Below are 72,089 nucleotides of genomic sequence, written 5' to 3'. Positions count from 1 at the left end.
TATTTTAAGTAAAAAACTGGTAAAAAGATTTTATATACTAAATATATGAAACGTTTTAACGTATTTATAAATGTAGTTTAAAAGATTTGTTTTTGAAACACGCATTAAAATATATATAATACAAGCTAAAAACCTTATTTAATCTATAAGTAATTTAAATAACAAAATCAGTACTGTTTATTTTCTGAGTTTTAACTTTATTTCAAGTTTTAATTAAGTTTACTCAATATTTTTAATACATCATAATATCATAAAAAACTTTTTACGCAAACTTTATTAACAACAAGTTAATTGTGGTTTTCAAGCGTGAGAACTACTGTACAAAAATTTAACTAACATTTTTAGAAGAAGTGGATTTGTGTGTCAAACAAAGATTTTTGAAAAATAAATAATCTAGTTTATGAATGCGATTAGCGTAGCCATAAAATTGTTTTTACGTATTAAACTTTTCTATAAGTAGCTCTATTTTTTTGTCATAACTTTTTGTTTTATTTATTTTTTTTCTAAGATCATCAAAAAGTGCACTTTGTTGAACTTTTAAATATTTCATGTGTAGTAGTTAAGTAATTTTCGTGTCACAAAAGTATTGTTTTAAAACAAATGAAAAAAGCAAACAATATCTACATTTCACAAAAATTATCACGTTTTGGTTTAAAAAAAAATAGCGCATAATTTTATTAAAATTATAAGAGTAAACAATTATTCATCTTAAAACATGCATCTCATCTGCTGCTTGAAACCTAGTATGCCAAGTAATTAAGTTTTTAATTATTGGTTGATGACATTTAACAAATATGATTCAATTAAACTGAAACTCTGCATATGCATTTTAGAAAACATTGTAATGTTATAAATGTTTCTGAGCTTCACCTTATAAATTTGTTAACTTTCTAAGCAATTTAGTTTAAACTTGTATTTAATTCTGTAAATAATAATACAAGTGCGAATTACTATTCTATTTATTACCAGGTTTCAGTGAAAAAAATCCGATTTTATAAAGTATTAGTAAATAAGTTATTTATATAAGCTCTATACCTATCAAATTGAGCAATTTTTATAGTTAACCCAAATCTTTATACAATAAGTTCTATAGAAATTTAAAGTGGTATTTTAAAGTTATAAAAAGAGTTTTCAGTAAATAAATGAACAATATTACTTAAAAAAGCGCTTTAAAAGTTTGGTTTTTTAATCTGGTGTACAAAAAATATTTAGTCATCGAGATAGAACTCAACGTTTTTAAATTTTTTATAAAATGTAGGTATTTTTTAGCTTATAAAATTTTATAAACAAGAGTCTTTTTTAATATATTTACAGGGTGTTTATAATTTGAAATGTATTAAAAAATAACTTATAAGTAAATATTGTTGAAGTTATATATACTAATAATTTGTTTATTTTAAGGGAGATTCAGGTGGTCCATTAGTTGGACCAAAAATAGAAGTTGTCTATGAAAACAGGAAGAGAACCACAAGATATAGATGGAGGTTGTATGGTTTGACTAGCATAGGATCACCCTCCTGCAACACTAAAACCGCTGATACACAGCCAGCTATTTATACAAATGTGCATTACTTTAAAAACTGGATTTCAAAAATGACTCAGAATTGTTGTGCTTAATACTTATATTTTCTATATAAGTAGTAAAAATCAGAGTTTTCTGTTTTCTGATTTAAAGTTCTGTAGCAGTAAATGTTTACATGGTCTTTAGTATTTATTTGGCTAATTTTTTCAAAGAGACTTTTTTTAATGTGAACTTTGGTTTTTCTAGATTTTTATATTTTTTTGACTAGTTTAGACCTTACAGATACTTTAATATAACATTTACATAAAAGTATATTGAAAAAAAAGTTTTTAAATCACATACTATCAAAATTAAAGAAAGTAAACAAATAATTTTATAAAGAAAATATTTTTGTTTTTATTAAGTATCTTGAAATATTTTTTGCATTTTTTTTATTAGTAGGTAAGTTAGCTATATTTAATCATATTTATAGTTTCAATTGAAATCTTTATAATTTCAGATAAAACTATATTTACTAGTTGATTAGTAATTAATCAGAAAAAATTTAAGTATTTAATTGAAATAAAAATATGGTTAGTGCTATTTATTTGTCGTTCTAAATAAAATTTATATAAACAACCTATTATTCATTGTATGAAAACTATTAGGCGTACTGAAAAAGTAATAATATACAATTATGATCATATGTATAAAAACTAAATAAGATTAAATTAACTAGTTAAACTTTCACTGAGCCCACTAATAGGGTTTTAATAACTTATTACAAAACATTACAATTGTTTTATATAGCTTATGGCTGCAATCTTCACCTGTTAGATTCGAACTGAATAAACACAAATAGTACACAAATAACACAAAAAAAATTATTCATTACGTAATTATGAAGTTTTTGTATATGTTTTAAATAAAACAATCTTATTTTTTGTAACAGCGATTAGGTTTATGTTAAAGTTTATACAAAAATTACTCAGGTTTTTATTTATTTTTTCTACAGGTTAGTATATTGTAACAGTATAAGTGTAGTAATTAAACTCTACTGAAGTTTATATATATAACATCAAAACGAAAATGATAACTATTAAAAAGAAAAGTTCATTTAAAACATGTTTTATATAACAAAAATACTAACAATAAAGCATCATTTCGTGTTTTAACTTTGAAAAAATTGTAACCAGATACACAGTTTATTATAAATTCAAGGCAAGAAACTAGTTTAGTTCAAGTTAAGGTTCTAACTTAAAATTTTGGTTAGGGTGAATATCAATTTTTTCAGTTGTTAATTTTTATAAAATTAAGCGTTGAGCATGTACTTGCTTTAGAACATTTCTCCTATTTTTGTGTTTTGCACTTTTTTAAGGAATGTGTTTTTCTAAAACTCTTGCTTTTTTATCTAGTCTTATTATCTAGTCATTAGTACCTAGCATCATAAAGTACTGCTTATTTTAAGAAATATACAGCTAAGTTCATTATCATTTCAAAGCGCACGTTTTAAATTTCTCACTTCAAACTCGCAAATGTCTCACTTACTACAAATATAAATCACAAAGTTATAATTGAAATAAAAACTACAAACTATTTGCTACGCATAAACGTTTTGTAGAATTTACAACTACTGTACTTTTTTATCAACAGAAGCTAAGTCACTTTCTGCATGTTTTGCATCATGCTTTTTCGCTCTTATCTTTTTTTTATGTTAACTCGACATAAACATTTTTACAACAGCATTTATATTTGTATATAACCTTGCTTTTCTTGAAAACTTTTCAAATGTCTTTATAGCTAAATGTTGCAGATGGTCTTGAAGTACAACAATACTCAGGTTTAGTCGCAAAATACAAGCTCGTAATTGCTTTACTGACAATTTTCTCCAGAAGTGCATATATTTTATTAATAAATTGAAATTTTAACCTATTCAAAAACATTTTAGTAATATTTTTTTGTACTTAAAGATTTTAAAAATGAAAATTATTATTTCGTTACTAGCTCTTGAGTATATCCGTTTTTGTATAACACTAACATACTTTTACTGATACCAATGCCAAACAACTTATGTGCACGGTGACAAAATTTTCTAATTAAGGTTTGTTTTGTCATTTAATTTTAGTGCGGTTTAAAGTTCTAGTAGTTGGTAGTGAATGTTTTTTTGTAATGATGGATATAAAAAAAATATCTTTCATACATTTGGCTAGCAATAAATTCTAACTTTATTCATAAATAATTTTCCATCGTGAAATCTGTTTTTAATAAACACTATAAATTATGTTGAAAAAGCTACTTACACATTCTGTATTTCTCATTATAACAAAACGATTGTCATCATACATAAATTAGCGAAGCTTATTTAAAAATTTCAAAATGAATAGCGCACTTTGTTTAAGGCTTAAAAAAGATAATGCATATTATTACATCTATAATTTTCTTTCTATTCTTTCATTTTATAGATTGTCTTGTTTCTTAAGGTTTAGACCAGGGGTCGGCAGGCAGTTGGTGGTCGCGGGCCAAATTTCAAGTTTACAAAGTCTTCGCGGGCCGCAGTTTTAGTTTTAGTGACATTTGAAAAATCTTTTGGTTTTAGTTTTAGTCACACCAGAGAAAAGTTTTACTTTTGTTCACCTTATCATTATAAATAACTTTTAGCTATACATAGAATGACTATTTAAATTAAATTAAATAAAATTAGAATAAAGTTTACATTGACTAATATACTTAAGTGTTAATAAACTATGTACTTTCATAAGCACTTACTAAGTTAAACTTAATACTTTTGTAATTTTACATACAATTTAACTCTCTATAAAAACCAAACTTGAAAGACAATTTATTAGTTACTTTTATATATTTGTAATATTATTAACCCCTTTTTTCATATTTCTAAGAATATTAACTTCCAAAAAAAAGTTTTGCGTGTTAAATAGTTTACATTCATTAAAAAAATTAGTAATTAGTTAAATTAATAAAATTAATACCTGTTTGTGTTATAGAAAGGTAGAACAAATTCTTTAACATAATTAACTCTCGAATACTTAAATAAATTATCTTATTAGTAACTAGTCTTTTACATGGTTGTCACTTAAAAAGCAAAAATGTCTGAGTTGTATCAAACCAGCCTAAGTTCATTAAAAGTTTAAAAAGCTAATAAATCGTTGTAAATCAAGCTCAAGTACCTAGTAAAAATATCATCATCATTAAAAAGTACACAAAGTGTAAAAAAACAAGAAAAAACTACAAATAGTAAACTACACTACAGTCATAAAAACTATTCTGGGAATTCTAAGATTTATATAAAGTGTTTGAAATAAAAATTTCACACACATCTGAGTTTACAAGCTTTTAAAATAGCCTATTTGTGTAGCAACCCAGTTAAAACAAAGTTCAAAACATAAAGAAATAAAGATACTTATTAACAGTAAACAAATTACATGCCAAAAAAATATAAGTCAGCTGGAATGGACAATTAACTTTCTTAAACATTTTTAACAAAAGTATAAAACTTTAATGAGTCATTAGCGAAGAGTAAAACCTCTTTTTTATTAAGCATTACAGCAATTCTTTATCTGCAACAAGAATTTAAAAGTATTAGTTGTAAAATAAAAGAAGAGCAACAAAAAAAAAACCTTAGTTAGGAATTATTGCGAGAAACGATAAAAAAACAAATCACCAAAGTCAGTTCCAACAAAACACATGATTATCTTCAGTAACTACAGAATTATCAGAAAAAAGTTGTTAGGGCAAGTTATAAAGTAGCAAAATTTATTATTAATAATGAGATACCGTTTATAATTGAAAACTTTTTTAAAGAATTTTTGTTGGCAGTAATGAAAAAATTTTGTTTAATTCTTCAATGACAACAAAAAGTCCTATTTAGGAAATGCATTAAGGTTATAAAGTCGCATAAATCAAATTATGACTATAATCAATATGTTAAGATGAGAGCACTGATAGAAAAACTATTGCTCATCTGAGAATTTTTATTAGAGATGTTTTTTTAACTTTGACACTTTAGTATAATTTCTTGGTTTAGTTCAAACACGAAGCACAACAATCGGTGAAATTTTACAAGTAAAGGTGCAATGCACCAAAAGTTTTTAGAAGTACAATTCTTTCTTTTATTTTTAGTATAAAGTATTAAAGTTTAAAAAATGTTTATAAAGTATATCAATATTAAAAAACTCTGTTGAGCTACTTTAGTATATTTTAATAAAGAAATGTTTATTTGCTAAATTTTTTGTGTCAAATCGAAATTTCACTACTTTACATGTAAAAATTGTTTGAAACTCCAGGCTTTTTCAAAAATTCTCAAATTCAAGTTTTTTTCCAAAATTTTTAAGCATAAATTTTCAAATTCAAAGCTTGAACTTGATATATTATAACATATATTATAACTGAAACTAACACTTTGGGTTGGGCAAAACTTACATCATAAGTTTAATTTGCCACTCTTTTAAGCAAAAAAGCCAGCCTGAATTAACAAAAACATTCCTGATATTTTTGTATACAAAAAGCAATTATAGCCAAAAACTTTTAAAATGACTTAGTTGGCCTGAGATTTGAAGTCTTCAAATAGTGATAGTCTGAGTGTGTGTCAATGCTTATAAACTATCCCTAAGTCTAGTTTATATTAAATACGTAGCTCCAAAAAACAGCAAATGTGTGTATTGATATGCAAAGTATAAAAGTTAACTTAGTTTGACAAAATCAATGTTTGAAAAATTTAAATGTGTACCTAACAAAAACTATATTAGTTTATGTCATATATATTGTTTTAGTTGTGTCTGTACAAATTTAGATATTACATGTAGAAAAAACAAACTTAGAAAGTTATGCATAAACTAAACTTAAACTAACTAAAGTATTTTATAAAAAGTGGTTTAAAATATGGTAATTTTTAAGTTGGTGTGCATATAAATTAGTTCAAGTGCAAAGAAAACTTCTAAAAAATTAAAATGTGTCAAAACAAAACTTAAATAAACCTTTTTTTCTTATTACTATGTTATTTTAAATGTTTTTACACTAAAACATAACATTTACAAATAAAAAATATTTAAAACAAACTTAGGTATAAAAAATATTGGAAAGAATATCTAAGCTAAAAAGAAATGACACTTTAGTTAATTACTGTGCATTACTTTTATACAAAATGGAAAACATTTACATTTAGTTTATTTGATAAATAGGTATAATATAACTAACTTATTAAATTCAAGCACTCTTTTTTCAGATAATTACTTGCTGTTGTAAAATAGAAGTTATTATAAAACTCAGAAAAATATCCTGTTAGAATGCTAATCTGTCTTTTTCACATTTTTAATTTAACGTAGCAACTTCTTCTAATTATTTTTAAATGTTATACAGAGACTTAAAACCAAACTAAACAAATTAAATCGAATTACCGAAAAAAAATTTACTTGAAATATATTTTTGCTCTGCGGGCCACTTTTACATGCGCGCGGGCCACAAAATTTTCTTTCGCGGGCCGCATTCCATTCAAAAAAATAACGTGCTCGCGGGCCGCAATTGGCCCGCGGGCCGCAGTTTGCCGACCCCTGGTTTAGACTAAAAAACTATCCATTTAGCTAGTAAGAAATTGTAAAATCATGCGGTGTACGACTCGATAATCGAAAGGTTTTTTCGTAAACCAGGTCCTTAGACCAAATTTTTTGAGCGCTTTTTTTCAATAAAGAAAATATAAAGTTCTAAAACGGAAACAAGTTACTACTAAAGTTAAGCCTTTATAAATAAAAAGAACTTATAGTGTTTTTTTCTAATAAAATATTTGTCTCAACCCTCCGAATAGTTTCTTGCTCTCATAACTTTAGAAACTCGTAAACAAACGCACGCAGAATCAACTCAGAACGAAGTATTCTATTCTAAATTAACCCTTAAGCACATAAAAAAACCATTGTGTGTTTATTCCTTAGCTTTTAGAAACCCATGAAAACAATGAATAAGATTTGCCTGAAAAGAAGCCCTATGGCTACTACATCGTGTTGAGTTTTAGCTCAGATTTTAGTCAAAATCGTACATCACCAGTACAAATCTTTAATAATTTAATAAAGTTTTTCCAATTTATTGATGGAATTTGTTTTCATAAAAGGTCACATAACACGTCAATGACTTAATATGAATATGAATAAACTCTTCACATCAAACGACGCAATGAAGGTATTGTACGCTTTTATTTCTCTTATTATGTTTAAAAAAAGCATTGAGTCTTTTAAAATTTATATGGAGTAGTACTTTAGAACCGGCTCTAGTAGTTCATTCAAAAACTTTGTAAACTTATGCTAACGTAAATTTACCATGGCTTAGATTGGACTAAAAGGTATAATTCTCTTAAGAATATTTAAAAATCAGTAAAATCTCGTTGTAATCAAACCTACCGGTGAAATTAGATTAAAAGTATATTGACTAATTTTTTGGATTGACAAGAATTGTTTAGGAAAATAAACAGTAATAGATTCTATTTTTGTTGCGTTATAAAAATTTATGGAATAACCAAGCATTTCAAATTAAGATGTGTCATCTATGATACTTTTAAATTTATTCAAATAATCAGTCTTATCTAAAATTACACATTAGTTATCTTTCAGGTTTAGAAATTATAAAAAAGTCATCCATTAATAAGTTTTGAACTATTATTTTATTTCAGAAGTGTTAAATAAACTGTTTTTAATTGGTGGTATTTCACAATAATTCTATACCATAAACTTAATACTTTGATAATCTTTTAAAACCAAAAAAAAACCTCTTTATTAAAATAAATAAATAATAAAGAAAATTTCAAACCAGAAATTAAAACAAAGTTATCTTGCTTACTAAATGACAAGCTAAGTACACTACAGTTAGATATCGTCGCAAATTTAGAGTTAACTAATCTGCTTAAAGTCTCAATACTACTTTTCTATAAATTTCCTCTCATGCTTCTTCACTGCTTTTTTTAATTAGTTTTCAAAGCTTAAAAAGGATACATTGTGATATCGAAGACAAGAGTGAAAGAACATTTTGTAAAAGATGTAGAAAAATATCTTATTTCAATTGCAAAAGAAAAAGAGGAATTAATAGTTATTGATACTATAAAAGATTCATCCATACCAAAACATTTAATCAAAAATTTAAAATACTCTTATAGTTTTACTTTAGAAAGATTCAAGGTAATAAAAATTTAATATTGTTTTTTAATCACGTTATACGTTATACTTTTGCATTTTTAAAATGTAGTTTTTAACTTTATTTTTTACTTTACTTGTTTTAATTGAGTTTTATTTAAAAATTATTTGATATTTAAAGCTAAAAAAAAAGTAAATATATATTTATATAACATTTGTACAACGAAGTAGAACAACATGGTCGTAATAATTTAAAGATCATTTCTTTACAGTAACAGTTCTAGTATACTAAACAAAAAATAGTTTTGAAAATAAAGCTAAAAAACACCTAAATAAACAAAAAGATTAAAGGAAGAGACTAGACTATTTTTATACACACTAAAACTGTTCAATAGCTGTTTACAGCGCTTAATCAAAGAAAAAAAGCTAAACTAATAATTTAAGAAAAACATTTAAAAAAAACTAACTTTTATTGCTTGTTTGCATCTATTATGTCTTGTAGAACCTGTTAGACTATCGAAAACACTATTTAACAAGTATAGGTATTATGCATGTGTTTGTTTATAACATTTTTACCAAACATCAATATTTATGTTCAAGGTAAATCTATTTCTTTGCACATTACTGTGTATACTTCGGTAAATAACGAATACAAATTTTGTATTCAAGTTTATTTTTTATTTTTTCACGCAAATATATAATCAAAAATAACACTTAGTTATGACTAAAGTTAAGTTCTACAATTATTTAAAATTGTTCAGATTAATAAAGTTGTTTCATTGATAACTTAAATTTTAGTATTCATAACAATGTACAAATTAAAGACAAGCTACAACATATAAATATGTATATATACACATGCGTATAAAATAAACAATAAGTAACATAATGATTTAAATTTTATTAATAATCTTATTTTGAAGGAATCTGAGTTCAATTTATAATTGGAAATAAGGTTATGTATTGTTTTCAAGTTTTCAGTCACATTTAGTTTTTTTTTTTTTTTTTTTTTAATATTCTGATCTTAAGTTCAGTAGTGTCTTAGAAATTCTATCTCTAGTCCTTCTATTTTTCAAAGGGAGCAAAATTTTACATGTTCAATTAAAATGTTTAAAAATTTCCATCTAATGGTTGTTTTCGAACTAATATCTTCAGCTAAATATAATTAAATTGGTGTAATATAATTTAGAAAATTTTGAAGTTTTAAATTTGTAAATAATACCTGCTTTTGAATTATCTTCTAATGGACCCATATAAAACATTTACTGATTTTTATGCTTACTGCTTGTTTATTGAACGATAAAAAAATAAGCGCTAAAAAATTTGTTCAAAGGACCTAGTAAATGGAAAAATACCTTTTGGTAACTAATTCATATACCTCAGATATAGTTTAAAATCATGTCCAGGACAATGATGGCTCTTTATAAGATTCCTTTGGTTTAACAAAACCCCTGCTGGCTAAAAATTACCTTTTTTTACTACTACATGTACTTTCATCAAAATTTGTTTTTTATTGCTATTTTTCAAAATATATTTTTTGTGTTTGGAGATATTTTTTCCAAGTTAGGAAACAAATTGTTTTGAATTTCGTGCTACAATTGCGCTCTTGCTGAAAAAGTTGCGATATATTTAAAAATTTTAAATCAAGGAAAGTACTTATCAACATAAAAAAAACTTTCCTAGGTTGATTTAATGTTGGAAAGAACAAATAATTGTAGTAGAACTGAGTTTTCTCCCTTTTTTATTTTTCTTAGCTGAAAAGTTGAGGTTTTGAACATACCCCAGTAAAGTATTAAGATCGCTTTTTCTTAGATAATTTTCGTAAAGAATTTTAGATTTTTATTGATGTTATTTACTTTAGGCAGAATGGATTATGCACCATTACGCACCATGTAAGACTAGTTTTTTACAATGAATCAATTTTAGATTAATTAAAACTTGTTTTTTGTTTTCTTTTTGGAGTTATTTTTAGTGCAGCTTAAAATAAATTACTGAGTTTAAAATATTTGATGATTAATCATAGTTCACTTAAATTAAACTAAAAAGTTTTTACTATTTATTGAAGCTAATTATACTCATAACTAAATGTAATTTTGTTATCATTACTCTGAATAAAACATATTGTTTTTTTATATATTTAATTACGTCTCTTAGTTTTAGTGAAGCTAATTGTAACTAGAAAAAAATCATTAATTTATTTTTTATTTTAGGAAGCACTTATAAACATTACATATCTTCTTTAGTTAACTTTTACAACAAATTTATTTCATAGTGACTAGTACCACCATCTACATTTTAAAAGTATTTAAATAGCTAAGTAATTTTCAAGTTGTTGTCGCTGTATTCCATTAGACTTTTTCGTTCGGATCTTTTATTAGCAGTATTGTTTAAAAATAGTAAACTGTAAAGACGTGCTTTTTTTTTTTGGAAGTCTAACTCAGGCTCCTTTTTTATGCTATTTTTAAACGTTTACTTAAAAAAAACTTTAGTAAAAACTAAGAATCAGTCGTATACTTTAATTGCAATTAAGTTTGCATTTAATTTATGGTCTGTTTTTAAACTAATGTAAACATATGTTTTAGTATAGTGATTTTATAGTACCTAACAGTGGCGTCGCGTGGTCTTTTTGTTAAGGGGTGCTGCAGATTGACATTGTCAAATTAAAATCCCCTAGTTTGAAATATTTAGATCAAAATCATTAAGGTAATATGAAGAAATAGCAAATTTTTCAGAAAAATAAATTGAACATATTTGTTTAATTTTAAAAAATCTCATATTTATGTACATCATCATCCTTTCCTAACAACTATAGCTACTTTTATTTTTATTATGTCCATGTAAGTTTCTGTATTCGCACAGTTATAAATTTATTAACTTAATTTTACGAGCTCTCTAACTAGTAATAGAAAATAAAAAAGTTTTCGAGATTTCCCTGCTCGAGTTGTTAATGCTCCAGTTTTTCTTGCTCCAGTTTTTCCTGCTCCAGTTTATTCCTTCTCGAGTTTTCCCTGCTTGAATTGTTGCTGATCGAGTTGTTCCTGCTCGAGTTGCTCCTGCTCGAGTTTTCCTGCTTGAATTGCTCGTGTTCGAGTTTTCCCTGCTCGAGTTTTTCCTGCTTAAATTGCTCCTGCTTGAGTTGCCTCTGCTTGAGTAATCTTTCCTCGAGTTTCTTCTGCTCGAGCTCAACTTGTCTTATTGTTCTCGCGTTGTAGTTAATTTCAACAATGATCATGATTTATTTCACATGGTGCTGAAAGTTTATGCAGCTCCAATAATTCAACTTGTAAACATTTTGTACAAAACTTGTAAACATTTGTAAACAAGATGCAGCTGACACAGATTGAGCTTGCAGCTCCAATTTTACGAACATTTTGAACATCAAACATAAAAATTTTAGAAAAGTTGTTCTAGCAGGAAAAATAACAACGTTCATGTACACATTTGACTCTATTTTTTGTACAACTTCATGGTAATATAACTTTCTTATTTTTTAAGCTAATATAAAAAAAGTTATAATTTTAAAGCTCAATTTCTAAACTTTAAAACAATGTTACTTTGACGTAGTTTAGGGTTTAAGCAGCGTATTTAAAGGCTTAAACTCTAAAATCATAAAGTAATAGCACAATTTTTCATTTTTAGGTGGAGCTATAGCTCCAGCGTTCCACCCCACCCGACGCCCCTGGTTCCTAACATACTCAAATAGATATAACTTTATTTTTGAAATATTAAACAAAAGTAAAACAATGAGATTTCAGTATTTGCCAAAAGTTTTAAGATAAACAATTTAAAATTTCATGAAAGTTTTTTGAAAAAATATTAAGATAACCATAAATTTTTCCTCGATGTTTAAAGTTTTATATTGTCATTGTCATAAAAAACTTTTACTTATTAACTTAAATGTCTATTTAGGTTTTCGTTCAACATAGTAAATTAAGTTTACTTTTTTATATTAACTCGACTTGACCCAAATAAACGGCAGGATTTTGCAAAATAAATTATTAAATAATTTGTTATTAATGTAATAATAAAAATGTTTACTAAAACTTGTACATTATTGAATATTGCAGTTTAATACTAATAAGCGAGTTTTACAATTTTATGAGTTAATTAGTTCTTAAATGTACAATGGCTCAAGTGACAAAAATTTTAAAATTAAAATATAACAAAAGTCTTTATTTTTATGTGTCTACTTGAACTGAATTTCTTTAAAGATTGACTAAGAAAATTTTGTACACAAATTTTGTAAATGGGTATTTACAAAACCCGTTTTTAAAATAAACATATCCAAATGGAAAACTTTTAATATAGCATGTTGAGACTTAGACCCTCTTTTATATAGTTATAAAATGTATAACCTTTTACATGAAATGTTGTCACAATAAGGCTTATACCATATCTAAAAATCAGAGCTACTTCTACAATCTAAAAAGAGCCGTATTGTTTAAAAAATTTTAATAGATACTTTAAAATAAAACTACTTAAGATATTGAAATAAAGTTTCCAAGATTTATTACTATAACAATTATGCTTATCAGTTAAAAAACTTACGTTTTCTATTTTAAAAGTACTGTGCACTTTGATTATGGATAAAACACTTCTGTCAAGAATTATTTAATTTTTAAAGTATTTTCATGAATTTATTTGTTATGATTTAGTTAAATAACTACTTTAAATTTTAAAATATTTGTGAAAATTATTTTTAAACATACTTATGTAAATTGGAATCAGACTAATAATTTAAGTTATTAATTAGTTAGTAAACAATTCACTGTGGCCAAGAATCGAGCTGAACTTGAAAAATGGAATGAAACTTTGTATAACATCAACATTCGTCAATCCTTTCAAAAATCTTATTTTAATGCAGCCAAAGTTTTATCAATTAATTTTTTTTAGCTTTCAGAAAATTCCTATTTTAATAACAGTTGTAAGATATAAAGTAGTAGCTTCTTCAAATATTTTTACATTTTCATGTTAGAATAAGGTTTATTTTAAATTTAAAAATGAAGCATGTTAAACTAAAATTTTATTAACTTTTGTACTTAAACAGTTTTTTTGTTTGACGGTTGATTTTAATTATTTTAAAGACATCAAAATCTAATATATGCAAAAATCACGACAACTGGCATAAATTCTGTTATAAATAGAATTTTTTAATTTCGTTTGAAGCTCTAAATGCGCTAGAATCTTGGCTTTCTAAATACAAATTTTTAAAGAAAACTCATAAAGTCATTTATGCTTGTTTGCTGGCCCGGTGTGTAAAATGATAGTATACATAACTTTAAAATAGTGATCAAATCTAGAAAACTCTGTACTGATAAAGGTTTTCGAAATACTTTAAATTACAAACAATTAATTTAGTACTAATTTATTAATGTAACTACTGTTAAAATTCATATACTAATTAGAAATTATATGACTGAAAATTATGCCAAGTACAATTAAGTATTAATTTTATAAAACTATATCATGTCTAAAACGTAAAAATAAATACTTTACTTAATACACTTTTTATTTAATTTAACATTAACTAGAAAACAAGAATAAGGTTTTAAAAAATAAAATAAGGTTTATATTCTTTATTTCAAATAATTATATATGTACATAACAAAAACTTGAGTTTAAAAATATTAATTATAAAATCTTGCCATCAGGTCACTAAAATATTGTGAAAGGTGTACATAAAGTTGTAATAATTAAATTATCTAATACAACAAGCAAAACAAATGATAAACTATGCTTGAAATTTTTTTCATATCTAACTTCATTAAAGTTTTTATAATAAAAGATCTAATTTTTTTAAAAATTAACATCAAACACTAAAAAATATGACACAAAAAGTAGATTTGCAAAACAACTGCACGTAGCTAAAATTATACAAAGAGTAAATAAAGTAATTGACAAAAAATATTGATTAGGCGGTACAAATGATTATTACAAAGATTGCATTTCGAATGTAAAATTAAATTGAGGATTGTTTTTGATTACACAGGCACAATAAAGATAATTAAAAATTCAAATATTGATACTGATGCAGTGGAAAGTTTGTAAAGCTGGAAATTTGTTGAAAAAAAACATTATTTCTGAACTACTTTTCAACTTTATTGTTGTTTTTCTGTAAAGTTTTTGGACTTATATACAAAAATAGAACTTATTGTATTAAAATTATAATTAACTAGCACAAAATTACTTTTATCGTGTCCTTAATAAACCTGACACTGCTTAAATTTTTAAAATATAGTTTATTGTTTAAATCACAAAAGATTCCTTTTAAAGCTATACAGTTATTAAATGTTTTTTAATCATTTTTTCTAGATAAATACCTGTTTTATAAAAAAAAAAACTTAACTATAGCAAAAACTGAACTTTAGCAAAAACTATCAAAAATTTTTTATTAGAAAACAATAAGTCAGATATTTTTTAAGATAAAAATAAACTTAAAAAATCAATTATCCATACAAGTACTTTATATATAAAATCTTAAAATATTTAAAATAAAACTATCTATAATTATCAAAAATTTAACATCTTTACCATAAAAAGTTTTTTGGTGAGTTGTGACCTACACCAAAACAAGTTATTTTCGTCTTTAATGTTCTGAAGCTCTTTTTTGTTATTTATTTCACGGCACAACAAAGTCATAATCTATTTATAATATTTTTTTGATTAGCAAATTTCATTTATCAAATGCAATATGTCATAATTAAAAAACTAAGCTTTTTCCTAAAAACTAAGACAACGTATGTAAATATGTAACTGTAGCACAGTGGGCTGGCAAGCTGTCCTTGACTTTTAAAATGGATAAAAAATTAAACTAAGAGTCATACGTAGTTGGATAAAACTAGATTTATTATTTTCTAAACTGGTTTTGTATTTTATTAATAAACTACGTATGTCTTTTTTTTTTTTTTTCTTATCATCAAAAAAGTAAATTTCTTTCTGACCACTTTTTTGAGTCACTAACTGTCTAATATAGGCTAAAACTACTTAAAGTGTATTTTATTACAGGATAAATTAGTTTTATAACAACACAAAGAATAAAATTACAGACTCTTTATAAAAGTCAGCGATTAGTGTAGTAATATTTTGATCGTTACTTAATTTTGTTAATTAAAAGTTAATATTAGGCTAGTTTTACATTTTAAACTATCTTTATAAATTATGGTAAATTAAATTTTTTACAAGACTTTTGTTTTCAGTTTTACAACTATGTTATAGAACTAAATAACAATAAAATAATCTTACTAATTCAGTTTAATTAGATTTTTTTACAAAATAAATAAACTCACATCATTTATTTCGAGATTAGAGTGCTGAAAAAAAATACTGCAGAACAAAGAAACAAAGTAGGAGCAATTAGAAGCATCATATGCGTTGTTATCTGAAAATTAATAAATATGTATACATACTGATAACTTAATAATAAAAACTTATTTTTATTATTACTACCATTATAACTTGTTTAACATTAATTTTTTTTTTAATGTATTTTTATTCAAAAATTAGAAGCTAATATACGCAGTTATACGATGACCATCATAGCCTAATTGCAAACTACATTGTTTAAATATCATATGTTTTAAAAAGTAACATTGTTTTAAAGCAATAACTTTATTAAATTGAAGACGTTTTACTGTGCTAAGCTAATACTTTTTAAGAACTGTGTAGTTTAGCTTTCACAGTAAAACGTCATAAGTTTGTATATTTTACCACACATAAATGACTTTTGCATTCAAATAATTTCAAAAGGAAAATAACATATGATTCAAATATCAAGTATTGAAAAGCTTGATTTCAAAAAACATAATATTTCAACTTTTGATTACTGCAAATAGCTACGTAGACTAACTCGTGGAAAATCAACAGAAAACTAACTATTAGGTTGATATAAAAACTTACTGTTATGTTCACTGATGTATCTGGATAAATATAAATTAGTACGAAAAAACCTAAATATTGAACTATCATCTAGGTAAGGTTTGCATGCATTGAAATACAAATAAGTTTTTGATTATATGATATCCTTTTATATGTTAAAATGGTGTAAATATATATATAATTTATTAGAAAAATAAGATTTTTAAAATACTGGTACATATGTTTCATAAGACTAGACGCCTTAATCATCAGCCAGTTAAATTTAAAATAAAAGCACTTTGCTAAACATAGATGCAAAAGTTATACAAAAAAACAATAAACAGTATGGCGTAATATTGTGCATTAAAAAATTCAGTACAAAAATCGATCTACCATCTAACTTTCAAACAACTAAAATTAACAAAAACAACAGTTAAGTGACTATAAAATACTTCAAAATTTATTCTATTTTAAGAGGAGCTTTTTCATATGTCGACAAGACGATATGAATTCACTCCTCTTATTTAAACAACCTTCCTTTTTTAACACATACATAACGGCTGTTGATTCTTTTAAGCACATCTTTATTTTAAATTTAACTGGCTGATGATTAAGGCGTCTAGTCTTATGAAACATATGTACCAGTATTTTTAAAATATTATTTTTCTAAAAAATTATTTAAAAGCCCTTCAAGGTGGCTCAGTAGAAGGTGTTCAAGTTTAAATAATAACCTTATTATACATATATATAAATATAAATATATATATATACATATGTGTGTTTTTTTTTGTGCTTTATTTTAAACTTGTTTTGAAGCTGATGAGTGCATAAGCACAAAACTCGAGTCCTTTAAGTTTTACATCTTGAAATAAACTTTTTTATTAATGCCCTTAAGGTGGGCTCAGTGTGAAAGATTTGATTTATCAAGTTAAATAACTTAATTCTATATATATATATATATATATATATATATTGATGTTAATATTTATAAGTTAAAAGATAAAAAGTTGCTTTTTTAAAATCAAAAAACAATTGAAATGGTAATATAACCACATCAAAAAGTTTTATTTATAGTTAAAATCAGCACTAAACTACAATTTACTCTTGAAATTTTACCTCATAGTAACGTTAGATAGTTTACTTGCCCATCATTGCTACCAAGTTAGATAATATTCACTTACACTATTAGAAGCTATCAACCATTTCTATCAGAAATGCTAGCTATCTTAGTTCTAAAGGTCTTCAATTAAAGATTTGATTTATACATATATATGTAATGTACCAAGCTTCAGGGGTAAGCGTCAGTTTTTACAATGACCCCATTTGCAGAGGTTTTAAATAATTTTATGTAAACCAAATTAAAACCAAGCTTTAGTACTTACTTACAAGATAGATTAGACTTTTATTGATTACTTTTGCTATCGTAAAATAAGATAATAAACTGAATTTTATTTTATTTCTTCGTATAAAATAAACCTATTTATACCTTTTGGTCTAGAAACACACAACAAAAAATCAGAATGATTTGGAAGCTCTTTTTGAGTTTCAGAAACAGCATCTACTTCTGTAGTAATTTCTGCACGGAATAACTCAGGTGCCTGTAAAAAAGTTCTATTTAAAGTATTTTGTAAAAAAACACACTTGTCTATCTTACTAAGTACAATGTATTAATTTTTTTTAAATTTCTAACAAAATTAAAACCTATAGAAGCAAATATAAGATACTCACTACAAACTAGCTTAATTTAAACAATAGTTTATTAAATAAATCACTTAAAATTCCAAACAACCTGAGTTTAAAAACAAATTACCTGGATAGTTTGGTAACCTTGCTATATACTTAAATGAACGGAACAGTTTTAATTGCATAAAGCTTATTTAAAAATAAAGTGAGACAAGCGCTTAGCAGCTACACAATAAAAATTTAGAAAACTAACCTTAATATCAAAAAATATATTATAAAATATTAAAATAATATATTTTTTGATCATTGTATACAAACTGCAAATAATTCTTACGCATTATCCTGATAAAACCTACAAAAATAAAAACGATAATCAAGTTACTGAGAAAAATTGCTTTGTATTTTTATAAAATTTCCAAGCTTTAACATTAATTGACAGGACTGATATAACATAAATAGTATAAAAATAGTCCTAATTGGTTTCAATTCAAATTAAGACATTTCAAATCCTCAAGTTAGAATATCTCAAAAAATAACTTTAAATAAAAAACAAAATGTACCAGAACGTCAAACTAATAAAAGTTATTATCAAAAAGTAGAAGAAAAACAAAAACTATTATAAGAGCTAATTCATAATTTAGAAAATACCAATATATTTATATGCTCAAAGACTTGTCTTAACTAAGCCTCAAAACATTATTTGAACTTAAAATATGTTTAAAATGTACCAGACGGTTTAATTAGAAATACCATGATAGTTACAGGTAAAAAAGTATATTTAAAATATACTCATAAAAACTCAGAAATATAAGTTTAAAATGTTGGAACTTGAATTGTTGTGCACATATGTGGCATAATTTATAACTTTTTTGTACGACCTTATGTAAACTGCCGGCTAATTCACGAAAAAAATATTAAACTAAATTAAGGCAGCTTTGGTTGTGCACCTGTCTTAGTGACATAATACGTAGTTACATTTTGTTTTAACTCACTAGATGATGTTTTTAGAAGCATCTTAGATTAACATTTTTCAAGTTAGTTGCATTAAAAAATAAATTTTGCTAAAATAAAAATAAATATTTATCGAAAAGGTTCTAAAATAAAAAAAAATCACTTGATAAAGCATTAATTTTTATAGTTTACTAAGATTTTTGTGATAGTTGCTAATACTACACCACCAGCTTTTCATGCTGGTAGCAATCTGTTTTGTTTGATGATATTGTATAATAATACTATATTCAAAATTTCAAATATGTTTAAGTGCTAAATTTAAACCCCTAGTTTTTGACCCCTGGTAGTCAAAATGGCCCCTAATGGGTGATATCACTTACTTTGGATAAAACAAGATGTAGATATACTTTTAGTGAATTTAAAAATTCTAATAAACATGTCAAAAAATTTTGCATTTTTTTCTCAAATAACTTACACCTCGAAAAAACCATTGGAATAGTTTATACGCTTACCCTTAATATAAGAATCAATGTTATTTTTTGTAAAAAAATGTCAAACTCTCTATGGCAATTTTTTTGTACTGTAAAAAATTACTATACAGGGCATTTTATTTAAGAACTTGAAAATAGTTCTATACATTCGATAACAATTGTAAGAGAAAGAAAAATTCCAGATAAACAACAAATTACGAATAATATAGCAATACTATCAGTACTTTGACTTTTAAACGGAACTATACTTATACTTGAATTGAAAAAGATAATTTTTATATTAGGATGAAAAAAATATAACTATAATATTAAAATAACTATTAATTCTACAAAATTTATACTTACAGTAACCCCTCGCGAATCTACGCACATTGCGTCCACAGTAAACGTGTGTAACTAAACGAGATAACGTAACCTAACGAGAGGTATCAAATGTACCTACCAAATTAGCTATTTTCTTATAATATAATGCATTTGATAAAATACAGTTTGAAGACTTTCTTGATTTTTTTTTTATTAATTTTCATTTAAGTTGGACATAACTGTGATAAGGCTTTTAATGTAAATTTTTTATGTTTATAAAAAGTTTCTTTTTTACTCTGTTCCTTGCCGTTTTGCGATTTAATTTGTCTTGCATGATAGAACTTATAAGAAAAAGAAAATTTTTTAATTAGCTAAAAATAATAGATTTATTGAGTTGAAATGAAATTTTACGCCATAAACATTGTGAGAAATTGAACATTGTACTTTGTTTAAGTTAAAGGTATAAATGGGGGCTAAGACATCTAAAATATAAAGAGCAATATTATAGGTTCCATATAGAAGGCACAAACTTCTTTTTTTCAAAATAATATTGTAAATTTTAATAATACGTTCCTTTCACTATTGTTGCCCAAAAACCTGAAACCCTCTAAGAACCTAAAAGAATCTTTCAAGTATATTTTTTGTACTTTTTGAGAATCTTAAAATGCATAACTAAACAAGAGTGCGTAAACAAACGATTGCGTAGATTCGCAAGAGGAGACTGTAGCTTAAGAAGTAATTGAAAACTAAGTATAATTTAAAACATTAAAAAAAATTTAAACAAAAAGACTTTAAAAAATTTATATTTAGATTTAAAAAAATTAACTATTTTTTTAACCACCATACAAAACTAACATGTACAAAAATAACTTTAGGTTTACCAGCCAAAGTTTGAGCATTACAGCCAAGAAAAGGTTGAATAATGTCATCTAGTTTAAACTCACAGTTATCAGCATTAATGTCAAAAAACGAGTGAAGCTGGCTAGACGCATTTTCACAACGTGCAAGTACAAACATAAAGAAGCAAGAGTATTTATCATGACTAGCTCTCCCAACTATTTTCAATTAGTTTAATTTAGTTTAAATTTTTAACTATTTTATTACCACTAATTATTTTTTAAGTCTTGAAAAGTTAAATATGAACATTTAATTTTATTTAACCTAAACAGTTTTAACAATTTACGAAATCTTTTTTCGATTAATGGTGTATGACATACCAAAAACTAAGAAACATAAAAACTATTATTATATGCGAATAAAATTAAGTTTAAAAAAATAAAAAAAACAACCATTTGATTTCTTATTTTTAACTTAAATTCAACATACAATAAAATTTTTAAGAAAAAGACTATCTTTTAATAATAATATTAGTTTAAGCGTTGACATTTTAAGAAAAAATAATATTTAGGCTTATTCCACAGTCAAATTATCTTTGTATAAATTTTGTTTTAAACAACATCAACTTGAAGAAAAAATAATAATACAATAAATACTTTATTTTGAAAAAACTGTAACCTAATCAGAAGTAAAAAATAAACTAATGAAAATATCAATGAAATGTCAACTAAGCCATATTAGCTTCTTTTTTTACAAATATTTTTTTAATTTTTATAATTAGGCTTCACCAGTATCCTTAAACCAAACAAGGTTATGATATTTAAAAAAAAAAAACTTATCCAATACTACTTTAAAATAAAACTTACAGGTTAAATTTATCACTAAAAGAAAAATGTTTACAAAACTTTATAACAACAAAAAGTTTTTAGTGTTCCGCACATTTTCTCCCATATCAAATTTCTCTACAAATCGAATCACAATAAGACAGCAATTAAAAAAAAAGTGTAATTTAAAGTCCAATTAAAAAAAATACACATCAGTTTATAAATTATCAATTTTTTTAAACTTACTTTTTCCCAAAAATTCCTTCATTTCACACTTTTTTTCATTTTTAGTTTTATCAAACGTTCGAATTGAAACAAACTTAAACCCTAAAAACTTTCCTAATAGTTTCAAATTTTCTGCATCACAACAAGACTGTTCATCATTCCTCATGTCCTAAATTACAAACAATTACATAACCAACTTGAAAAATCATCTAGGAAAAATAACAGAAATAAAATGTTTTAATATTTATATTTGAAAAAATTGTGCTTTTTTAACAAAAGTTGAAAACATAAAATGTAAAAGGACAAAAAACTTTTTTAAGAAACTTACTAAGATAAGAAAACATCCTTTCTGTTCACTACTAAAGTCATACATACCCGTTTCAAAACTACTTTTACTTGTAGCCACATCATTTGAAATTCTGTAGAGTTAGAAGATTTAAAAAAATTTACTAGGTCAAAATTAAACTCTTAACAAACAATTATTGAGAGCATAGGGAGGGGGGTAAAACACTTTTTCTCAATTTTAGTCTTAATTTATACACAATTAGATAACCTACTTGTTACTTTTTACTGCCTGTTTAACTTTGTTAACTTTTTAGATATAAGCAATCAAAGTTAAAGCATTTAATAGGTTATTTATGGGAGGCAAAAAATAAAAGAGCAAAAATACACTACTTCACTAAAAATCTATCTCCTCCTTCCGTTTTTGAGCAATTGTTTTAAAACATTTTCCATGTAATCTTTGATATATTTCAAATAACTTGTAGGAAACAGATTTTTTTTAATTTCTATCATAAAATTTTTATGGCTTTTCTTTAGCCTCCTACAAGTTATTTCTAATAATAATAAGTACATTTCTTAAAAGTTTGAATTAAATTGCTTAAAATGAAGGAGTAGATAGATTTTTAGTAAATTTTTCATTATTCCAAGAAAACTAGTGTAGTGATTTTTTGATTCCATACGGTTGAATTAGAACATTTTACAAAACTTGTTATATCTCAAAAGTTCATTGAATTTTTTTGTTCTTCAACAGTATTGTATAGTATATACTTTAAGCTTTGAACTAAGGTAAATTAAAAAATAAATAAATTTTGGACCTCCCCCTTTGTCCTTAACAAAAATATTCATTGCTTTTTTTAAGAATTGTTAAAATTATCGTTGACCATAGTTGCAACAATTTGAGCTTTTAAATCTAACTGTTGTAAATTCTATGCGCTTTTACATGCGTATAGTCTTTTAAAAGTTAATTGCAAAAAGTATAAATTATAGATCTACTAGACTTTGGAAAGCTTTATTTAAGACCATTCTGCTTCAAAATCCAATATTTATTAAGCAACAAAGTTCTAGTCATTGTATTTCTACCCTGAACTTTAAAAAAGTATATTTACAATTTTTGTTGGTCACTGTTGGACAAACTCCAAAAACTAGTATCTAAAAAACCTTCAAGATATAATAAACACTCCATGAAGCAAATAAACTTATTTAAAACTGTTTGAAAATTTAAAAACACTTTTACATTAAACAGGTTCTTGTAAATTCAAATAAATTTATATAACAGGGGTCAGCAGCCTTCTATGAGAAACTGCCAAATTCACTAAAAAAGTTTACTAAAATTATCTACAGGGTTGCTAATGGTTTGTTTGTAAATTTCTTCTAGATTTTCTAAATATTTTTCATGTTTCAAAAAAACAAGATTTTTTGTTTGTTTTTGGAATAAAATTAATTAAACTTAAAGTAAAAATAAACTTCATGTACTGTAAAGTTACTTTAAATCTGTTTTTTGATAAAACACTAAATGATTTTTTTTCCTTTGTAATAAATTTTTTTTATCCAAACGAAATTTCATTGCTTAAAATGTAAAAATTCTTTAGATTTTTAAATTTTTTAAAGTTTTTTGTTCAAAATTTATTAAATTCCAAGGTTTTCTAGCCAAGTTGTCAAATTCCAAATTTTTCCAGAACTCTAGGTTTCTTGGCAAACCTGATTCAATGGAAAATTTTACTCTAAACTAAAATATGCATACAATAGGAGCAAATTTATTATAGAAACACAAATTATACAGAAAAATTTCAAAACAACAGCAAAAAAATAAACATTTATTTCGAAATAACTCTGACTTGCTTCTACAGCATTAATTTTTGATAGCTAATACCACACCTGGGCTTAAACACCAGTTAAACCCCTGTTATAGATGATATAAAGAAATAACTTGTTAGTGAGTAAATATATATTTCAATTATAATTTTTTTTTAATTCTCATGCAAGCAGTTGTTGGTAAATATTTTACAAAATTAACTTAATTACTGACTACTAAAACTTTCCTTATCAAAATAAAGAATAATGTATTACCTTTTTGGCTTAATAAGATTGTTTTCCTCAATAAAGCGAGTTCTACTTGGTGAACTATTTGAACCAGGTCTTGCATCAGCTTCAGCAAAAACTCTGTTTGATTAAATCATATAATCATTATATAATTTGTTTTGATGTATTAAAGTCTTTCATAAAACTAACAAAAATCATTTAAAACAATTAAAGTTATTGGCTAAATAAAAAAACCAAAGATTTAAGCTGCTTATTTCAACTAATAACTACATAAAATATTTGTCAACTTTTATATAAAGTTATTAACGAGTGCAGGGTTCAGAGTTGCAAATCTTTAAGTTAAACAAAACTGCCCTGAGTGACCTTAAACTCCCCTGAGTCATCCTATTGTTTTTTCAAATCCATAAAAAATTATTTTGCCTCTTCTTGCACAAACTACATGTACCTCATGTTCATTTTTTATTTAATAATTGAAAGGAAGGTTAGTTGTGTATGCTTTTGAATTAGATGTTCACTTAACCTATGAGAAATACTGTTTTCAAAGATTCAAAGTTAAAAGTTTAACTTAATTGAGAATACAAAATAAAATTTGTGGATGATTTTATGGAAATAAGTACTTCTCACTTGCATGAACAAACTCAAATTTTGATAAATATCAATTTCAGATTTAAAACATAAACTACAATGTTATTTTTAAGTAAATAATATTGAAAACTAGCTACAAGGCAAAAAATTTAAATAAGCGTTTTAAAATCATAAAAATCATGTTTTTGAACAAAATTGGTTATATAAAATAACAAAATATTGAAATTAGATCAACTAAATCTCATTCAAGATCTAGAAAAATATCTATCCTGAAATCTTTAAAAAATCAAAACTTTCTTTTGTCATCCTGAGTTCAAAAGAAAAGTCAAAATATCCTGAGTTACCCTGAAACATCCTAAAATTTTCTAGAATTTCAAAGTATCCTGAATACCCTGAGTGTGTGGCAACTCTGTTTAAAGTTTCAATTGAAATTCAAGTTGCTTTATACATATTCTAAACATTTAAAATAACTTTTGAAATGTAGTTAGTAAAAGTTGGAGAGTTTAAGGTTCTTTACAGGAGGCATAAAATAAAAAAGCAAACAAAGCTATTTTACTAAAAGTCTATCTCTTCCTACACTCTTTGAGATAAATACCTCAAATTTTTGGGAAACATTCTTTGCAGTATACTTAAGATTCTAAAATATTTATTTTTTCTTCATTCTGACATTTTTTTTTAATAACAATAAAATATACAGTATCCTTTCTTTATTAAACTAACACATTCTTCAGTGTGTTAAGGGATTAACACATTTCAATGGAGCTCTGTAAAAAAGGTTAGACATTTTTTATACACAAATTAGTAGATGTTTTTTTGTTTTTGGTCATAAAATTTTAATTTTTCACTTTTTCAAAAATTCATTTAAACTGAATTTTCTAATTATTGCAAAGAATATTTCATAAAAGTTAGAGGTATTTATCTCAAAAAACGAAGAAGAAAAAATAATTTAAGAAAACTTTATGTTTAGTAAAAAAATGTTAGAATTTTTAGAAACAAATTTTAAGGATTACCAAGAGTTTAAAAGCATTTGTAAACTGTAATTGTAACACAAAAGAAAAAAAAACTTTCAACTGATACTTAAAATAAAAACTTTAATTAGAATTTTAATTTATTCAACGTTTTTTTAGGTAACTAATTTAATCAGAAACATATATCAGATTATGAACCTTTTTTATCTTATAATTAGAAAAAAATTAATAGTCATATGTATTTTAAACAAACTTTAATTAAATACTTTACCACATTTCTACCTATTAATTACTAGTTTGAACTTTGAGATAAAACTTCAATTTTTCTTGCTAACTGTTCAAATATCTTTTAATAGATTACTTAGTAATAATGCTCCAATAACTTAAAAGAAGGCTGTAAGCAAAGTAGTAAACATTTCTCAATTAAGAAACAATAAATTTTAAAGAATAAAAATTTTTCTAAGGAAAAAACTAAAAGCAAAACTTTCTACTTAATTTGTTATATACTTTTTTTTGTTTGATTGTATAGCTGTTTATACTCTTTTTCTATAATAGATAGATTTATAATAGTTTAAGTAAACTTTTTCACAAATTAAGTTTTAAAAACAAATCACTTACTCCATTGAAGATTCTTGAATGTTTATTAAATTTTCAACAGCTTTCATTCTTAATTCAAGATTTTCAACTTTTTTCCTTATATTACCATTCATAGCTATTTTCATTTAAGACAGTATCAATGTATATACAGTTAAATTAGGTGTAAACTAAACAGTACTTAACTAACTCCTGAAATTATAGTGTAATAAATCACATTCTCCTAAGTTCTTTCTACATAGATACAAAGGGAACCTGCTAAATATTCTACCAATGCATCACTGATTTGTTTAAAATTTTTAAAAGCATAAAAACTTTTCGAATTTTTAAAAATTATTATGAAAACACAGAAAAAAAAATGCAATAACATTAAAAAGCAAACATATTGTTAGTAAACAATCTTAAAATACTTGATTGATAAAAAAATAACTTGCGTATTTTAAAAATTATTTTATTATGAGCATAAGTTAAAATAATAATACGTAAGAAATAACTTAAGTTATATTAAACAGTTGGTTTTTTATAGTTTCATTAGTTCTTAATTTAATTGTATTTAAATACAAACCACTAAGTATTAATGAATTTTTATAAAATACTAACAAAACACCAAATTCACGTTAATTTAAAATAAATATATATATATTGTTTATTATTTATTGAACGATAAAAAAAAGCGCTTAAAAAGTTGGTCTTGGGACCTGGTGTACAAAGTAACCTTTTGGTTATCGAGTCGTACACCACTATTAATAATTAAAAGGGACGTACTTTTAATTAAAAATATCTGAAAGTAAACATTGAATAAACTTTTATTTTAAAACTCTGAAAAAAAAAACTATGAAAACGTATTAAAATAAAAATTTAAAATAAGACGTTATAACTTAATCAGTTTTAACTAAAACAATGACATTAAGTAAATTTTGTATTAAAAATGAACACAAAAACCTTGTTAAAACGTCATATATAATTTTTTTTTTTGTATGCAAAGACTAAAATTTTATTTATAGATAGTTTAATGAGAAGTTAATAGAAAATTTAAGTATAAATAAAATTTAACGTTTCAACAGACACGACACGAACTCATATTAGAAATGTTCTAAATTCTGTTTAGAACCCGTTAATACACAAATGACAGAATAATAAATGTATGGTTAAAACAAGTTTACCAAAGGAATTAAGTCAAGTTGATCATTCGTATATTCAAAAAACTTTATTATAAACTCTTATTGGTTTATAATCCGTTAAGTAATGAATATTAGTAATTTTCTCAGCTTCTAATGAATATTTATCATTTGTTAGTTTAGCTGTTTTCCTGGAAAAAACTTTGAGAAAACAAAATTTTTAGTAAAAAAAAAAAAAAATGCTTATTAAACATCTTGAGTAGAGGTTTTTATCACATAAAAACAAAATATAGTAAAACATTTTAATCAAGCAGGTTTTCAATATAAAATTACAACAAATAAACTTTTTAGGCGAAAATAAATACAAATGTACATTTTAAAAGGTTAAAAAGTTATTGTAAAACAAAACTCTAAATATGATTAAGTATTTATTTAATAAAGAAGTATTTTAAATAGGATTCATATAAATTAGACATAAAGAGAGTGTAAGGGGTACGATTTCAAAACGTTTTTAATTGTTGAAATACTTACTAAGCTTATACTCCGACATAACAGTTTAAATCAAAGTAACTACTACTTTTACTTAGTTTACGTAAGTTTCTATTCAATCTTGTTTGTATTATGTATTAATTTTTTGTTTTGTTTTTCTGTATTTTATTACATAGCGTGAATTATAATTGAATAAATGTAATAATTAAATTAATTCATATATAATTTAGTTTTTGTGTTTACAAAATAGGTACATAATTTATTATGTTGTCATATTTTTATTGAATTAAAAATTAGGAACAAGTTTCAATGCAAAATCTTTAGAAAACTTGTTAAACTTATTACATTTATAAAAAAAAAACTGCAGTCATTTCACAGGTACCATGGCTGAGTGGTTAAAACAGCATAATTAAAGTTCATATCTGCGTTTGGATTTGAAGCCTGTAACTGCTTTATTTTTATTAATTTTATATAATTATAATTCTTTTATTGAATTAAGCACATACAATCATAAAAAAAAACGATCTTTAAATTTTTTTATCAAAACTATTTTTAAATTTAATTTTAACCGATCAAATATGCACGAAGACACTTTTGCACGAAGGGTCACTTTTTCACGAGGGGTCACTTTTGCATGAGAGTAAAATAAAAAATACGTGATAAAAAAACACAAGAAAATAAGAAATAAAATAAATGATTGACCGAGGTTAAAGGTAATGGGTAACAGTAATAGTAAAAATAGTAATGAAAAATAACTAATAAAAATTCTAATTACAAGAAAAATAATAAAAACACATAAATAAAAGTAAACAATTAAAAAAAAGTTAAAAAAAAAAGTTATTGACCGAGGGTAAGGGTTAGGGGTAACAGTGATAATAAAAATTTAAAAAATTTAAATTTAAATTAATAAAAAAAAAAAATTAGAATCATAAAAAGATTAAAAAAATATTGAAAAAAATGACGCTGTGCAAAAGTTTCTTCGCGCAAAAGTGTCTTTGTGCAAAAGTGACCCCTCGTGCAAAAGCGTCGTCGTGCAAAAGTGTCCTTTCGTGCATATTTTACTTCTACTCAGTACCCAGCTGCAAAAGCGTAAAAGGACTTAAGTTGTAAATTTTAACAATCCAATTCTTAGGTGTAATTTTACATTATATGAATCAAATTTTTTTTCGATATAATATGCAGTACCATTTTTACACTTAGACTTTGAAATAGTATATTAAACGATTATAGAGCTTTAAATTTTGAAAAATAGTTTAAATTTGATCGAAGGTTTACATTTACAATTAAAGTCTCACACAAAAGGTAAAAAAATTGAACAATTGAAATAATCTCAAAAAAAGTTTAAAATTCTAATAAAGTTAAGTATTTTAACATTCAAATAAATAAGTATTTGATTAGTATTTCCTGCCTGGTTCTCCTAAAATTGACTTCTTCTTTATTTCCTTAAAAACTAATGTTTTTGACAACAATTTTAAAGTTTTTAAAACAATTACTTTAAAATTTTTGAACTGAAAGTTGTTTAACTTTAGTAAAATCAATGTATTGTTTTAGATTAACATGCTTAAAAGTACAAAGCTTAGTAAAAAACAAATTGCCTTAGTGTGTAATCGGTTAAAATAAAGTTAAAAAACTTAAATTTGTATGCTAAATTTTTTCAACCCTTAGTCTTATGTTTTTGTTTGAAAAAATTATAAACTCTGAACATAATTTTTTATAATCTATGGACAAGACGTTAAAAAGTATTCAGGTGATGTGCGTCTTGAAAAGCGAAAGGTTTTTTCGTGTTTCAGGTCCTAGTACAAAATATTTAAGCGCTTATTTTGTCGTTCAATAAACTATACTATGATTACAGAATACATACAGATAATAAAAACAAAACATAGTATTGACCATAAACATTCTTTATATCAAAAATATATAAAGTGTGGAATATTAAACTATTTAACTGAATTAAAATATATATGGTCTTGTAATTTTAAGAACTGGTTCGCAAAAATATACTCAAACATAAGATTTAAGTTTAAGCAGACAAACATTTTATAAAACGCAAGAAATCTTTACTTAAGAAGTTCTGACAACTCTTCATTGTAGCCTATGTCGTGTTGCCTAAGTTTAATTTTTAGTTTAATTAGTTATTGCTTAAAATAGTTTCTAAAACCCAAAGGACTGAATACTCTTACAAAAATATTTTTTATAGTTTATGGTTTTTTTCAATAGCTAGTTGTACTTTTATTTTTTTTAGTTTTTCTAAAAAGTACTACATACTATTTTAGGTTTTTAATGTATTTTTTATTTTGATTTTTTCATCTACCCTAACATAATTTAAGTTACATTAGTTACAAACTAATGTTTCAATGTTAAAAATGTCATAATGCTTAAATATCTTACAATTAAAACACAAATATTTTTGGTTTTACACAGCGTACTAAAAAAGATAATCAATTCTAAGTTCAATTTTTTATCTATAGAGATAAATTTTTTGTTATAAATAACAAAACTTTAGTTATCATTCTAGAGATTAGGACAGGAGTCAGGACTACCTCTGCCTGCCGGACATTTTTGCTGAGGAAAAATAATTAAGTATAAGATACGCGGCAAGTTACTTAACTTTTTCTAACTTTATTTATAGGGCTATTAAACTTAATGCTCAGATCAGATGTGACTCGTGATCATAATAGTCATTCATATTTGCTGAGTCCGCAAAATGAAATAGTTTTTTTTTATATAAGTTTTTTTAATATGTTTGGTTAAAGTTGGTTAAAAATAAGAGGTATAAATTAAAAAGCTTTTAAATAATTTGGTGATTCAGCAGTCAGCAAATATGCAAATTAGACTTAGATTTAGTTTTATTTTCCAAGCATTAATAGTAACGTTTAACATTTTTACTTTAGTTTAAAAAATAGTATTTAAGAAAATTTATATTATGTTTTATTAGTTTTAAACCAAAATTGCGTTTAAATTTAGTTTCTTTTATGATCTTTTATCTTTTAGTATTAATCTAGATTTTAATTTATTTTTGAGTAAGGTGTTTTGAAAGGTCACTTTGTTTTATTGCTTTGATTTTATGTGTAATTTTGAAGTTTTTTTAACCCTAATAAATATTTATTTTTCTTTTAAAATGAACAAAAAACGAAAGATGTTTCAAAAGAAGAAAATTTAGTTATATTTCTATGAAATTATTTAGTTCAATAAATTTTCGGTGTTTTACACTAGTATCTAAAACAATTTTTGTAAAAATGTTTTTATAAATCTGTTTTTTTTTTTATTATCTTAAATAACTTATGTTTCAATTATTCTTTAAATACAAACGTTAGTCTAAAAAAATTGTAAAGTTACTAAAGCTTTAATTTTAAGTTCATACATAAGTTTCGTTAGCTAATTTTTGTTAATTTTTTTATTGTGATACTTAAAACAAAAACAAGCTGTTAAGAAAGTAATTTTTACGATTTTCTAACTAATTGATTTTGTTATTTATTAAATTTTGAGCACCTGCTTTAGAAAAAATCCACTTTAGTTTTAGCAACCATGTAAATAAATATTTGAATTATAGACAATAAGTTGAATTCTTTTTATCCAATATTTATAAAAAATATTTTTATACATCATGTTAACTCCTTGGTCATCAGCTGTTTATAATAAGAAGGCCGTTATTTTTCAAAAAAATTGTTGCTTGCATGCCAAGTTGTAAAAAAAATGCTGCAAGCAGGCTGCAATTATGTAATATAAGTCTAATAATTTTAATTAATAATCAATAAAAAAGTACCTTTTGAATTTATAAGTATGATAAAATATATAAAGATATAACACTAGTAGTTTCCAATTATTAAATCAAGAGAATTATTGTAGATTTTAAACTCAAAACTTTTTTCATCATTAAAAAAAGTATGGTTTTAGTAGAAAAGATACATTTCTTATTGGAGGTAAGACAGCCAAAATAGACATTAGTAAAGGAAGCTACAATATTTTGTTTTTCTGCTAAAAGAAGCAACTATTGAAAAAAAAGTTTTTGTCAAATAATTTCTTTTTAAAAAAAACGGTTCCTTCATAATTTTCTAAATATTGCAATGAACATTTTCAAAAATTTGAGGTTTTCAAAAAAACATAGGAGGTAGATTTTTAGTGGTTTCTATTTATTTGCTGTTTTAGTATATCCTCCCATAAGAAACTTGTTGTACTCTTTGACTTTAACTGGCTTTGTCTTAAATACTAGTTTGAATATTTAAAATCTGTACAAAGCAACTTGTAGCTTATTTATAAAAATTCAAATTAATAAAAAACAGATTTACAATAAAATTCTTATCAGATGATAGTTGTGTTTGAAAACAAAAAGGTCATCTTGTTTGACAAAGTTACTGCATGTATGAAAGATTATAGAAAACTATCCTCTAATAAGAAGTGAATGAGATTTAACCCCCTCCCCATAATGTACTTAAAAATTATTAGAAAACACCTACTATGTTTCTTAAAAAGGTGTAGATTTCTGAAAATAGTTACATTTTGTAGTAACAAAACAAAACGGGTATAAATAATAATTATTTTAAAACAAATCTTTTTTTTTTGAACATCCATAAATAAAAAACAACACAAACTGTACACAACATGCAGCAAGATACAAGACAATAAAACAGAAACACTCTAAATTTACACCCTGTAGCTATATAATAAAAAAATATTTATAATAGTGTTTAAAGTTATCTTAAGTTTTAAAATTTCTATTGGATCCTAGACTTAAAAGCCAAAAACTTATGGAGTTTCGGCCAAGTTTTGTTCTAGGTCTTTCAGTTACAAAAAATTAACTATTTGAAAACCTTGTATTGTGGAAATGAATAGAACTAACAAATTTAAATCTATTGTGGTGCTATCAAAGTATTATTCATCAACTTAATTATTTAATGATATAAGGGTATAAAGTTTCATCATAGAAATTATAATTTTTTTTTTTTTGAAAAATAAAAACTTTTTTTTTTTAATTTTGTGATAATATTTTTATATTTTTAAATTATTAAAATTCTAAAGTAACATTTTTTTATTTTAATATAAGAAACATTTCCTGAAAATTTAAAGAAGATTGCTTGAAAAATGAAGGAGGAGATAGATTTTTAGTGAATTTTTTAATTTCCAAGAAAATTGACCCGAAGTATTTGCGGTCCATATAGTTTGTTTTAGAAACTTTTTACAAAAAATTAAAAATATCAAAAGTTAAATGATATTATTAAATTCTATAAAAACAGGCTTATAGTTTGTATTTAAGCTTTCATATAAAAGCCATAGTTAATTTTTGTAAAAAAATGTCTGACCCCCCCCCCTATGGCCTTAAAGTATGTTGCTTAAAAAGCTTTAGAGAAAGCTTTTAAATTATTATTCTAAAGTTCTGAGAAAATTTGCAGTGAAATTTGTTCTTTAAACTATTTTTAAAACATTATAAAACTAACTATATTGTAAAATTTTCTTTAAGTTTTATTCTAATAAAAGTATTTTTTAATCTCTAATTAAAGCTTTCAATTAGAAAACAATTTTATTTTTTCAAAAAAAGTTAGACCCTTATAGTAATAGTGATTACCAATTTTAATTATGAATCTGTATTTAAGTATTAGATTGTGTAAAAAAGAATGCTATTAATGACAGAATAAATGTATAATATAAGTCACACTACATTACGCTAGTAAAGCAAGTATTAAACCAACTACATACAAATGTTTATAGAAAACCAACAAATACAGACCTTATAATGTAATACACTATTATTTGTCCAACATTTTTGAAACTTAGTTTGATAAACCTTTATCTAAACTGAGCGCTTAACATATGCTTGAACTTTACAGCATTCAAAGAAGAACTTACAAAAGTTAAAAGCTTATTACAAGAGAGGTAGTATCAAAAAATTCTTAAAGAGTCCAAAATCAACTAGTTTCTTGAAATTCATAAAATCAACAACTTAAGATTTAAACAAAACAAGAAGACTAACATCAAAAATAAAAAGGTAACATACTTAAAAACTTATATTATTTCATAAGAGTTAACGTTGGTAATTGTTTATTCCAATTTGTAAAAAAAAATAGCATTCATATTTTAAAAACACAACATTGTTATTAAACCAGCCTATACTAGTAAAAAAGTTTCTGACTACTTAAGCGACAAAAGTAAATGATATGAAGTATTTGATGTAAATGTCATTTATAGATACACCTGCTCTGCAGACCAGAGAATCTCCTATATTGGAGAGACATCATGACAGGTTTTACAAAAAGTTGCAGACCACTTAGAAACAAGTAAAATCAGCACTATATTTGACCACCTACTTAGCTGTACTTTTTGTCAAAACTCTTACACAGTACAAAACTAAGTTTTAAAATGATGCAAACGGAGCAAACTTTACAGCCTTGTATCAATATTGATTGAGGAAAAGCGGCCTAACAAATAACATTAAATGAAAAAGCTAAACTATTAATAATATACTACATATCTTTACTTAAGTTTTACTTGCAATTTTTTTTTTTATTTGTTTACATCATATATTCATATGTCTTAATTTAAACTTATTTTTTAAACTGTTTACTAACCAAATGTTTTCAAATTAATTTAACATTTATCACCTGAAAAGAAGATCAGTATAGTTTTGAAAACGTTCATGTGATAAAAATAAAATGAGTAACCTATATATAGTTAATTGAATCACAAAAAAAAAACGCTCAAAATATTTGGTCCTAGGACCTGGTGCACAAAAAAATTAATTTTTCGGTTATTGAGTTGCATGACACCACACCACGGATACCTTTTAATCTTGTCCAGGACTTAATATACATACTTAATTGCAAATGGTACATATATAATGGGTATATAGATTCAATTAAACTTTACCTTAAAATATCAATCAATTAAATAAACAGTAATATTATTAAGTTTTATGTTTTTTTTTCATTACAAATACTGTTGAAAGTTTTTTTTTTGTTTGATTAGGTGTTTTTAATGTATCTTTAATTTTTTATTAGATCTTTTTCAAAAATAATTTACAAGGTTTTTATTCTTATTATATCCTTTTTTAGAAATACTTAGTTCAGAGTTGTCACACACTCAGGCTAGTTTTTTTTTAATACTAGAGCTAGTTTTAGGTTTAAAAAAATCGGGCTTGCTTTAAAAAAAAACAAATTAGTTAAATTTTAAATATTTTACAGTTATTACAGTTGACTGTTTCATTTTTGTTGTTTTAATTACAGGGTTGCCACTTAACCCGGAAACCTGGAAAACCTTGAATTTGACAACATAGGCAAAAAAAATCTGTATCTTTATTAATTACCACATGTTCAGTAGTACAATTTCGATTTGACTCAAAAAATCTTTCATATAAATAAAAAATTTTTGTCACCATCAATTTTTTTTTAAACATATTTAAAGTAGCTTAACAGTACCATTTCAATGTTTTTATACTATTCACAGTTTCTTACCTTAAACTTAACTTTAAACTAAATATAGACCCAAAAATGTTTACTTATTAAAACCTGGAAAAATTTTTGAAAAAACGAGTGGCAACGCTGTCACTATTAGGTAAGATTTTTACTTTGAGGTTAGCTCTACTAAAATACAACAAAGTTTTTTTTAAACAAAAATTATGAAAGCTTAAATTTGCAGTCCTGCTTTTAGTGATTGAAAAGTTAAGTATATAGCATCCAAAAAACTGTGCACAATAAATTATTTAGTGTGTGGTAAATAGGCCACTGATAAATAGGTTATGCACAGTAGATAATTGATTAACTAAACATTAATAATATACACTAACAATAAATAAAGTACTTTTAGGTTTAGTTATCTTTATAGTTGAAAAAGAAATTAAATTGTACCAAATTCAAAAAAAAAGCTTTAAAATTAAAAAAAGATAGATTTTGCATTGGTTAATTATGTTTTTTACTTAAAAAAATTTTTGTGGACTCTAAAATATTTTATGGGTGCATCAAAGTGCACAACCGCTTAAAGATAATTGCGCGTTGTGCTCAAGCAATTAAAAAAAAGATTATTTTGGAAACTCGGGCTAGTTTTTTTCCATAATGAGTGGAAATACTGATAGTTACAATCAGGTTACTTAACTGGTCATTTTTTTGGGTAAACCTTGCTACTTATTTTTTATCACTAACAATAAAATAAAAAAAGTTTTTAATTTTAATTTTTTAATTATTTATATAAACTTTAAATTTTCAAGTTTTAATTCGTTCATTTCACTACTTTAACAATCCTGAAACAAATATAGCATTGAACTTACAGCTGAATTAATAGAAATTAAAGTTTATGAAAAAATATGTCATTAGGAGGACAAGATAGTTTGACTGATTCCATGCAAATGCAGTTGCATTTAAGCCTTGAAAAACTAAGTGATAGTGAGCTTGATCCTGATGACTTAGATAGATTAGAAAATAAAAATAAATTACTCAAGAAACGACTTAATCAAAACTTGCTTAGTAAAATAGAAGTTTCTCCTTGCATTTCCAATGAAGATTCTATTGAAATTGCAAACAAATCGCAAATGCCTACACTTCTGCAAAGGGCATCTGAAGGTAGTATAAACATTTTAGATTCTTTAGAAGGTAGCCCTGTTCACTCACATGAAAAACCTTTTCAAAATTTGCATGATTTTCAAACACCCCAAAGCTATGCTAAATCATCAAGCCAAGAAAGTGAGTATGTAGGTGAAACAATTTCTCATAGTGATGTTCAAAGTAGCTTTATGCAAATGAATAATTATGATAGCTGGTCAACATCTCCATATTATCAATCCCACAATGAGCCAAATCAAGTTTATACTAAAAGTACAGTGGATTCTGATCTGGTATATTGATTGTTTGTTGATACTTTTTCTGTTTAATTATGAGGCTAAAACTAATTACTTTAATTTGCATTTATGTACATTATGTTTTAAAAACTTTTAAAACTCGACTTTATTATCATCAGTTTTAAATGTTTTATATATCAAATGTTTTTCTGATTCTTGTTGAGCAATAAAAAGTGTCTGATTGTTAATGAAAAAGTCTACAGAGTATTAATAGCATGTAAAAAACAAGGGCGGTCCCCTATGGCCTTAAAACTAGTTAAAGTAAACTAAAATGTTTACATAACTATGATAATGTTTATACTGATTAGAAATCAGTTTACTATTACATATAACTTGATAAATTCCTTACCTAAAATAAAACACGTATTTTTTGATGCTAAACAATTTATTATAAAATATGATAAGACTTTCTAATAAATAGTTAATTTTTTTTATTAGTTTCAGTTTATTATCTCATGAAAGTTGTAAGTCTACTTGAATATATATACTACTAAGTGACTGATTTTTTTTTTCGATTTTTTTTTATTTTTGGTTTATCTATTTTTGTTCTAAAATTCTAAAATGTCGTAGTTCAACACTTAGACTTATGTATTTGCATTTTTCAATTAAGTCTATTAACTTTTAAAAAGTATCAACTTTTTTTTTTGTATTTTTGAAATACAGCCTTTAAAGTTAACAATAAAGTAAATTTACACATTACTTGTAATTCTCATTGTACGTACCAACATGTTAAATTACCCAGTGCCATATCAAGTTTTCTTTTTTAAGCCAAAAAACTAAAGTATTTTTTTACAGAATAGTAATTCCAAGACAACCTTTGAACTAAAGTATGTTTTATGCATTTTTTTACATAAGTATTTAGGTTGTTTAATTATCTGCAAACTATATAAAAATTTAAAGAATATAGTTTTGAACTACTATTCGATTTCTAGTACAGTTCCACATTTTTTTGGGTAAACCTTGCTACTTATTTTTTATCACTAACAATAAAATAAAAAAAGTTTTTAATTTTAATTTTTTAATTATTTATATAAACTTTAAATTTTCAAGTTTTAATTCGTTCATTTCACTACTTTAACAATCCTGAAACAAATATAGCATTGAACTTACAGCTGAATTAATAGAAATTAAAGTTTATGAAAAAATATGTCATTAGGAGGACAAGATAGTTTGACTGATTCCATGCAAATGCAGTTGCATTTAAGCCTTGAAAAACTAAGTGATAGTGAGCTTGATCCTGATGACTTAGATAGATTAGAAAATAAAAATAAATTACTCAAGAAACGACTTAATCAAAACTTGCTTAGTAAAATAGAAGTTTCTCCTTGCATTTCCAATGAAGATTCTATTGAAATTGCAAACAAATCGCAAATGCCTACACTTCTGCAAAGGGCATCTGAAGGTAGTATAAACATTTTAGATTCTTTAGAAGGTAGCCCTGTTCACTCACATGAAAAACCTTTTCAAAATTTGCATGATTTTCAAACACCCCAAAGCTATGCTAAATCATCAAGCCAAGAAAGTGAGTATGTAGGTGAAACAATTTCTCATAGTGATGTTCAAAGTAGCTTTATGCAAATGAATAATTATGATAGCTGGTCAACATCTCCATATTATCAATCCCACAATGAGCCAAATCAAGTTTATACTAAAAGTACAGTGGATTCTGATCTGGTATATTGATTGTTTGTTGATACTTTTTCTGTTTAATTATGAGGCTAAAACTAATTACTTTAATTTGCATTTATGTACATTATGTTTTAAAAACTTTTAAAACTCGACTTTATTATCATCAGTTTTAAATGTTTTATATATCAAATGTTTTTCTGATTCTTGTTGAGCAATAAAAAGTGTCTGATTGTTAATGAAAAAGTCTACAGAGTATTAATAGCATGTAAAAAACAAGGGCGGTCCCCTATGGCCTTAAAACTAGTTAAAGTAAACTAAAATGTTTACATAACTATGATAATGTTTATACTGATTAGAAATCAGTTTACTATTACATATAACTTGATAAATTCCTTACCTAAAATAAAACACGTATTTTTTGATGCTAAACAATTTATTATAAAATATGATAAGACTTTCTAATAAATAGTTAATTTTTTTTATTAGTTTCAGTTTATTATCTCATGAAAGTTGTAAGTCTACTTGAATATATATACTACTAAGTGACTGATTTTTTTTTTCGATTTTTTTTTATTTTTGGTTTATCTATTTTTGTTCTAAAATTCTAAAATGTCGTAGTTCAACACTTAGACTTATGTATTTGCATTTTTCAATTAAGTCTATTAACTTTTAAAAAGTATCAACTTTTTTTTTTGTATTTTTGAAATACAGCCTTTAAAGTTAACAATAAAGTAAATTTACACATTACTTGTAATTCTCATTGTACGTACCAACATGTTAAATTACCCAGTGCCATATCAAGTTTTCTTTTTTAAGCCAAAAAACTAAAGTATTTTTTTACAGAATAGTAATTCCAAGACAACCTTTGAACTAAAGTATGTTTTATGCATTTTTTTACATAAGTATTTAGGTTGTTTAATTATCTGCAAACTATATAAAAATTTAAAGAATATAGTTTTGAACTACTATTCGATTTCTAGTACAGTTCCACAATTTGCATAAAATTTAGTCATGTAGTTTATTTTTGCTGTTTTAAATGTAGCCTAGTGCAACAATGCCACCATCTATATTTTAATTCTTTGAGTAATTAACTTGATAAATAATTGGTTTTAAAATACTGTTTGTTTTATCCATATAGAATGTCAGTGAAATAATCAGGTTACTGTTTTTAAATGGTACTGTTTGAGATGATAGTCAAAGTATGGACCCTAATGGTTCGTTTTGTAAGATCATAACTTTGTTCGTTTTAATTAATATTTTATAAGTAGCTTGAAAATAAAAAAAAGTTTAAAAATGGAGATAAATTTTTGTATATACTATTCTCGGTGTCAGTAAGAATATTGTGAATTGTTTGATTAGTTTTGACAACTATTTGTTGGCTGTTAAGCTTGTGATGGTTTGTTATGATAATATTTTTTATGAATATCTAATAAATTAATAAAATAACTTTTTTATTACAAATAGTTTTCGACTAAATGTAACTAGTATCAAGGTCATAGGTGGAAGTAAGAACAAGATATAAATCCTCAAAAGTTGTTACTGCTTATTTCTTTATATTATAGCTTAACTTTTTTTAATGCTAGCAAAAACTTGTATCTTTTTTTTGTATTTACTTTATATATTTTACCAGAACAAACACTTTTCCCACTTTGAAATAGACTCAACATTAGATGAGTCGTATGAAGAACTCATACAAAATGTCAACGACCCCTACGCGCACCTAAGATATCAACAACCGAGTCCAAAGTTACAGAAGCAAAAGGTTGAAATTCCTCAAACTAGTGCTTCTATCAAGTTTTTAAACGATAATGTCTACTTTCCTGACGATGTAAGCGAGGACACGCTTGATTATAATAACTATGAAATTAGTTCTCAAAATCTACAAAATAAAGTTGTAGACGATACAGATTTAGTTGAAAAAAATAAAGCAATGGAAGAAGAGATGTTAGAGTTGTGCAACTCAAATAAAGACAAAATATCTGTTGAAACTAGAAATAATGATTTATTTTTAGAAGCTTTGTTTAATAAAAAGAGTAAAACTCTTAATAAAAGAAATGAAAAAACAGTAAAAAATAAAAATAAAGACATAACTCAAAAAAGAAATTCACCTCGAAAAAATCAAGACATAATTGAAAGGAATAAAATAGAAGTTAATTCAAAAAATAAAAAAGTATCTTCATACATGCAAATTCATCACCAAAAGAAAAAAAGTCTACTTAAAAAATTAAACTTTGCTTCGTCAGAAAGAAAATCAGATAAGAATGTAGTTTCGCCTGATGAAAAATTAAAATCCGCAATAGTAGAAATAACTAACAAACCTAATAACAGCTCTGAACCCTTTTTTGTAGAAGATGAGTGGTTAAAACAAGCAAAAAAACTTAAAAAAGTTAGAAACAAAGAAAAAACTAAAACATTCTCGAATGAATACCATAAAAGAAATGTAAACCAAAGAAATTTTAAAACAAAAAAACCTCAAATTATTGCAAAGTCTGCACAAAATAATTCAAGTAAAGTCCAAGCTTCAACTCTAAATAAAAATGATAACGAAGTTTATTTTGAGGAAATAAATGATAAAGAAACTAATGTTTACCACGTGAACAACACTTCAAATAACTATTTAAATAAGAACTGTTTTAAAAATACTTGTTTAGATGGTCAAAGTCACCAAACTTTTAATTCTTACGAGTACGATAATTTTGTTAATCATAAAAATTTAGAACCGTACGTAAAAAAATTCTTATATGATAATGCTACTGTACAAGAAAATTTTCCTGAAGGTAAAGATCATTCCCAAAATTTAAATCATTATGAGGCCCTTAATAAGAGTAATACTTTGTATACCAAAAATGAAGAACACCGTACCAATGAGACGTTCAGAAGCTCAACTTTTGTCACACGTCATCATGAACAACTCGAAACGAAACAAAAATTTCCACTTCCTCCTATTCAGAACAAATCTGTTCCACACTACCGTAAGTACACGCTAAAAGACTACAACAATTTGCAAGCTGAAACATTTGGAAAAAAATTGGGTGGCTTAGGTGCGGACTTGTCTTCAACAGTTGAAAAAAAAGACAAACAACAGAGAATGGTATCTTATAGTAACCAGTTAAGGTCTCGCCACAAAAAAGTTGTTGCAAAAAAAAAAATTTCTATGCACCCTACCCATCAAGCAGAAATTGAAAGAGAAGAGGAAAAGCGTAAAAAGCTCGCTGCTAGACAAAGAGCGTTAAAGTATGCCAAAGAAGTTCCCAGGCCAAAAGTTGTTCCTCCTAAAAAGTTAGAAAATCAGCAGCATTCTCCTCCGCATGACTTTCTTAAGCCATCAAAAAAACTCGAAAACCTTGGAGATAAAACTTTTACTATAAAAAATAGTTCCCTCACAGTAGTCACAGATGAAAACAAAATTTCTAATGATTTTATAAGGCAACTAAGGGAAAGACATGAAAAAGAAAAAGAAATTATTGCTAGAATGACTGCTTTAAAGTCAAAGTAAAAACACGATATCAATTTTTCCTAATAATTTTTACATTTTCTAATGTTTTTATTAGATTTAAAAACTTTAAATTTTAAAAGATTTTGTTGCAAGATTTTTTAGAATTTTTTATCTGTAGTTTTTTATTCAGTACGAAAACTAAATGTGTTATATAGTTTAAAGTTGTTTGAAACTATTAGATTTTATTTCTTATCATTATAGTTCATTAAAATTATGAATAAGAATCTAAAATTTTTATAATTAGTTTTTAACACGTAGAATAATTAATTAAATAAATTTTTAACTCTTTTGAAAAGTTTTCGTTTAATAAATTATGTCTCCTAAGTAGTATAAAACTAGATTAAGCTGCATTTAATTTAATTTTTGTAAAGACTCTACTTATGCATTTTTTGTTTTTTCTTAAATAAAATTATAAACTCTGCTTTATAATTTTATTAAAAAACACATATTAATAAAGTTGGTGGTTTAGTATTTTGCAATACCTTATACATATTAAAGAAATTAATACGAGTTTATTTAAATTCTAACGTGTTTTAACTACTTTTTTTGGTTATCTGTCCCAATTAATTTCTTTTTTATGGTAGAAAAACATCAGACTTACTCTTCACGCTACACCGATAAACGTTTTTTGAAGGTCAAGAAAGCAATTTGTCATCACCTGTAATTCTACCTCCCCCTATAAAATTAAAACTAAACTAACCAAAAATTTTTATTAAAATAAAAAACTCTGTTTAACCGAATAAAAAATCCTTTGGTAACACGTCACTTGGCAAACATTCACAAAGTTAAAATCTCAACACCAAAAACCACAAAGTGTGGGAGAATCATGAGGCTCAAATCTCCAAGCAAGTATCTGCCGATGTTACAACAAAAAACACATCAACAATCCAATCATGTGATCACTGCCACGAGTGTGAACTCACAATCAGCTGTTGCAAACTCAAATAACCAATATCTAATTGAAATTATTAAGTTCTATATAGAAAAATCAATTTAGAAATACTTTAAGTAGAAAAAAATTGTTTGTATATTATATATATACTAATAATAACACAATAAGTATTATACAAATTTGTTAGTATAAACTTGACATAAAACTCAAAAAATTTAAATAATAATAAATTTGGAATAACGCTATACTTTTACCTCTAATTTCTAATAAATAATTATAAAATGAACTATTTTTTATCTAACACAGTAACAAATAAATTAATTATAACAACCACTCTTTCATTAGCAAGACAATCATAAAACTAAAGACCCATCACAATCTGCTGCCTATATAACATGAATCAAATTTCAACAAGTTTAAAACATACATAAAGAAGTACGCTAAACCTACTCTTTGTAGTTATTTAACAAAAAGTCTTTATAGCTAAAAAATTATGTTTATTTAACGAAAAAAAAAGAGCTCAAATATTTGGTCCAAGGACCTGGTGTACGAAAAAACCTTTCGGTTATCGAGTCATACTCCAGGATATGTATGACTCGATAATCTAAAACAATCTGTTTTAGTTTAAAATTTTCAGATTGCTATTTGAAGCATATATTTTTGATATAGTAGTGTTTTAATTTTTATTACTATATTGTGCAATATTGGACTCAAGCATCAAAATCTGAGCCACTTAAACAACACACAATAAGAAAAACAAAAAGCATTATATTCAACAAAACATCAAACACAGTTAAAATTATAAAAACTCATTAATAAGCTTAAACTTATTTGATTAATATAAAAGGCAATAACTTAAGATTTACAAAAACATTATTGTTAACAAAACTAAATTTCTTATAACAAGAATATTTACAAGCAGTTTATTTTAACGTATTTTTAACGACATAAGGAGTGTTGTAAATAGTTATGAAACAAGTAGTATTAACTAAAACAACCTAATGTTCAAGTTATTATGTATTTAAGTATCTCGACTCTAAATTATACAGATTATGTAAAAAAAAAACACTTTCGAAGCTTTGATAACTTTTGTTAGTTTGGCAAATACAAATTTTATAAACCGCTTTTAAAGAGATAATTATTTAAAGAGTTGTGTTGATTCAAAAAATTTAACGTCTTTGATTTTTTTTTTCTCGAACATGATGGTATCGCGAATGTTATTTTTACGGGTGCCCGACTTGTCAACTTCGGAAAATTAAATTCCGACAATTCAAGTTCTTTAAAAATAATTTAAAGGGCCACAACTCAAAAAGTAATGCATGTTCGAAAAAATTAGAAAATACGTTTGTAGTTCTTATTAATATCACAAGCTATTTTTTTTGGGCAAAATTTTAAATATTTATTGAGGTATGGCTAAAAGAAGTCTTTAGTATAGTAATTTTCAAGTATCTCAAAGTTATTTATAATTAAAAAAAATGGCTTGTAATATTAATGATACCTACATACGTATTTTATAATTTTTTCGAGTATAAATTACTTTTTGAGATATGGTCTTTAAAGAATTTGAATAGCCATGTAACCTACTTTTATTAATGAGAAATAAATTATACATAAAATACTGTAAACATTTCAAGTATATCTAAAACTTTCTACGTTTATTTAAGTATCTAACACATGCACTACAAAGTAACTAGATAAAAAACGTATTTTAATTGCAATTAAAATGTATAAAAAAAACAGTAAACTCCTTAAGCATATGCACATTCAATAATTTATTTAAACATTACATAGTAATATGACTTCTAGTAAACTTAATTGGTAAAAAATATATGAATACCTATTAAATAGATGTTTTAAACAATGCTAAGTTTATCCTTAAATAGATTTTTTATTAAAAAAAATAGTACACTTTTCTTTTATTTGTACTACAAAAATTCAAAATAACAGTTTTTTATTTATAGTGTACTAAAAGTATAAATACTATTGAGAAGTTAAATGTATTTCGATAGTCTGGTTTTTACAGATTAAGTTTTAAATTTTCTAGTGCATTTTAAAAACAAAAAAATTTCTCCATAAATACTGTAACATATGTTATTCAGTTAAGACCATTGTTTCATATGAGTGTCAACAATATTAGTAAAAAGTAAGTGATGAAGCAGAAAGGTAGAATTATAGTTTCACAATAAAAATAAACTAACTTATACATGATAACCAAGAAATTTTAATTATTAACTGCAATGCTTGTTAAAACTACAGAAAACCTTTTCGACTTTTAAGTAAATATAACATAACCCCAAAAAGAGATATCTAGTAGACAAAATTTGTGTTTGGCAGTTCAGTCGTTATTAATTTTGGTTAAAACCGTACTTTATTGTATCTATGCATCTATAAAACAAGTTTTAAGCACATTTTAAATTGGTGGTAAGATTTATTCAAGTTAATTTTGTAAACGTGTAGAACTATTTATTTCCAATGCACGGCTTTGTCAGTAGTACAGGCATCGATGGTCGAGGGCCAAATTTAAATGTAAACATATTCGCAGGCAATTGTAGTGTTAGCTTTTACTTTTCGTATCAGATCCGAAATACCTAGTGTAAGTTTCGAATTTTCCTTAAATTGTAACTAAACTTTTTGTTTTTTGATTGTTGTTTTCCAGCCCCAGAATATGTAGTGTAAGTTTTCGAATTATCTTTCGCTGGCCGCAGTTTTACCTTTTATAGGCTGCATGCAATTAAAAATAAAAGTTCGCTTGAAGACCGCTATTTTAACCTTAGCTGGCCGCAGTTTTCCTTACCAGATCTAGTCTCTTCAGTATCTTAAAATACCTTGAACTCGCTGCAGACCTTAACTGTAACGTAGTATAGGACAAACGGATCTCATAAAATTTATTTTGTCGTGCACAATTACCACCTAGCTTAAGCGCTAACTAACAATACCTTCAGCAAAAAAGTCAGTAAACTCATTTCCAAACTTGTTACGGTGACCTAGATATGTCTGTATTGTGTTCCTCTCAAAGGACCCTTATATCTTTAAATTAAATAACTCTAGGATTTTAATCTGATCAGACCAGTGCCTAAAGAATCAAGCCCGTGAACTATTTAATTTTTGCGGTACAGTTGTTTGCATCAAGAACTATTTTCTATATATTTAGATACAGCTGTTATTTTACATTGACAATAAATTTTCCATCAACGCATTCAGGGCAGTCGACTAACAGTTATACAAGTAAACTGGAGTAACACAAAAAAGTGTACAAGAACTCAACGACAGCATGTTTCTAGCATTGAAAACAGTAAGTGTAACTAACAAGTAGTCCTCATAATACTTTAGTGTAATTGAAACAGACTAAAAAGGTTTCTTAAGTACGTAAGAAAATAAGAGTGATTGTATGTAAATGTTTAATCATATTTAAATGTATTTTATTACTATGTGTAAAGTATGAATTTATTCTTTCAAGAAATTATTTTACAAACTAAGTTTCGGTCAAAGACCTCGTCAGTGCTTAAATAAATAAATAAAAGATATGTGACAGTCATGGAAAAGAGCATTTAAACAATTAAATTAAAACCAAATTTTTACTCAAAATTTTTACTTAAGAAACTAAACAAATCAAATTTTAACATTAAGACTGAGTTTAAGGTAAAGTTTAAATTTTAGTTAAGTTTTAAAATCGATATAACAACAATAAGGTTAATAATAAAAGCTGTATGTAGCTTTCTTTTTTCTTCAACTTAATTTACAAACTAAACATTGCTTAAGCAAAAATGTAATTAATAAAGTGAGCTTAAAATTGAGTTGAATTTAATGTAGCTTATTTTAATGGTGACGTAACTATTGAAAAACTAAACAATCTTGTGCTTGTAATCGCTATGAAAGTTTGAAATCCCGCTCAAATGCTTTATATAAAAACTTATAGTTAAATCAAATTTTTACTTAAAAACAAAACAAGTTAAATCATAACACTAAGATTGAATTTGTGGCAAAGTTTAAATTTTAGTTAAGTTTAAAGATCAAAAAACAACACAAATAGTAATAAAAAAAATCTGTATGTAGCTTTCTATTTTCTTCTAATTTATTTTCAAAGAAAACATTGCTTAAATAAAAATTTAGTTAATAGTAATAAGTGAGCTTAAGTTAAGATGCATTTTAGTCAAGCTAATTTTTATTGTGACTTGAATATTGTAAATTTAAGTAATTTTGTGCTTGTAATAGTTGAGAAAATTTAAAATTTTGTTGAATAATTATTATATAAAAACTTTTAGCTTTAAGAAAATAATATACGTATAGTATTAAGTTAGTTTTTTTTTTACTTAAGTTGGTTTAGTTCTACTATTTTATTAAAAAATAAAATAAATTATCGTAAGGTAAAATCTACAAACTTTGATAGAAAATAAATAAAAAACTTTTTCTAAGTATAAAACATTTTAAACTTAGTCGGTTGGTATGTTTTATTTTTTAGCTTGCATTCAGTTGGCTTGCAACTGGAAACAGGATTTTTTAAATTTCTTGAAATCTATTGATTAGAAAGCCAAGGTTTTATTGCATTTAAAACTTAAAACTAATTTAAAAAATACATCTACAAGGCGCGAGGCATATTGAAGGGTTTGCTTAAATCAAAATTTCAATATCTTTAATTCTAGAAACTAAAACTCTTTTTCAAAAAATTTCCAAATATATAAAAAATTTTCAACTGTTTGCAATAAACAATTGTTTAGTTGTAGTATATTAGTTAATCTCTGTTCGCATTAGGGTAGTTGTTTCGTGGAGTATTATTAAAGCAAATTAGTAGTATTTAACTTTGTTAAGTTTTATAGAGTTTTGTTTCTAATGATATATTGGTTAAATATGAACTGATTACAAAACGATCATTAAAAAGCGGTGTTTGTAAGTGTTAGTCTCAATTTTATTGTAGAATTTTTTTCATCTTTTAGCGATACATGTGTATATGTAAAAATAGGTTAATATTTTAATATTTAATAATATATGTCAGCCTATCAAACATAATTTTTTAAATTATTTTAGCTAATTTGCCAACAATCAGAAAATATTTTTTTAATTTCGTTTATAAACGTTAAAAATTGGCTATATTTCAGGGGTGTGTTTAGACTTTTTCCAGTGAGGTTGCACATTTTTTTGTACAATATTAGAGTACTATCTGTAGTAGCTTCTAATATTAAATTTTAGAAAATTAACTAGCTATAATAACTGTCTAACACTTTTAAGCTACATAAAATAATTTAAACTTACAACTTGAAAATATCAATAAATATACAAAATCTCAATATGTAATCAAGGTCTTTAATTTTAAGTAAAATAATTTAAATATAAACTTAGGTCCTCTTGTTATTAACAATGTTGAAGTTTTGCCTTACATTGGAAAGCTTAAATGTATAACAAAATATTTTATACATAAGAAACTAAACACAAAGTATAATCAAAATTACTTATATGTCCTGGACAAGACGTGAAAAAGTATCCAAGTGGTGTGCAACTTGATAACCGAAAGGTTCTTCGTACACCAGATCCTAGGACCAAATATTTTGAACATTTGTTTGTCGTTCAATAAACTATTTACTTGTCTAGATAAGAGAAAAAAAATCAATGATATTTAAACAAATTACTTAGTCAAAAAAATTCAGTTAAAGTAATTTAGCTAAAATTTAATTTTAAATTGAATTTTTTTTAAACAAACTAATAGCAGACGTGAAAATTTATTTTACAACTTGATGAAAAAAATAAACTGTAAAACTACGGTTTTTCTGATGTTGTAAAAAGATAAAAAATATGTATTTTGGTAAATTTTTCCTAAGAAAAATAAAACCATTGTCGTTGAAAAATAATTGATATCGTTTTTTAACACTTTTAGTTGGCTAATTTTAAATGAAAAGTTTCCTTTTTTACTTGTGCTCCGTTCTTGATTATAAAATTTTCGTACAGTATGCAGTATATAGTGTAATTCTAAAAACATTTATAAAACTATATCATTTTTGACGTAGTTATTTGAAAAAAAGGAAGCTAAACTTTCCTTGATATCAAATATTTAACATATAGAAATGAATTTTTAGTAAATTATCTTAAATAAAAAAATTTTGATCGCTTTTTTAATAAATTTATTCAAGTTTTATTTCAGGGGTCGCACAGCAAACCAGTCAAAACACGCTCCTGCTATATTTTCTGAAAAATGACTGTATACTAATAAAAAAACACACGAAGTTTAAGTGCTAGAAAAAGATGCTTTTCATAAGTTTAAAATAAACATTTAAGACTGGTTTTAAATTCTTTTTTTAAGATTTCAAAGTTTTTGCAAGTCTAAAAAACCTGAAATAACTGTTTACACAAATCTACTTCTGGTTAAATATTCCATTTGTTTTTACATTGACAACAACAGCTTTCTTTGGTTGCGACTAACTGACAAGTTTCAATATAAAAAAAACTTAGGTTTTATTATTCTATTTTAAACTTTTTATCAACAAGTCCGACCCGTGAAAAAATTTTTATGCTAAAATTGTCCCGTCGACTTGAAAAGTTGCCTACTCCTATGCTTAGTCATAAAAATATATTAATAATTACCAATACAGTTCAGAAGTATTAAACTCAATATTTTACGAAATAAGTTACAGAGAAAAAAGTATTACAGGTTTGTCAAAAAACCTGAAATCCTGGAAAACCTTGAATTTGAGAAATATTAAAAAAAAACCTGAAAAAAAAATAGAATTTAATAAAATTCACTAAAAAAACAGGAAAACTCAGGAATTAAAAAAACATTACAATAAAAAAAAATATTATATACAAAAAATCTACCATATACAATAGTTTTTTGTTATCATTCAGATAATTTTACTATAAAACACTTTTAAAGTAGCATTACAGTATCCTTTCAATACTTCTATACTGTTTAAGACAATTTTTTACCTTAGAATTATCTTTATTATGAAAAAACACCAAAAACTTGTACCTACTTTAAAAAACCTTGAAGAAATTCAGAATATCTGAAAAGTAAGTTCAAAAAATTATTTGCAACTTTGGTATTAAAAATTGTACAAAAAATAAATTAACGATGGTTTAAAAATCTACCAGTTTATTGCACGTTTTCTTCAAATTAATTTCGGACAACCGTCCTTCATCAGTGAAAATTTGAAAATCGTATTAAAAATTGGAAACGAGTCACAAATGACCGCAGACATTTTTTCACTAGCTTTATCTTTTCTATTTAAGAATTTTTATAATTTAAAATTTTGTCATCGAAATGTTTTTTTTTCAATAAATAGAAAACATTTTGCTAATTTATTTTTAATTCGTACTTTTTTGTTTAAGCTAAAGTGCAAAAACATTGGTCCGTGCAAAAGTGTCGCTTCGTGCAAAAGCGACGTTCCATGTAAAAGTGACGCTCATTCATATCTGAAACCTATATTAGAAAGTTATATATAATTCTGATCACCTTTAGTTTAATTGGACTTCGCTTAAGTCACAAAAACACAAAATAACTTTTTAAAATTCACTACTTATTTCTTGTCAAAATTCTTGTACCAAAGATTCAAATTTTGAATGAATGTTTTAAACATCTTTATGTATAAACTATGAGGGATACTTTTAAAGAATTTTAAATAGTATAGTACTTTAACACGAAGTCTGTCAAGACAAAATACTAATAAATAAAATAAAGGTAATAGTGAATACCGATAGTTTAGCTAGTATAAACAAAATTATGATGAATGTATAGTTTAAACTAACTGGTTGAGTTCCAAGACTTTTAATAAGTGACAGAGTTACTGGAGTATTTTGATTCGCAAATGTATATACAATATGTATCTTGAATAAGTATGGTTTAATCTCATTAAAATTTTTCGGCTATAATAAGTGGTACTGTTTGTAATACAAGCTTTAAATGTCTTACAGTAATCTTCCTCTAGACTAGAGTAAGCACTTCTTGGGTACGAACTTTCTGTTGAGTAATAAATATGTATATATGAACAAAATTTAATATTTCTAATTTTTAAAGAAAGTCAATTTCTATCTAAATAACAATATTTCACTGTCATTGGATTGAACGTAAGCAAAAGTATAACAATCTTTTTCTATAATTTTTTTAAAAACTATCAAAAGAAACATTTTTATTACATAATTTTTCCTTTTTTAGTGTATCTTGTTTAAAACAATGAAACAGTTTTTTAAAAACACCTTTGCAGTTTTGTATAATTAAGTTTAAAAACTACATAAACTACTAACAAAAATATTTTAAAAGTTATACACCTGACTAAGACTATCAGTATTTTAAACTACTTATAAGCAGATTGACGTAATGAAATATATTCTTTAACGTGCTATATTTACTTTTTATATTAAATAAAAGTTTTAATTTTCTTAATATCATTTATAAGTTTTACCCGTAAATTTTATTTTCTAAATTTAACAGTATAGGATTTTTCTGAATACCTATTTTAATGCTTAACTCTGAACATAGTCATTAAAGAAAAAAGTACAAGTATAAATTTACAAGTATTTTAAGGTCTTGAAATAATTAAAACTTTTAACTAAAATAAAAATATAAGAAATATTATCAAATAGTTTTCATTAGTTTTCTGAAAAAAAAACTTTTTTTGATGTTAAGAACAAGTTTAAACAGTTATATGTAAACAATATCTTTTTAAACATAATTATAAAAAAAAAAGTCTTAAAAAAAAGTTTTACGTTATATTGTAATTAATGATTGATAACTAAACTTTTACAACAGCAATATGTAAATAATACTTAAAAAAAAAATTATCTTGAGTAAATCAGTGTAATGAAAAAAAAATCATATTATATTCTAACTAATGATTGATAACTAAAAATTTACAACAGCAATATGTAAATAATACTTTAAAAAAAATAATTATCTTAAGTAAATCAATGTAATGAAAAAAAAAGTTTCATATTATATTGTAATTAATGATTGATAACAGAAAAACAACAACTACAACAGTAAAAATAATTTAATCTGTTACATGTCTTTATCTGAAAAGTATTACGTAATACTATTAAGTTTCGCCTAGGGAGACAAGACAGTCTAAGATTTGCATGATTACACGCGCGCTCGATAAAACAAACGCATTTTTCGAATATCGAACTTTCACTCGGGATTTGAAACATCCTGTCTACATTAGCCGCTCCCTATTTGCTGCACACTTTCAACTGTTCGATAACAAAAACTGCCGAGGTATTTTGTTGCAGCCTGCACCTTCAAAAAGATGCGATTGAGCGACTATTTATTTTTATTCTCGAGGGCGGGGTTGACATTCCTAGTTTCGTTTTTTTTTCTTTGACGTAAGATGTTTGCCGTTTTGTAAAGCTTGGAATTTTAGGAAATAAACTATTATGAAAAGCTTGTAAGGCCTTTAATGATAAGTTTTTTGATTTTTTGTTTTACAACTAGTAGTTTAACTTACTTGTAATTGTAATAACCTTCAATTACTTATTTAAATTTCATTGTTAGTATAAAATGAATTTTGAACTTATTTTTTTACATATGTTTGCAACAATAACTATTTATATGATTTTTATCTACATAATTGATATGTAGTTTAATAGGCTTTTGTTTATCCTTGTTTTTATCTTTTGACTTTAAAACTTTGAAGTTTATTAATTTTTTTAGCATAAGTAATTATATATCATGAAAACAAAACTAAAGCACACCATAAATTTTTGAATACCTCATTTATTGATGCTGCATCGTATGATAATATAAAACAAACAAATTTGAAAAATACATAAAAATTTGCATTTATTAAAATTTAAAACTAACTCATCAAATTTAAACAAAACTACTATTATTTTTTAAGTTATTTAAAAACTTTAAACAAAACTTTAAAGAATTGTATTTTGTTTATACTAATGCTCAGAAAAATGATTATTAGTTTACAGAGTTTTTTGAGGCAAAAGTTTGAAATTAACAGCTGAGCGACTTTAGACGAAAACAAAAAAAAAGGCGTCGGTAATAAAAAATATTTTGCTGGATGTTTGAAATTTTACCAACAAAAAAAACAAACACAATCTGAAAAGTATTAAGAAACACTTAATAATTTAAAAAGTATGTATAAAAAGAAAAAAAAACATCTAGTATTTTTTACAGGGCCTCTATTCTTGACAGGGTGAATCCAAATCGAAGTTTGCTCCCCGCTTCTTGATATCTTCGAAATGCTGCCTTGTTGCGTTGCATCGAAGTAATGAAAGGTTAGTTCCTCGTGTTGTCGTCATCTCGCATGCAAACTTGACATCTGCTGACTCGTTGACGAAGGTTTCCGCGCATCAGAGTTTCAGATTCAGGATCGCTGAGAAATTTTTAAAACAATTTATATGGTGTTTAAAGCTATGAAAATGATATTTGATGCTAACCAACTAATTCTACGGGTAGTTAAGTTTAGATACCTGAAGTTAAAATATATCTAAAACTGGAACTTTTTGTTTTGTATTTTATGAGAAAGCAGTTTTTTATGACTATTAACGAAAAAACAAAGAGTATTAAATGTAAATTTAATTATCAAATATAATATTTTAATTAAATAAAAGCAAGTCCCAAATAAAACTCACCTAAATTGATCCCTTCCCATGATGGTAGCTAACCAGTAGCTATAACCGTTAGCATATTTGTTACAAGTACCTCTACCGTGGCATTCAAGGAATGGGGCAGCTCTAAAGTCTTCCAGACAAGATCCAGGAGACTGAAGGTCTTGACCGCTACCTTCAGCTCCAGCTCCAGTGTGCTATATTTTATAAATGCAAATATTATCATTGGAATCTTAAATATCATGAGAAAAACTTTATATTGATGATTTTTGTTAATTTGAAAAGTTATAAGTTTAATTAAGAAGTTTTAAATACACATAAGTTTTGTAAAATACTTACTATTTTAGCAAGTACTTTTTTGTTTATAAACAGAAAAAGAAAAAATTTATTAATTTTAAAGTTTTTAAAGATTAAAACGAAAAGTAATATGATTTCAAAAAAACATAAACAAAATGTGATTACTTTTTATCTTGTTTTTTATTAGTAAAAACGTATTTGTTATACAGATAGAAGACCTAAAAGTAATCTATGTAAAATAAAACTCTCAAAAACTTTTAACCCACCATTACAAAAGAGTATCCGATCCACAAGCTTGTCCAGCCTTGTGGACAGTCTGGAATAGTTTCAGCTTGACTGTGAACTGCAATAGCTACTGAAGGAGCTTCACACACTTTGCATCTACTTATGTAAGGCTCAATTTCAGTGCCTAAAGTTATTTTTAGTTAAAAAATTTAATTGTTAAAATTAATTTATTACTACTTTTATATCAAATTGATTAAAAAAAATAGAAGAAACTATCAGGATTAAAAAGTTAGTTTTTTTTTGTTTAAAGTTTTAAACGTTCGAAAAAATTCAACTTATAGAAGTACATACCACTCAATGCTTCTTTTGACTCTGGCATATCTTTTGGAGTAGTAAGCCAGTAGGAGTAGTCATTTCTAGATGCGACTCTGCAATTGTTATCAGTGTTGCAATACATGAAAGGCATCGGGCTAAACCTTCTAAGGCAAGAACCAGCAGTGCCTGTTTTAAAAATATTACTTTTTGTGATAAGATGTTTTAGAATTCTAACTTTCTAGTACGATACAACTTTAAATTAAAACAAACCAAGATCTTGTCCATGAGGAAGTTCATTTCCTTGCATAAACAAGAATGAATACCCATCCCACATTGTTCTCATTCCAAACGGACATTCTGGAACTTCAGTTGTTTGACTGTGACGGGTTATAAAGTAGCCATGGAAGAGTGCTGATTGTCCAGCGGGACCTTGTTCTCCATCAGTACCTGGTAGTCCTGACCTGCCAGCTGGGCCAGGTGGACCTCTACGTCCTTGTTGTCCTGGTTGTCCTGCATTTCCAGGCATTCCTGGGAAACCGTCACTTCCAGCAGGACCATTTTCACCTTTTGTACCAGTTGGGCCCATATTTCCTATTGGACCAATAGGGCCTTGTGGACCTTTAGGACCTGGTAAGCCATCGAGACCAGGCATACCTTTTTCACCTTTGATTGTTTCAACTTCAGCATCCTTACCGCGTCTACCACGCTCACCTAAATCATGGTATAAATAAGATTTTTGTTTTTGAAATATAAAAGTGCTTGGTATTTATAAAAATACCTTTAGGTCCTTTCATTCCTGGAAGTCCATCAATACCTGGACTACCCATTTGGCCAACAGCTCCAGGGAGTCCTTGAAGACCTTGAAGTCCAGGTGCTCCAGGTTCGCCTTGATCACCGGGAGAACCTTCTGGACCCATTTCACCCTTTTGAAAAAAAAATTTTAGTAAATTTATGTGGTTATAATATAAAAAGAGAAATTACTACTACTTACCATTGGTCCAACACTTCCTTTTTTGCCATCCATACCTGTAAGTCCAGGAATACCAGATTGTCCAGGTTCTCCTTTAATTCCTTGATCTCCATCTTGTCCTGGTGGACCACGTTCACCAGGTTCACCAGCCCTACCTTGCAAACCCATTGGTCCTACTGGTCCTGGGAGACCTTGAGGGCCTTTTGTTGATTCTCCTCTTGGTCCAGGTTGTCCAGGTCTTCCTTGAAGTCCATCAAGACCCATTAAACCAGGTTCTCCCTTTTCTCCAACTGGTCCTGTTCTTCCCTGATTATTTAGTGGTTCTTAAAAATTAATTAATTTATAGAGCTTAAAAGTTATAAACAGAAATAGTATTTAGTTTAAATAGTCATTAACAGCAAAACTTAAAGTTTATACTGTATGGTTTTTCCTGTACGGTCGATACTAAAAATTTATAAAAAAAAAATTGATTAAATTTTTTTGTAAATTACTTTCTTATAGCTTAAAAATGATCATTTTATACTTACACGGCGTCCAGGTTCACCACGCTCTCCTCTTTCTCCGCGAGTTCCAGGAAGTCCGGGTCTTCCAGCTGGACCTTCCATGTCTTTACCAGGCAAACCTCTCTCTCCCTTCATTCCAGGCATACCGTCTAAACCTGGTGCACCATTTTTACCAGGAAGGCCAACCATTCCGTTTTTGCCCATCAAACCTAGTTTAAAGTTTGTTAATTAATTTTCTATAACAACGTTTATACAAATTTCGAGTAATCGAAAAAAACATTTCACTGCTTAGTTTAAAAGTTATACATACCAGGCATCCCTTTAAGTCCTGCTGGTCCAGAATTACCCTGAGGTCCAGTTGGTCCTGGAGGTCCTTGTGTTCCTCTACGACCATCAGGTCCTGGTTGACCTCTTTCCCCTTTTTGTCCTGGTGGACCATCTAAACCATCCCTACCTGGCATGCCTTCTTGACCAGGAAGTCCATCATTTCCATCTTTACCGTCCATGCCATCAAAACCCTATTAATGATTGTTTTTATTTTGGATAACTTAAGCAAAAATATTGCTTCATTAAAATTTTTAAGCACCTTTTTAAATGTCCTTCAAAATGATTTTAACAAATCCTGAAAAAAATTATAAAAATTATAAAAAATTTATAAAAAGAAGGTAATAAAAACTATTTATAGTATTTATAAATTTTTCAGACGGCAAAATATTTTTTTTTCTCTCATGAGTAAATCTTAAAAATTGAGCTTACTGGTTCTCCCTTTTCACCATCCATTCCACGAATGAAGCTGTTATCTCCTTGGCGACCTGTTTCTCCTTTCATTCCGGGAAGACCCCTTTCTCCTGGCTGACCATCTATACCTCTTTGTCCTTTAGGACCAGCCCTACCTGGAAGACCAATATCACCTTTCTTTCCTGGCAGACCTTGAGGACCTATATCTCCATCTCGTCCGTTCAAGCCATCCAGTCCAGCAGGACCAGGTTCTCCTCTAGGTCCTTGTTCACCTTGGTAGCCAGGCTCACCAGTCTTTCCTGGTGCTCCTGGGAAACCGATGTCACCTTTTGCTCCTGGAGAACCTATGTATGTTATAAGTATTAACAATAAAGCAATTGGAGTTTTAGTTGGATTTATTTGTGTGTTTCGTTTTATAAATGAATTCTTAAAGGAGTTATTATAAGTCTTATAAGTTATTATTTACTACGTTCACCTTAAAATTTTTTAGTACTAATTTTAAAAATTTTTACTTGTAATTTAACTTTACATATACACAAAGTTAAACTATCTGTTTTAATAACTTTAGTAAAACTGATTAGTTTGTTTCAACTTGTCTAATAACTATTTTAAACAAAAGTACAAGATAGTTAAAGAGTATTTCATAGTTATAACATGATGAAAGTAAACTGTAATGAAATTAACCTTTTTGGGTTATAATAGGAGCAGGTCCAATAATTGGTTCACCTTTGTCTCCCTTAATACCTTGAATACCAGGTGCTCCTTCATCTCCCATTTCTCCCTGTACACCTTGTTCTCCCTGAAGACCATCCATTCCTGGTAAGCCAGGGTCTCCACGCATGCCATGCTCTCCTGTTAAGTGTCAGGAAGAAATGATTGATACAATTTTGTCAAAAAAATATTTTTAAAACTATAGCGTTAACTTAACTTATTTAAAAAGGCGATCCGAAACAGAAAAGTCTTGCTAAGTTGGTTTTGAAAAGTGTTTAAACTGAATGTAAACTAACAATTTTTTTTTAAATTTAAAATAAATTAAATAAAAAAAGACATGTATCTTTCTACTACTTCATGATAATTAAACTTAATGAAAAAACCGAAAAACTAATAGAGATTATAAAATGCAAAACATGACCATCGTCATGTATTTTTAACTAAAACTTTATTTACAGAGAACACAAAAAGTCCTAACACTCTTTAGAATTTTTTTCTACAATATTTTTTTCTACTTCAAATTAAAGGAGCATTGGAGTAACCTTTTTTTCATAATAAGATTGAATTAAACCTTTCAAATTAGTAAAAGAGAGGCAGTAGATTAGCACCACTTAACGGGAAGAACCAGAAATTGTTAAGCTTTTTAAGGTATCCAAATACACAATTTATAATATTATGAAGAAATATAATGAATTTGATAGATCAGAAGACTGTACTTAAAGTGAAAAACCACATCTAACGTCATATTCTAATATTTTTAAGTAGAGAGATGCGTTCTCTGATAGCACTTGTTTTGAATTCAATAAACGTTTAGATATGGTTATGTTGAAAGCAAAGGTATCTTCTGTTATTTACTTTAGTTTTGATGCTTCGAAGAGACTGAGAAAACAGAATAAAATATATCTAAAAACAGTGCATGCTTTGGTAGTTAAATTAAAATATTTAATAAACTCCAAATCGAAAACTAGGGATATCTTATAGAATAGAAAGTAAATTTCCTAAATTTATTCCTAGTTTCCTTACTTAAAATTTTCAAAAGCTATAAATATTTATTTAAATATTTTGATAACAAACTGTTTTAAATAAGTCAAAGAAATTGTGGCCCATCCTGTATTATTACATGTCCAAAGTTGTTTAGAGTAACTAGAGTGAAAAAGGTTTTAAAACAACATTCGTTTAAGTAATCAAACTCGAAATAATTTTGCTTAATGTTTTAAACTTGAATCAAGTAAAGCTTTTTATAAGTTAAACTTCTAACAAGCTATACTGTTTGTTTAGCTTTAGTATTATTCAATCTTATCACTTATTAAAAGTATGTCGACGTATTTCGATTCTGTTTTAAGCCTTATTATATCAAGTTAACTCATACTTTATATACTCTAATTCTAAACGAACAAAATTCTACTCAGTACTTTGTTCTGTAAATTTACCTTTTTGTCCTCGTTTTCCTTCTGGACCATCTTGACCAGGCTCTCCTGCCATACCTCTTGGTCCCTGCGGGCCATCTGCACCATCTTTTCCTGGTAAACCAGTTTCTCCACGAAGTCCTGGAGGACCAGGTACCCCATCCAAACCATCGTCACCTCGTTCTCCCATTGAGCCTTTTGAGTCTTTTCCAGGAAGACCGGGTTCACCTCTATGTCCTTGAACACCTTGGTCACCTAAAGTTTTAAAATTATTTAATTATTTCCTATGATACTTTTACTTTTTATATTTTTCTATATATCAAAAATAGTATTAATACGTTTTAAATAATTTCTTTTCGGTACTAGCTTTATATAAAAATTTGAGACAACAATTCATTTTGCAGTATATTTTATTTTTGTTAACTAAAAGTTTTTCAATCTACCCTTTTCAATAGTTTTTGTAGATAACTAAATATATTTTTCTAAAATAGTAAAATTAATAAAATTGTAAGATTATGCGTCATAATAGGTAAATAAAATATACTTTATAATGCTATAAATATTACATATAATATTACATACATATATGCTTTATAAATCAAAACATATATGCTAGTACATATAATTTTATTTACCTATTATGACGCATAATCTTACAATTTTATTAATTTTACTATTTTAGAAAAATCTATTTAGTTATCTACAAAAACTATTGAAAAGGGTAGATTGAAAAATTTTTAGTTAACAAAAATAAAATATACTGCAAAATGAATTGTTGTCTCAAATTTTTATATAATACGTTTTAAAAATTCCGTCAATAGATATTGAAGCGTTACTAAACTGTTTTATAATTAAGCACTATATAAATACATTATTTTTATAAATAATAATAAAAAAATTAAACTAATAAAAAGTCTGAAGCAACTTTTATGGTTAGCTTCTAACTACAGTTTCTTAAACCATTAATTAGAAAAATGTTTAGCACTAAGTAACCTTTTTGTCCTTGTTCTCCTTGAGGACCAGTTAAACCAGGAAGACCTGGAGTTGATTCACCTCTTTCTCCTTTTTGTCCGTCAAAACCAGGCATTCCAGGAGCTCCTCTAGGTCCATCCCGCCCAACTGGACCTTGTTGTCCGGGTTGTCCATCAATTCCAGGTCTACCAGGCATTCCTGGTTGTCCATCTAATCCTTGTTGGCCTGGTTTTCCTTGAGGCCCTTGTTCACCTCTTGGTCCCGGAGTTCCAACACCGTCTTTACCCTTTTAAATATTTTCGTACTAGTAACATAAAAATAACAAGCTAATTAGAGTACTCCTTACTTAATTTTTTGTAAATTTAAAAAAAAATAACTAATTGCGTAGTACTTTTGATGTAGCTTTATTGAACTTATGTCTTATATAATGTTATTATTTGTTTTATTCAAAATATACTTTCAATAGTTTTATAAACTAACGGGCTCGCCACGTTCTCCATCAAGGCCATCTAAACCAGGAGATCCAGTGGGACCTTCCAGACCTGGACTACCATCTTTTCCATCAAAACCTCTTTCTCCTTTAGGCCCAGGACGACCCCTTGTGCCTTGTCCAGGCAAACCAGGTGAACCGCGAGCTCCCTTTGGACCTTCCAAGCCTTCGAATCCAGGCATGCCTCTTTCTCCTTTTTTGCCATCCTTTCCACGGGGACCAGGGTATCCATCGGCTCCACGCATACCTTTATCTCCCTTTTCTCCTTGAACGTCTTCCATTTTGGCAGATTCTCCTTTTTGCCCGTTAATACCAGGTATTCCATCTTCTCCCTTTTCACCTGCTGGACCTGGGAATCCTGCTATTCCAGGTGGTCCTTTCAAGTCTTTACCATCAGATCCGGGAGTTCCTGGTCTTCCTGGGGCTCCAATTTGCCCGTCCTTTCCTGGACGTCCAGCATTACCTTCATTACCTGGGCTACCAATTTCTCCTTTGTCTCCATCTCTTCCGTCCCTTTTAAATATTTACTTTATAGGAAAGACTTATTTTGTTATTCATTAAAGTATATTCTTTTATTTAATTATCAAGAATTAAGCTGAATTAACACAAAATTTTTATACATATGAACTTATATATTTAGCATAAATGTTTAACTATGGTAATATCCTGCAAAAAAAAAAAAATTTACTTTCTTTACTTTACTTACCTTCCTGGCTGACCGTCTTTACCAGAATTTCCTGGTAGGCCTTGTGGTCCCTGCATTCCTAAAAAGTAAGTTGCTTATTATAATAATTTTATTTTATTTTATATTTTATTTCACTTTACTTAAATTCTGAAGCTTTGAATTGCTAGTGAGTATAGTTAAGGTGTATTTGTAGATCAATGAAACAATCATCTAACAATTTCTAATATCTAGCTAGAAACTTGCATTGTATTTCGAGAATTCTAACCTTTTTCTCCTTTTATTTCTATAACTTGAAGTTCTCCTTTTTCTCCCTTTGGTCCTTCTTGTCCTTCAGGTCCTACATCGCCAGGAAAGCCCTTTAAACATTTTTTTTGTTAAAATATCTAAAGGTAGTTTGCATATTTTAATAAAAAAATTATCTTACAATATCTCCTGGTTCTCCTTGGAATCCTGCGAAACCTTTACGACCTCTTTCTCCTTTAGCACCTGAAGGTCCTACGTCACCAGGGAAACCAGTCATACCAGGTAAACCTGGCTGTCCTGGTTCACCTTTAGCTCCAGCTGGACATTCCTGACACTCGTCACCTTTTTGTCCACGACGACCTCTTGATCCTATATTTTTAAATTTTTGGTACTTTAATAATTATAGTCTTTTACTTATTTGACAAGTTTTAATATAAATTATTTGTAGTTTATATATTTATCGATTTCTATTATTCTGCTTTAAAATTATAATTTTATGTTCATTGGAAACGTTTTACTATTTTACATTTCTTGGTACCTAAAAACATGTTGTTTTATACATACTGAATAAACTTTAGTAAAAAAGTTATGCATTTTACATTTATTTATTGTTTTAAATTGTTCTATTTTTAAAACAAACTTTTTTGTTTAGTAAAATCTTTTTTTTTTTATGAAAAATTTAAAATAGTCTTACGTCACATTACCTACAGTTAGTATTTGATTTTCTTAGTACATGGACAAAACTTAACAAAGTTAGATGATTTTGAGTTTTTAGTATTTGGTTGCATTTAAATTTTTGAAAATCGTTATAAAACTTTTAGGTACAAATATTGAAATACTATTCTTTTTTTAGCCAATTGCGTCTCGTAAAACTAGAATTCTTGATCAACTTATTCGTTTAATTGTAAGGTTAAAGTTTGTAATAAACTAACATTGTTTTAAATACAACTATTGTTACGCATAAAATGTTTATTTTTAGTAAATTGGCCTTTTTACTTCACCATGTAATAACATTTATTAAAAATAAAAGTAAATCAAATGAAAGTTTACAACTCTTTTGATAGAACTTTTTGGCTCTTTTTTTTTATCTTATATGAAACTTAGTGAACTTATTTTTCGTGTCGTTTTTTTTGTAAAATAAATGTATTTAAGCTTTCAAATAAATTTACAACAAAAACTATTTAATTGTTGTTAAACTTAACTTCTAAAAAAATAGATTTTACCCTAGACAAATAAAAATGTACACTTTTAGTTTTATTTTTAACAAATTTAGACGAATAAAAGTTTTTTAATTAAGGCTTTAGACTATTAAAAAAACTGTACATAGATGTCTAGCAGTTTTTTTCTTTGTATATTACCGTGATTTTTCATCTTGTAAACTTTGCAAAAAATTAAAAAATTATAAAAAAATATTTTAAATTTTCTTTTCCTTGAATTTTATTTACTACAAATTTTTTTTAATGCTTTCTATCCTATATTCTAACAAAACCATCCTAAAACTATAGTTTTGACCTTTTATTTTAGAAATATATCATATAAAACAATTTTTTTTTGTTAGCTGCGTTAAGAAAAAAATAAATAAATAAAAACCTGGTTTTCCATTATCACCAGGAGATCCAGGACTACCAGAAGCACCAGGGCTACCTTGAGGACCCTTTTCTAACATTCCTTTAATATCGTCGATTCTTGCATCTTTTCCAGGTTCTCCCTTTTGGCCTGGTTGACCAGGTAGCCCTGAAGCACCAGTTAGACCTTGCTTTCCTGGTTGACCAGGAGGTCCAACAACTTTTTCTCCTTTGTCTCCTTGATCTCCTTTCGGTCCGGGGTTTCCAGGGTTGCCATCACGTCCTGGCCTACCATCTTTACCTGGGTTTCCAGGTTCTCCTGGTGCACCAGGAAGTCCACGTCCAGGAAGACCTGGTGGACCCTGAAGTCCAGGCAGTCCGGGTTTGCCAGTTGCACCTTTTGAACCATCGTTACCTGGTCTACCAGCTGCTCCTGGTTTACCAGTTTTTCCTGGACTTCCTGGTTGACCAACGTTTCCTACAGGACCCGGCATTCCCATTTGGCCCTGTGATATTAGTACATGTTTTCTAAATACATTTTTTATATTTTATGCTACGAAAAGTTTGAAATAAAATAAAGTTTACCGATTCTCCCATAGGCCCAGGTAGTCCTAAAGTTCCTCTATCTCCTTTGTTTCCTTTAGGCCCATCTTGACCGGAAAGACCTGGAAGACCACTTTCTCCTTTTTGACCCTTTAGGTATAAGTTTTTGTCTTATTTTATATACCAAGTTAAACAAAGTAAATTTTATAACACTTACATCCATTCCATCTTTACCTGGGATTCCTGGCTTTCCTGGTTTTGTTCCCTTAAAAAGAATTTTGTTAAACTACTGCAGTAAAAAATGAATATATTAAAGTTATACTTACAACTGGTCCAGGGAGACCTATTTCTCCTTTTTCTCCTTTCATTCCTTCTAATCCAGACATTCCCTGTTAGCATATGTTAGTTAAAAATATTTGTTTTGAAAGAACTGATTGAAGTTTATTAAACTCACGTTCAATCCATCCATTCCACGATCTCCCTTTTCTCCTCTGGGACCTCTTGCTCCCTATAAATAGCCAAAGTTTTTTGTAATGTTAATACTACAATTAAAAAATAAACTTACCGCTATTCCTTTTTCTCCTTTGGAACCCTATGAGTATAGTTAATTTTATTATTTTGGAGTGTTTTTGTTTATTTATATCAAAGAATAAGTTTTAATATTTTTTTAAACTTTCTGTTCTACAGTATTTAAATATTCTTTTTAAAAAGAAAAGTTTTTATTTTTTTAGTTCCTGATTTACTACGGTGTTAGTAAAAAAGTAAACAGCTTATTAGTTAGTTATTTGCACATTCTTTACCTACTAAACTACTTTTTATATGTAAATGTTTCAAAACGTTTTTAATGTTGTATAGCTTCGAAAAGCTCGAAATGTTTACTCAAGTTGCGATTGTTGATGCATTTATTCTTTGTGATTACTTTTGAGATGACATAGCAGTCTAAACTTACGATTTCCGATGTAATACCAGGGGGACTATCATGTGTTGCTAATTCACCTGCGTCACCTTTTGATCCTGGTTCGCCCTAAATATTTGTTCAAAAATAAACATTTTAAAGATGCTTCCTAGTAAAGTAGCATCCAAGCAGTTCCTTTCAGCAATGGCCTGTGGCCATGGGTAATAAGACAATTTTTGATTGTTTAACTGTTTTTCTTGCATTTAAGTTTTCTTTCTCACTAAAGTATTTTGATGTTAACCATCATACTATACATCAAATAAACAAAATTTTTAAAGCAAAACCCTATTTTAAAAACTGTTAGAGTACTTAAACTCTTTTTTTGCTTTTCCAATTTCGCTACTCTTTTGTTCTTTTAACATCTTATTATAGAAAATGCTCATTAAGAAAACTTCAAAAGATTCAGAAATTTATAAAATATAAATTTATTACTTGTTTTACATCTACTTCTCAGTTCAAAACTTTTAAAACTTAAAGATCCAGGTTTACATAACCATTTTAATATCAATTTTTTAAATGCCAAAAAAACACTCAAAACTAAATTGAAGAAAATAAACTAATACAAATATTTAAAAATTTTAGAGAAAGTCAACAAGCAAAAGCAATACCTACGCTAAAGCTGAATTAAAAACTAAGCATAAACTCTTATACTTGAAAAGAACTTTGCTTTTTTTAAATGTTTTAGATAAACTTTAAAAGAATTTATAACCAAAAATTTTTTAAATTACTTATTTATAATATTTTTCTAGCTTTTACTGTAACAAGACCAACGTATTACGTAAAAAAACTAATTTTATAGTTGCAAAAAGCAATTTTTATTGTCTCATAAAAACTATTGAAATTTTAATAGAATAAAAAAAACATATCGAAATATTAAATTTATCAAAAATTATTTCTTTCAATGTTTAAATACAACTCTAAATCTAAAATTAGTAGCTTGTTCAAGGATCATAAAATCTTAAGAATCTAAAAAATTAAATACTATAGTTTATAAATAATAATTAGATATAAAACATACAAAAATAAATTAGTATGTAGTTAGAGTTGTAGATGTAAACAGTATTTTACGGGTAGCAGGTTCAGTTTTGTATTTAGAAAGTATATGTGACAACAGCAAATACTATAAAAAATAACTTGACTAGTATTAAAGTCGGTGTAAGTCTAAATTTTTATAAGTTTTAGCTTACATCTTAAGTTTGTTATATGATTTATTTTACAGTTTGTTAATAGTTTTTTGTATCATTTTCTATTGTTATAATTTAAAGTAGTCGTTAATTTATTAAAAGTAATTAAAAAATTTTAATGCAAAGTTTTATGTTATCTTTAGTAATGATATTTTGCTTATAGTTAAGTATTTTAATCCTCTAGCTACAAAAAGCAAAGTTCTTATTCAAATAATATAGAAAACTGATGCAATTTATCTATGTTAAGCATTTATTTAAGACACTACGTAAGTAAATTAACATGCAACTAAAGGTATTAATGCTCACTAACAACAAACGTTAAAACAAACTAGTATTGGTACGGAGTCTGATTCAACTCCTGTATGAGAACCAAGGTTTCCATCTGGCCCGCTATAATCTCCCGGAGGTCCTGGCTCGCCCTTTGTTAAGTTTCAAAATGCCAATTTAGACAAAAGTATAACTTTTATTCATGCTAGGCTTTGATAGTAAAAACAGTTTTTATTTCTTAAAAATAATTAATTCTAAGAGTATAATATATAACAAATTAAAGTAAAAATAAAAGATAAATGACCAAACAACAAGAATTACCAGTCGGTTTCAGGTAGAACATAATCAGACAAACCATTTACAATCACACAAGCACAAATTTATAAATTTAACGCAACGATAAGAAATTAAATAAGGACATATTTTCTTTCTTAGAATTCTAAATTGTACTTAGAAACTAAGATATTGGTAAAAAATGCTACATTGACTAAATAAATTAAATAAGCTTTAAAATGTTTTAAAGCTATATTCTAAGTAAAGCACTGAATTTCCGAATGAAGCAAGCTATAAAAATCAATTTTTACTGAAACTTTTTTGAATTAAGGTACTTAAACTAAAGTTGACAAAAATCTTTCCTGTAAACTGTTAGATAACTTTCGGCTTTATTTCAATTAAAAGTTTGCTGTAACAAACTTATCATCAAACTTTTCTTTGTGTTTATAAAACAGAATAGTTTTATACGTATAGTTTTTTATATAGAAAAAAATGTAAAACTTTAAATCCTATAGCTAAAAAAACTTAGCTTGCATTTTAAGCGATTAAAAATAGTTTATAAAACTATCAAGCAAGCTAAAGAACGAAATAGCTCAATTTGAACTCATACTAAACATCTTACCACAACAAAGCAACGTGCTAGAAGCGTTTAATTCTGCAAGCATAACTGAGTGTGTTTTTGACCCTTTTCTTTAAAAACGTTGAAATTTACTTTAACAAATGTAGACAGGTTTCTATTGAGTCTGAGATAAGAACTGCTTGAATGATACCTTTTGTTTTGACTTTTGCAACAACTATTTAACTGTCTTAAATCATATACTCAGTAGTAAACAGAACGTTTCATTTTTTTTTCGAAGTAAATCCATTTTTAAGACTTTGAAGGACTTAGTAAAAAAAATAAACTTTGAAACGAACTGTTTACTTCATTGTTAGTCAAAAACAGTTGCACCATTAGTCTGAAAAATATTTGAAATAAGAAACTTATAAGTTTATGTTTAAATAAATTCTAATAAAGACTTGTAAAATTAAAAATTTTTGTTAAATAAGATATTTTATAAGTTTAATAGTAAACCTTTTCTCCTTTGACTCCTTGTTTACCAGTACCCATAGTACCCTGTAAAGTTTAAATAAATAAATGGTTATACTCAGCTTTTTTAATAAAAAGCTTTGTTTTACTTTTGGGCCATCTCTTCCTGGCAGACCAGGAGGTCCTGGTGGTCCTGGATTACCAGCTGGTCCCCTTGGTCCAGTTCTTCCTTGTAAGCCTTGTAGTCCCTGAAGTGTTTTAAGCATAAAAGCTGTTTGTTATAAAATCTCGACAATGTTTCTAAAACTACTAACCCTTGCTCCAGCAGCTCCGGCTTCTCCAGATTCACCTTTTGTTCCTGCTACTATGTTGACAATCTCACCTCTTTCTCCTTTCTGACCTTTCTCACCATCTTTTCCAGGCATTCCCGATTTTCCTTGCATTCCAGAAGGTCCTAATGGTCCTGGTTCTCCCTAAACAAGTTATATTATATCAAACACCTTAATTAGTAAGTAAATATAGTACAGTTATTAAAAGCAAATAACTTTTAAAAGAATAATATTCATAAATGTTCCTAGTGTAGTTTAACAATTACTTTAAATCATAAATAACCAGTTTGAGAAAAAGTACTTATCTTTTAAAGCTATCCGCTTGACTATGCTGTTGAGCAAAAACAAACGTTTTTTTATTAGTCAGATTACATGTGTTTTATGATTTATGATAAAATTTATTTTTGCTATAGCTCCGTTAAAAATTCTAAACAAAACAAACCTTTGAACCATTGCAACCAGGTACACCTTGAGGTCCTTCAGGTCCAGGGTACCCAGGGTTTCCCTTAAAATATAAAAATTATCATTAAAAATATTTTTAAATGAAAAATATTATCAAATGTATACTTACTGGAAGACCTGGAATTCCTGGATTTCCAGCGTAGCCTTGTGGTCCCTAAAATTGAGTTATTAATTTGCAAAACAAAAACGACAACAACAAAAACAAAGAACAAAATAAAAGATTGATTAAACTTACTCTTGCTCCTTTAGCTCCACGAGCTCCATTAATTCCGGGCTCACCCTGAAATCCTCTGGGTCCAGCCGGTCCTTCAAGACCTTGGTATCCTGGTAAACCATCGTTTCCGCTTATTCCTGGGAATCCTCGTTCTCCCTATAAAATTAAGGTTGGTATTTATTTTGTTTATTTGCGCTTGATTTTTTATTTTAATTCTACTAACTTTTTAAGTGTATATTTTTAGAAACGTAAGTAAGTTTTAATTTATTTTAACAAACAATATAAAATAAGTATTAAATCATACCCTTTCTCCTTTAGTAGCATTGCAGTAGAACACATTTCTATTGCATCCTCCTCGCGAAGCTCTATAGCTCTAAAAAAGTTTTTTTTTAATAAAAGTTGTATTTAGCAACAGATTAACTCTTTTCAGAATTAAAAACACGATATAAAAATGGAAATAGTTTAAGTACAAACAAAAGTAAAAACAACATAAATTAATCACTCGTTACTTTTATTATACGTAGTTGTACTAAATTATGATTTACTTTCAAATATGAAAACTATTATGATAATAAAACTTTATTTTTTAAAAACTCGTCAAAAGCTTCCATAATAAAACTGAATAATATAACTAAATAGTATAAAAAAACAAATTTATTGTTACAGTAATTAATGTTTTTAAATTACTACTATTTAGTAAACAGCTAGTCTAAATAAAAAATAGTTTATTTAAATCATGTTTTAATAAATTAAACTAACTTTAGCATCTGAAATAGCTACAAAAGCGACTGATAGAACCAGGATGGCCAAGACCCTTCCTGTCTCCATGATTGAATAAATACTAAAGACAGAAGTTAGTCTTTAATTCAAATAAACTATAATAAGCCTAAAGAGTGCAAAAAATAAATACGTTTTATGAAAATTTAACAAAAACTCAAAAATATATATTTTGCCGGCTTTAAAATCACAAAATACCGCTGGTTTAAAAAAACACCCGATGCCAGCAAAAGGCAAATCATAACGTAGACAGCGCAACACATTCATTCAGCAGTTAAGTGCAATGTAGTCCTAACATGAGCAGGTTCTCGTTGGGCGAGCCAAAGAAAAAAAGATTGTCCGCTTTTCTCGTTTGTTAGGAGGAGGAGCAGAGAGAAACCAAGTTCTGCGCGCAAACAAGTTGAAACGACGTCCGCAAATATTGCTGGGCGTTGCTGAACAGTCGCTTGCTTTTTGTGCTTACGTCTACTTAAAGTTTAAAGTACCGAAAAATAACACCTTTTTACTTTAAATGGTCAAAAACATTTTTAGCAGTAAGCAGTTTTGTTCGGTTTTAACTTCAAAAATGTTTTTATCAAATGTCAAATGTTTGCAGCATACAGCATGGAGTCTTTAACACTTCAGGGTAACTTAAACTTAAATTTTATATCTTTGTATGAATATTTGTGTAGAAAAAAGAAGAATTTTTACTTTTGTATTACATATTCAGGAAATAAAAAAATTGTTGGCACACTGCGAAATTTTCAGCGGGGTTTTGATGCGTCAAAAATAAATAAAGTAAGAAGAGCCCTAAGGCAGCGATCAAAAGTTTTAGTCTTTTACAGTTGTAATAAATCCAAAAATCTATTAAAGCTTCTTATAAAAACTTTTAAACAAACCTTTTAGTCTAAAATATTCTTATAGTAATTTAACATGTAATAAACTTTTCAATGTTTTCCTTTCAGTTTTATTATTAAATAAAATTTACAGTTTATGTTTACTATTTCTAAAGAGCTTAATGTTGAATAAATTTAAATCTAAAAAAGTATAAAAAAGTAAAATAAAAAAACATTTAAAAATTCAAATAATTGGTATATAAGTAAAAATATACTTAAATTAACAACAATACAGCTTTAGTATTACATTCAGGGCTTTCTTGTTTTCGTCTATCTATCAGACAAACAAAAGCTTATAAAAGCTGTTTCGCGATATATGAACGGCATATTTTTCACTTTGATGTAAAACTTCATGTAGATCAAGTTTTAACTGCTATTTAGTTTTTTTTTATAAAACTTAACTTTAAAAATTTAAAAAGGTTGTGTAATTTAAGTTTCTTTTATCCTTTTTAAAACTATACAAAGTATTATTTATCATGTTTTATAAACTTTCAAACTATTATTTCATTGAAAAAGTAAACTTTCATACTTAACTCTGCCACTTGAGAAATTAAGCTGAAAAAACATAAAGGTGGTCATTACCCGTTTTAATAAACAACTTAACTTTAAAAACTACTTTTGTATAGACAAGTATGAAAAGTTACTTGTAAATTTTATCATTAGGTTTAAAATAAAGCATTAAAAAATAGTTATAATTGTTTAGGTATCTGCTAAAAAAACACTTAATACAGCAATTAGAATTAAAAATTACTAGATAAAACAATTTATATACTAAATCAATTTTTATTTAATTACTTTTTTTTGTTACTTTAAAATTTATTGTATAATTAAAAAAATTATAATACTTTTGGTACAAATGTATAAAGTAAAAATTTTTATTTTTAAAAAGTTAAACAACAAAACAATTGTTTTAGAGTTTTTATATAACAGTTTATTTAAAGCGCAAACCTTACAAGTTTATATTGGTATTTTCATACTGCACATATTTTTTTTTGTAAAATAATAGCTTTATCCATAACTTAGCTAAAATAATAATAAAAAATTCTTTCTATACAGTATTTCTAAGTTTAGAATTATCAAACCAGTTAAAAACTAAATTACACTGTACGTACGTATACGATAAGCTTTACATTAGATATTTCTAAATACCATATGTAGCTTGGCTACGTTTTTTTACGTAAAAAATAAAATTTGTCATATTGAACTAACTACAGTGAAAAAAAGTAAACTTCTAAGGTAAAAAAAACGGGAACGGGTCAAGGTTGCACGAAGACAAATTTGCACGATGATAATTTTGCACGAGTTACGGTTTTGCACGATAGTAAAAAAAAAAAACAGAAGGCTTTAATAAATACTTGCTCAAAATTTCATCAAAAATATTACTGGAATTTGTTATTTAACAGCGCGTTTTTAAAGTTAAGGCAAGAAGTCATAATGTTTGATTTAGGATTATAGCTTAAGAAGTTTTGAAAATGATTCATATCTTGTAAAAGATTTAAATCAGCGTTTAAAGTTTAAATTATTCAAGTACTCACGACTCAAATTAATTTCAGCTGCATACTAACTCATCGTATCAACGAATGATTACCGATATAATTTTAGATAAGAACATCAAGTTTTGTAATTAGTTGTGTCCAACTGGTATTTTAAATATATTTAAAAAAATTTAATATTTTACACTAAGGTTTATAAACTAAAACTTTAGTTATTTATTTTATTTCAAAAAAAAAACTTATTTGAAACTATTTTGTAAATGTTTATGGTCTAAAAACTAATGCTAATTTTTAACATATAACAATAGTTTCACGGAATGTCGCTGTTTAAAAGCAGTTTTGTAGTTGTACTTCATATTCAAAAAGACACTGTGGAGTTTTAATTAAACTTTAACAATGTTTCAAAAAAATTTTTTAAGTACTTGTACAGTTTTTAATGAAACAAAATCAAAGGAAACTTTACTTTTATGTTTCTTTTTTTTTTTGATAAATATGTTAGTTGCTTAAACTAAGATAATTTTACTTTAAGGTTGTTACCTTTGTGTCTAAAAAAAGCTACTTTATAATGTACTTCAAAGTTATTTTAGTACACTTACCTACATCAAAACAATTTTATGCAAGGTAAAAGCAATTTTACACTCGTATATTCTATCTTATTTGATTTTAATTTTAACGCAACTAAGTTTGCTCATTTCACAGTGCTAATCTCATTTTGTCCTTTCCTAGTCTGATTATCACCATTTATATATTACATTCTGGTTTTTTATATGTTTCTTATTCAAAAAAGTTAAACACAACTAAAGTTTTGTTTTTGTAATTTGTAATAGTTTTAAGTCGTAACTTTTTTCCATTACAAATAAAATCAAACATTTTCGTTGAAAAAAGCACGTATTTGATTTAAATTAGAGTAAGTAACAGTTTTCGTTTAAAACTTAAAATAAATTAAACCAACACCTTATGCAAAGTTAAGTTAAGTTTTGTAGTCATACTTTTTATGTAAACCTTTTTTTAAAGCTTTTTTTGCATTAAGTTTACATTAGTAAAGTGTAATTACTTTTTACATCTGAAAATTTAACATTAAATATAAGTAAAATTAATTCAATATTGGTACCACTACTTTTTTTTTAAGTTGTAAAAACATTTTTTAATTATTTTTGATTATTTAATGCAAAACTTAGCTCAAAATTTGTACCATATAATGAAACTACTAAGGAAAACTGTTATAAAACTACTAAAGCCAAGTATTTTAAAAAAATATATGATCTTTCAAAAACTAAACTTTTTATTTTTACTTTGATGTTATCAATAGATTAAATTTAGT

At 26.3% G+C, this 72,089-nt stretch overlaps 4 protein-coding genes across 5 annotated transcripts in view; 2 read left to right on the top strand and 2 right to left on the bottom strand.

The window, feature by feature from the left end:
- The window catches only part of LOC145844733 (CLIP domain-containing serine protease HP8-like), a 12,386-nt gene extending 10,507 nt beyond the window's left edge, over positions 1-1,879 (top strand). For both annotated transcript variants that reach the window (XM_082952167.1, XM_082952158.1), the window contains one exon: positions 1,402-1,879. In XM_082952167.1, the coding sequence (XP_082808293.1) occupies positions 1,402-1,617 (216 nt within the window). In that variant the 3' untranslated portion in view covers positions 1,618-1,879. The remainder of the gene's footprint in view (positions 1-1,401) is intronic.
- A 12,422-nt stretch (positions 1,880-14,301) lies between these two features.
- LOC145845121 (caspase-6-like) lies at positions 14,302-26,428 on the bottom strand. The gene is made up of 9 exons (XM_082952546.1): positions 26,290-26,428; positions 24,146-24,238; positions 22,125-22,215; positions 21,818-21,965; positions 20,766-20,965; positions 17,969-18,080; positions 15,915-16,006; positions 15,160-15,270; positions 14,302-14,740 (listed from the first exon to the last, which is right to left on the bottom strand). The coding sequence occupies exons 1-9, from the start codon at positions 26,391-26,393 to the stop codon at positions 14,714-14,716; spliced, it is 978 nt and encodes a 325-aa protein (XP_082808672.1). The 5' UTR covers positions 26,394-26,428; the 3' UTR covers positions 14,302-14,713.
- Positions 26,429-37,807: 11,379 nt separating this feature from the next.
- Positions 37,808-41,815, top strand: LOC145843344 (uncharacterized). The gene is made up of 2 exons (XM_082950813.1): positions 37,808-38,364; positions 39,950-41,815. The coding sequence occupies exons 1-2, from the start codon at positions 37,837-37,839 to the stop codon at positions 41,813-41,815; spliced, it is 2,394 nt and encodes a 797-aa protein (XP_082806939.1). The 5' UTR covers positions 37,808-37,836.
- Positions 41,816-52,392: 10,577 nt separating this feature from the next.
- LOC145833477 (uncharacterized) lies at positions 52,393-68,511 on the bottom strand. Its single transcript, XM_082940656.1, has 32 exons — positions 68,383-68,511; positions 67,928-67,996; positions 67,645-67,779; positions 67,519-67,563; positions 67,390-67,452; positions 66,933-67,091; positions 66,768-66,866; positions 66,664-66,705; positions 63,862-63,936; positions 63,478-63,504; positions 63,367-63,420; positions 63,239-63,301; positions 63,130-63,177; positions 62,955-63,062; positions 62,395-62,875; positions 60,986-61,173; positions 60,827-60,917; positions 60,583-60,640; positions 59,867-60,389; positions 59,408-59,672; positions 58,439-58,669; positions 56,982-57,149; positions 56,316-56,641; positions 55,870-56,077; positions 55,584-55,768; positions 55,078-55,362; positions 54,865-55,009; positions 54,357-54,797; positions 54,123-54,272; positions 53,813-53,955; positions 53,274-53,446; positions 52,393-53,014 (listed from the first exon to the last, which is right to left on the bottom strand). The coding sequence occupies exons 1-32, from the start codon at positions 68,449-68,451 to the stop codon at positions 52,918-52,920; spliced, it is 5,214 nt and encodes a 1,737-aa protein (XP_082796782.1). The 5' UTR covers positions 68,452-68,511; the 3' UTR covers positions 52,393-52,917.
- Positions 68,512-72,089: the final 3,578 nt, after the last annotated feature.

The sequence above is a fragment of the Thalia democratica genome, chromosome 1, assembly GCF_965202585.1.
Source record: "Thalia democratica chromosome 1, ktThaDemo2.hap1.1, whole genome shotgun sequence".
NCBI classification, from domain to species: domain Eukaryota; kingdom Metazoa; phylum Chordata; class Thaliacea; order Salpida; family Salpidae; genus Thalia; species Thalia democratica.
Note: the sequence above shows the minus strand (reverse complement) of the source record. Positions and strands in the feature narration are given on the sequence as shown.

Bases quoted from the DNA above. Each gene is read 5' to 3' on its own strand.
- LOC145845121 (XM_082952546.1), bottom strand. From the start codon at position 26,393: ATGAAAATAGCTATGAATGGTAATATAAGGAAAAAAGTTGAAAATCTT. The intron at 24,239-26,289 runs GTAAGTGATTTG...TTAATCAAACAG, and splicing joins ATTCAAGAATCTTCAATGGA to AGTTTTTGCTGAAGCTGATG. The intron at 18,081-20,765 runs GTTAGTTTTGTA...ACTTTTTTACAG, and splicing joins CTAAAGTTATTTTTGTACAT to GCACCTGAGTTATTCCGTGC.
- LOC145843344 (XM_082950813.1), top strand. From the start codon at position 37,837: ATGTCATTAGGAGGACAAGATAGTTTGACTGATTCCATGCAAATGCAG. The intron at 38,365-39,949 runs GTATATTGATTG...ATATTTTACCAG, and splicing joins GTACAGTGGATTCTGATCTG to AACAAACACTTTTCCCACTT.
- LOC145833477 (XM_082940656.1), bottom strand. From the start codon at position 68,451: ATGGAGACAGGAAGGGTCTTGGCCATCCTGGTTCTATCAGTCGCTTTT. The intron at 57,150-58,438 runs GTAAATTTACAG...GACACTTAACAG, and splicing joins AGGAAAACGAGGACAAAAAG to GAGAGCATGGCATGCGTGGA. The intron at 55,769-55,869 runs GTATGTATAACT...ACTTTAAACTAG, and splicing joins AGGACTTAAAGGGATGCCTG to GTTTGATGGGCAAAAACGGA.